Genomic DNA, 72,089 nt, shown 5'->3' with positions numbered 1-72,089 from the left:
CCACGTGACAATTACCATGATATATGGTAGTTGTTTTATTTTAGCATTACATTATTTAAAATAAAAATTTATATAAAAAATCAACCACCATTTAATTAGTCAGTAATTTATTTTTAAATAATTAAAAAATTACTTACTAAATAAAACAGTAGGTATCGTTTTTCATTATTTTATTTTTAAATTATATAATTTAATGTAAAATGTTAATATAAAAAAATTACCTACTATTTATAGGTGAAGATTTTTTTTCTTTTTTTGATATTGCCACGTAATACTCATCCTACAGAGATTTTTATATTTTATAATTGTAATAGTTATTATTTTTTATGCTAAATATTTAATTCTTATTTTATAATACTTATTTTTTTATGCTAAATATTTAATTTTCATTTTATTTCCTTTTTAAGCTCTTTTATTATTGTCATTGTTATATCAATTTTCAAATTTGTTTAATTAATATTTATTTAATAATCATATCTATCTATATATATAAAATAAATATATTTTTTTATGATATTACTATGTGGATAGATTTTTTTCTTGGTGTTACCGGTTGGCACTTACCATGATATGTGTTAAGTATTTTATTTTAACATTATATTATTTGAAATAAAATTTATACAAAAAATTACCACCATTTAATTAGTCAGTAGTTTATTTTATAATAATTAAAAAAGTACTTACTAAATAAAATGGTAGGTATTGTTTTTAATTATTTTATTTTAAAATTATATAATTTAAAATGAAAATTAATATAAAGAAATTATCTACTATTTATATGTGAAGTTACATAACACTCATAGCATATAAATTTATAATTATAGTAGTTATTAATTTTTATACTATGTATTTAATTCACATTTTACTTTTTTTTAAGTGTTTTCTATTATTGTCATTGTTTTCTTAATTTTCAAATTTATTTAATTAATATTTAATTAGTTGTCAAATATATCTATATAAAACAGATATATTTTTTATGTTGTTACCATGTGAGCAGATTTTTTTCTTAATATTACCACGTGACAATTATCATGATATATGGTAGTTATTTTATTTTAGCATTACATTATTTAAAATAAAATTTTATATAAAAAATCAACTACCATTTAATTAGTCAGTAATTTATTTTTTAATAATTTAAAAAATACTTACTAAATAAAACAGTAGGTATCGTTTTTCATTATTTTATTTTTAAATTATATAATTTAATATAAAAGGTTAATATAAAAAAATTACCTACTATTTATATGTGAAGATTTTTTTTTGATATTGCCACGTAATACTCACCATACAGAGATTTTTATATTTTATAATTGTAATAGTTATTATTTTTTATGCTAAATATTTAATTCTTATTTTATAATACTTATTTTTTTATGCTAAATATTTAATTTTCATTTTATTTCCTTTTTAAGCTCTTTTATTATTGTCATTGTTATATCAATTTTCAAATTTATTTAATTAATATTTATTTAATAATCATATCTATCTATATATATAAAATAAATATATTTTTTTATGATATTACTATGTGGATAGATTTTTTTCTTGGTGTTACCGGTTGGCACTTACCATGATATGTGTTAAGTATTTTATTTTAACATTATATTATTTGAAATAAAATTTATATAAAAAATTACCACCATTTAATTAGTCAATAGTTTATTTTTTAATAATTAAAAAAGTACTTAGGTATTGTTTTTAATTATTTTATTTTAAAATTATATAATTTAAAATAAAAATTAATATAAAAAATTATCTACTATTTATATGTGAAGTTACATAACACTCATAGCATATAAATTTATAATTATAGTAGTTATTAATTTTTATACTAAGTATTTAATTCACATTTTACTTTTTTTTAAGTGTTTTCTATTATTGTCATTGTTTTCTTAATTTTCAAATTTATTTAATTAATATTTAATTAGTTGTCAAATATATCTATATAAAGCAGATATATTTTTTATGATGTTACCATGTGAGCAGATTTTTTCTTGATATTACCACGTGACAATTACCATGATATATGGTAGTTGTTTTATTTTAGCATTACATTATTTAAAATAAAAATTTATATAAAAAATCAACTACCATTTCATTAGTCAGTAATTTATTTTTTAATAATTAAAAAAATACTTATTAAATAAATAGTAGGTATCGTTTTTCATTATTTTATTTTTAGATTATATAATTTAATATAAAAGGTTAATATAAAAAAAAATTACCTACTATTTATACGTGAAGATGTTTTTTTTATATATTGCCACGTAATACTCATCATATAGAGATTTTTATATTTTATAATTGTAGTAGTTATTATTTTTTATGCTAAATATTTAATTCTTATTTTATAATACTTATTTTTTTATGCTAAATATTTAATTTTCATTTTATTTCCTTTTTAAGCTCTTTTATTATTGTCATTGTTATATCAACTTTCAAATTTATTTATTTAATATTTATTTAATAATTATATCTATCTATATATATAAAATAAATATATTTTTTTATGATATTACCATGTAGATAGATTTTTTCCTTGGTGTTACCGATTGGCACTTACCATGATATGTGTTAAGTATTTTATTTTAACATTATATTATTTGAAATAAAATTTATAAAAAAAATTACCATCATTTAATTAGTCAGTAGTTTATTTTTTAATAATTAAAAAAGTACTTACTAAATCAAATGGTAGGTATTGTTTATAATTATTTTAATTTAAAGTTATATAATTTAAAATAAAAATTAATATAAAAAATTATCTACTATTTATATGTGAAGTTACATAACACTCATAGCACATAAATTTATAATTATAGTAGTTATTAATTTTTATACTAAGTATTTAATTCACATTTTACTTTTTTTTAAGTGTTTTCTATTATTGTCATTGTTTTCTTAATTTTCAAATTTATTTAATTAATATTTAATTAGTTGTCAAATATATCTATATAAAGCAGATATATTTTTTATGATGTTACCATGTGAGCAGATTTTTTCTTGATATTACCATGTAACAATTACCATGACATATGGTAGTTGTTTTATTTTAGCATTACATTATTTAAAATAAAAATTTATATAAAAAATTAACTACCATTTCATTAGTCAGTAATTTATTTTTTAATAATTAAAAAAATACTTATTAAATAAATAGTAGGTATTATTTTTCATTATTTTATTTTTAAATTATATAATTTAATATAAAAGGTTAATATAAAAAAAAATTATCTACTATTTATACGTGGAGATTTTTTTTTTTTTATATTTTATAGCTGTAATAGTTATTATTTTTTATGCTAAATATTTAATTCTTATTTTATAATACTTATTTTTTTATGCTAAATATTTAATTTTCATTTTATTTCCTTTTTAAGCTCTTTTATTATTGTCATTGTTATATCAATTTTCAAATTTATTTAATTAATATTTATTTAATAATCATATCTATCTATATATATAAAATAAATATATTTTTTTATGATATTACCATGTGAATAGATTTTTTCCTTGGTGTTACCGGTTGGCACTTACCATGATATGTGTTAAGTATTTTATTTTAACATTATATTATTTGAAATAAAATTTATATAAAAAATTACCATCATTTAATTAGTCAGTAGTTTATTTTTTAATAATTAAAAAAGTACTTACTAAATAAAATGGTAGGTATTGTTTTTAATTATTTTATTTTAAAATTATATAATTTAAAATAAAAATTAATATAAAAAATTATCTACTATTTATATGTGAAGTTACATAACACTCATAGCATATAAATTTATAATTATAGTAGTTATTAATTTTTATACTAAGTATTTAATTCACATTTTACTTTTTTTTAAGTGTTTTCTATTATTGTCATTGTTTTCTTAATTTTCAAATTTATTTAATTAATATTTAATTAGTTGTTAAATATATCTATATAAAGCAGATATATTTTTTATGATATTACCATGTGAGCAGATTTTTTTCTGATATTACCACGTGACAATTACCATGATATATGGTAGTTATTTTATTTTAGCATTACATTATTTAAAATAAAGTTTTATATAAAAAATCAACTACCATTTAATTAGTCAGTAATTTATTTTTTAATAATTAAAAAAATACTTACTAAATAAAACAGTAGGTATAGTTTTTCATTAAATTATATAATTTAATATAAAAGGTTAATATAAAAAAATTACCTACTATTTATATGTGAAGATTTTTTTTTTCGATATTGCCACGTAATACTCACCAGACAGAGATTTTTATATTTTATAATTGTAATAGTTATTATTTTTTATGCTAAATATTTAATTCTTATTTTATAATACTTATTTTTTTATGCTAAATATTTAATTTTCATTTTATTTCCTTTTTAAGCTCTTTTATTATTGTCATTGTTATATCAATTTTCAAATTTATTTAATTAATATTTATTTAATAATCATATCTATCTATATATATAAAATAAATATATTTTTTTATGATATTACTATGTGGATAGATTTTTTTCTTGGTGTTACCGGTTGGCACTTACCATGATATGTGTTAAGTATTTTATTTTAACATTATATTATTTGAAATAAAATTTATAAAATTACCACCATTTAATTAGTCAATAGTTTATTTTATAATAATTAAAAAAGTACTTACTAAATAAAATGGTAGGTATTATTTTTAATAATTTTATTTTAAAATTATATAATTTAAAATGAAAATTAATATAAAGAAATTATCTACTATTTATATGTGAAGTTACATAACACTCATAGCATATAAATTTATAATTATAGTAGTTATTAATTTTTATACTATGTATTTAATTCACATTTTACTTTTTTTTAAGTGTTTTCTATTATTGTCATTTTTTTCTTAATTTTCAAATTTATTTAATTAATATTTAATTAGTTGTCAAATATATCTATATAAAACAAATATATTTTTTATGATGTTACCATGTGAGCAGATTTTTTTCTTGATATTACCACGTGACAATTACCATGATATATGGTAGTTATTTTATTTTAGCATTACATTATTTAAAATAAAATTTTATATAAAAAATCAACTACCATTTAATTAGTCAGTAATTTATTTTTTAATAATTTAAAAAATACTTACTAAATAAAACAGTAGGTATCGTTTTTCATTATTTTATTTTTAAATTATATAATTTAATATAAAAGGTTAATATAAAAAAAGTACCTACTATTTATATGTGAAGATTTTTTTTTTGATATTGCCACGTAATACTCACCATACAGAGATTTTTATATTTTATAGCTGTAATAGTTATTATTTTTTATGCTAAATATTTAATTCTTATTTTATAATACTTATTTTTTTATGCTAAATATTTAATTTTCATTTTATTTTCTTTTTAAGCTCTTTTATTATTGTCATTGTTATATCAATTTTCAAATTTATTTAATTAATATTTATTTAATAATCATATCTATCTATATATATATAATAAATATATTTTTTTATGATATTACCATGTGGATAGATTTTTTCTTTGGTGTTACCACTTGGCACTTACCATGATATGTGTTAAGTATTTTATTTTAAAATTATATTATTTGAAATAAAATTTATATAAAAAATTAGCTACCATTTAATTAGTCAGTAGTTTATTTTTTAATAATTAAAAAAGTACTTACTAAATAAAATGGTAGGTATTGTTTTTAATTATTTTATTTTAAAATTATATAATTTAATATAAAAAAATAATATAAAGAAATTATCTACTATTTATGTGTGTGATATAGTACCATCCCAAAATACTTAAGTCTTAATCCAATATGAACATTATTCACTAAAGATAAGTATCCCAATTTATTATTGTGAATCCCACACTAATCAGACTTCCTCCAAAATGAGAATCATATCTCAAATACTAAATTCTACTCCAAATAAGAGTCTTTGCAATGCCTATTTAAGGAGGTCAAGCCTCCACATTCAGGAACGCTATTTTTTTTAGTCAATTCTATATTCTACACAGTACCCATATTAACTTAAACATCGAAGAGGTTGTCCAAGTCAATCCATCCACTGTTCTCTCTTGTCTTACAAGTCTATACCTGCTGAAAAAATCTAAGAATAGTGTCAATGGCACCGTATGTGGGAAACACAATACAAGAATCTGTCTTTTTCTCATATTTTTCATATTAACCAAATAAGTGAACGGTTTGTGGTTTGTGACAACCCAACCAAAAAATTCATTATCTTGTCCGAATAAATTCTTAGAAGAGTTATGATAATTAAATGAAGGCAATTATGCATTTTTAATTGGATTAAATTACTTAGTCCAATATTATCATAAATGATAATTAACTAGTTGTAAGGATATATACACTCTTTTTTAGAGTTTATTACTTTAAATTTCTCTATTTCAATATCGCCCTTGATCTTAAATAAGGATACATGTTTTTAATTGAAATTAAATAAATTTATATGCACATGCATGCATTAATATTTCAATACAAGTATAACGTGTTACTTCCAAATATGAATGCTTTTATTGTTGGTTAAGATCAATACTTAGACATACTTGAAATATTAAATACATGCTTGATGTAAACATTATTTATTATTTGCAACAAAGTTTGCACAAAAGCATTATTTTTGTAGAAAAATCTCTAAGGGCCACAATGCCCACTAAAGAGCTAACAACAACAAAGAATTGAGGCGTCTATCAGCCCGTAAGAAACTTAAGGTGTTTATTTGCCTGTAAAGAAACTAAAGTGTAAATCTACTCAAAGAAGCATCGACAAGTTATTTAAGACATAAGTCCGCTATGAAGGCATCGATAAGCTATCCAAGGCATAAGTCCAACCAAATAAGTGTCGATAAGCCATCTAAGGCATAAATACACCATAATGACATTGACAAGCCACCCAAAGGCTTAAGTCCGCTCAAAGAGGCGTCAATAAGCTATTCAAGACATAAGCCTATCCAAGACAAAGCCATCTAAGGCACAATTCTGCTAAGTGGTGTAGACAGCTTACATAAGGCATAAGTTTGCCTAAAGAGGTATCGACAAGCCACCCAAGGCATATGTCTACCCAAAGAGGCATTTACTAGCCATTCAAGGCAAAAGTCCACCATAACAAGCCATTCAAGGCAAAAGTCCACCATAAAGGCATTCATAAGCCAACCAAAGGCATAAATCCGCCACAAAGACGTTAACAAGCCATCCAAGGCATAAGTCCACCCAAAGAGGTGTCGACAAGCCATCTAAAGCATAAGTCCACTATAAAGGCATCAACAAGCTATTCAAGGCATAAGTTTGCTCAAGAGGCATAGACAAAGTCTTTTAAGGCATAAGTCTACCAAGTAACATAGATAGCCCAGTTAAGGTACAAGTCTGCTCAAAGGGCATAGGCGAAATCATCTAAGGCATAAGTCTACCAAGTAGCATAGATAGCCTAGCTAAGGCATAAGTCCACCCAAAGAGACATCAATAAGCCATTCAAGGCATAAGTCCACCCAAAGAGGCATTATCAAGTCATTCAAGCATAAGTCTACCTAAAAGGTATTGATAAGCCACCCAAAGGTATAAGTCCACCATAAAGGCGTTGACAAGCCATTCAATGCTTAGTCCACCTAAAGAGGTGTCAACAAGCCAATTAAGAAATAAGTTCATCATAAAGGCCTCGGTAAGCCATTTAAGGCATAAGTTCGCCCAAGGGGTGTAGACAAATCCATCTAAAGCATAAGTCCACCAAGTGGTGTAGATAGTTCACCCAAAGCACAAGTCCACCCAAAAAGACGTTGACAAGCCACCCAAAGTTATAAGTCCACAAAGTAGCAAGCCACCCAAAGTTATTAGTCCACAAAGTAGCATTGACAGCCTACCTAAGGCATAAGTTCGCCAAATGGGGGTAGACAAAGCCATATAAGGCATAAGTCTACCAAGTGGAGTAGACAGCCCACCTAAGGCACAAGTATGCCCAAAGAGGTGTCGATAAGCCACCCAAAGCATAAGTCTGCTCAAAGAAGCATTAGTAAGCCATTCAAGTTATAAGTCAATTATAAAGGCATTGACAAGCCACCCAAAAGCACATGTCTGCCATAAAGGCGTCAACAAGCTATCCAAGGCATGAGTTCACCTAAAAAGGCATCAACAAGCCACCTAAGGCATAAGTCCATCATCAAGGCATTAGACAAACTACTTAACAATGGCAAAAGTCTGCCACTTAAGGCATTAGAATGCCTATCTTAAAGGCAATAGTCCATCACTCTAATATTTTCAAGATAATAATTTGTCAACCATTAAAGCGATAGTATGCCAATAAAAATATTAAGGCGATAGTTCGCTCAAAATTTTAAATTAATGGTTTTCCTAAAAATCTCAAAAGGCTTTATGACATGGTCAGAGCTCTATCATCTAACACATTAGTAGGCGATGAATCTAAAGATTCGTACTTAAGGGGGGGGGGACTAATGATACAGTATCGGCCCAAAATAATCGAGTCCTAATCCAATATAAACATTATCCACTAAGGATAAGTATCCCACCTTATTAGGGATTATGAATCTCACTCTAATTAGACTTCTTTCAAAATAAAAATCCTATCTCAAATACTAAGTTCTACTCCAAATAGGAGTCTTTTTGATGCCTATATAAGGAGCTCAAGCCTCTACATTTAGGTACGATATACTCCTTTGTCAATTCTATATTCTACATAGTACGCATACTAACTTATGCATTGGAGAGGTTTCCCAAGCCAACCCACCCGGTGTTCTCTCTTATCTTGTAGGTCCATACCCACAGAAAAAATCCAAGAACAACATTAGTGAAGATATTTTTTCTTGGTGTGCCATGTAACACTTACCATATAGAGATTTTTATACTTTATAATTATATTAGTTATTGTTTTTTAATGATTCAACCAGGGGTCATTACCAGCGCTAGAGATCGGGTCAGCTTAAGGCTGCCGAAACCCGTAGTAAGCCCAAAAACCTGTTGAACATAAATATGTTCCTGTATCTCACAATCCAAGCATACTTCAAACTATTACACTTTAATCTGTTCATTCATACTTATTCATTCTTAACATAATTATGGATCAGAATTTGAACCTTTACATGTATAAAATCACTAAAGTGCAATTAGTTCCTACATACATACTCAAATGAGGGGTTAGCATAGATTTCATACATTCTTAATTATATCACTCATACTTAAAATAAAACATATATAAAAAATCTTGAATACTAGCATAGTAACTATTTCTTTGCATATTACATGTCCACTAAACATATAACATACATAGAAAAACTCTACAGCTACTTTTGTTATTCATTCTCTAAAGAACTCTTCTATTCCTATACTCTTACATCTGGGGTAAAGGGAAAAGGGTAAGCTTACACAGGCTTAGTGAGTAAACTAACCAACAATATTTAATTATATCATTCCTTTCATACATATGTACTGCATTATTCAAATGAGTTTCACATCATAAATATTTCACATAGAATGGACTTATCGCCAGTAATTCCCCAGATCCAATGTACTTAATTCATATAGAGGCTCCTCAGGACTTTCGCTTAAAAGTAGTGTGCCAAGGGCTTATTAAGGCTTTTTGGTCTTACCATCATAGATTATGCATGATCACATCATAAAAATAACATATACATAACATAGGAGGAACTAGTCATCCAAATTCCATCATGCATCAATAATTATTATGCAAAAATTTAATATATTTGTGCTCTAGATACAGAGACCCTAATAAATAATAAAATGATGAATGTGGATGATCATGAATTTCACTTAAAGAATTTATATTTATTAAGGTTAGAGTTACTCACCTCTTGTAGCCTATTAACCACCTAACATGAACGAAAGCTATCTTCGGATCCTTAACTTTCTGAGTCCCTCAAGTTCTATCTTGTAACATAGAACCCTAAAGAGTTATACAAGACTCTAAAACTCTATACACATATTAATTATCTTATTTTTGGCCATTGGGAACCATGAAATTAAAAGGAAAGGAAGAATAGGCCCGGCAAATCCCACTTTGACTATCGAAGTCTCAGGTTTTGGTAGCCGAAGCCTTTAGTCCAGTAGCCACTGCAGCTGTCAAAGTCTTGGACTTTAATTTAAAAATTTTTCAAATTTTCCTAAGAAACAGCATGTTTCGATTGTCAAACTAATGGTTTTCAATAGCCAAACCTTAGAATTTCCATAATTTTCAAGTCGAAAACTTGCAGAATCTCGCTTCCTTTAGCACTAAAACTCAAACCAAGCTCCCAATACATGATCCACATATTCCAACACATAATTAAAGCCTAAAACAACTTAAAATTAAACTTAAAACCAACATGCATCACTTAGGAACATGAATTCAAGGTTTCTCTCAACCCTAAACATACATTAAAAAGAATTCCTCAAATTCATCAAGAGGAAATTAGCCATTTAAGGCTTCTAATATCTAAACTTGATAAAATCAAACAAATCATGTATTTGTAATAAGGTTTCTTCAAAACCCTAACATGCAAAAGTTTCCCCTAATGCTAACAATTCAAAGGAATTCTCAATTGTATAAGAAATCTAAACCCAAACAACCTAATCATACATAAACATACTTAGATACTTCATAAAGATCAAAATAAAAGAGAATTACCTCTTTTTTTTTTTTTTTTCTCTTTGAACTTGAAGGTGAGAGACTTGATGATCCAAGCTTGAATCCAAATCTCCCAAGCCTCCTAAAAGAAGAATCAACCTTAAAAATGTGAAAAAGCTAAGGATTTCTTCTCCAAGAACCTCTTGTATTCTACAGTAGTTTAGAGAGAAAGAAAGGAGAGTTCAAGTCTTTTTTTGGGCAGAAAAATGAATCTTTGCCCCCTTTTATATCCTTGCTACTGGAGTCCAAATTTCTAAAAGTATTTGAATAGTAAAAAGAGACTTCAACTGCCGAAAGTTCATATTTCGGCTGCCAAAGTTCATTATGTCCAAAGAAATGCTTAATAAACTCTTATGAATTAAAATTTTTAAAACCTTTTCATTTTTAAATACATTTTGAACACCTCTCTCTCTCTCTCTCTCTCTCTCTCTCTCCATATATATATATATATATATATATATAGACTTTCTACCACCCTTCCCTTCCTCTAAGGAATTTTCAAATTTTCAAAATATTCCATTTGCGACAGAAATTCCGACATTAGGAAATTGTGGGTATTACAGTTTAATTTTTATTTTATAGTAGTTATTATTTTTTATGCTAAGTATTTAATTCTCATTTTATTTTCCTTTTAAGTGTCTTTATTATTATAATTGTTATCTTATTTTTTAAATTTATTTAATTATTATTCTTTTTAATTGTCAAATCTATCTATCTATATAAAAAAAATATATTTTTTATGATGTTACCATGTGGATGGATTTTTTTCTTGGTGTTACCATGTGGACTTATCATGATATGTGGCAGGTATTTTATTTTAATACTAGTAGCATGCTTGCGCATTTTGCGAGTTTGCATTATTAACAATTTAACTTATTTTATTTTTTATACATAAAAATAATTATAATGGCACATTTATTTAAATTACATATATATAGAACATTTTGATAAAAAAAATAGTTTGCAAAATAGATATATTATGCTAATTAAATAATTATGTGATATATATATATATATATATATATATATATATATATATATATATATATATATATATATATATATATATATTGGATGTAAAATAGTTAAAAATATGTGATATTTATTTTTTGGTAGACTTTAATATTTATAAATAAATTAATTAAATATATTATAAATTTATTAAATTAATTTAATTAAATATTTTATAAATTATATTTTGTACATTTAAAATTGTAAATATTAAAAATCATAAAAATACATGATATTACACTTGGAAAATATCATGAAAAATTAATTGGTGGTACCTATGTAAAAAAGCAAAAAAAAGAGGATTTTTTGAATTGTGATGGTAATTTTCATGGAAAATGCAAATTTATGATTTGAATTATGATGATATAAAAAAAATTTGATTTTTTTTGAATTTTTGAAATTGATATATATGTTTTATGCTCACTAAAAGGATTGTGATATTATTATTTATATCTCATTATATGTTTTGAGATCTGAAAATGTTTTTTATAGTAAAAGATTTTGATTTCAATTTATTGATTTATATAATTTTTTTTTTGTGGAATTTATAAATGGTTAGTTATGATTTGATAATTTGAATTTCGTGATCAAAGTCATTTTATACAAATGATTTTATTATTGGCAATGAATATTTTGAGAATCACAAAATAGAAAATTAGTAATATACAATGAATAATGATATAATTAATATGATTAGGTTTTTAAATTTATAATTAACTAAAAATAAATATTAATTTTTAAATTTAAAAGACAAATGTGTTAATTGTATGAAAAAATTAAAAAATTCTTAAAAAATATATGTTTATAATTCATAAGAGTCACTAAGTAAGAGGTAGATAGATGGATAATAAAATATAATAAAACTAAGGTCTTCTAAACTCTTATTATTTTTTTTGTCAAAAGAAAATGTATTGAAAGCACTAAAGTGCCAGAATCAAAGATAATACATGAAATTGCTCATAGAAATTACACAGGAATGAAGCATCCCTAAAAATTAAAGAATTTAATAGATGAACTGCTTAATTAAAAGAACACTTAACAAAAGCAAAGGATACAAAATTTATCATTCCAAACATATTAAAATTTTGGCTCATGCTGCATACTCACTATAATATAATTATCTTCCAAATAGATTGAAAAGCAAAGTCACAAACATAACCCAAAAAACACAACTTATTTTCAAAGAAAAGGGTGTCACAAAGGACTAAAACAATATTTATAGGTAGTACTTTAGTAATTAATATTATCTGTAACAACCTAAATTTCCTAATAAATATATTTTTATAAATTTTCTTTTATTGAGCTAATAATTTATTGATATTTTACTCATAAATTTAAATTAATATTTTTACAATATTTAGTATTTGTACTTTGTTTTGTTACGAATAAGCATGTGTACATTTACATTGTTAGCATCTTAAGGACAAAATGCTAATAGCGTTAAGCAGGACTAACGTGGCACTGATGTGGCATGCTAACGTCATCTCTATGGCTGGTGTGGCATGGCCGACGTCATCTTCATTGTTGATGTGGCACTGGTCAGCAATTTTAATGCCTCATTTTCATGTTGTCCTTATGTGCAAAAGGTTGAAAGTACACATACTGAATTGCAGCAAACATAAAGTTCAAACCATAAATACTAAAAGTGCAAAATTTTGAAAGTACATGAAAACAAATTAGGAAATAAAGGGGAGAGAGTGTAATATCCCTCTCAGAATTTTCTCATAATATCCATCCAACTCTAATTAATTGACGTTAATCAAATAGTAAATAAATGAACAAAATAAATATATTGAATTAAAATTAGAGCTAATAAAGTATTATTATTGATAATTTAATTATGGCTAGGAATTATTATTATTATTATTATTATTATTATTATTATTATTATTATTATTATAATAATAATAAGTTAATAGGTAATTATATTTCCTCATACTCAAAATAAAAGAAATTTAAATAAAGTATTTGATATTATTATACATTGAAAAATAAGAGGAGATATTCACGTATATGTGTTTGTGTGTGTGTATATATATGAAAATGGACTAATTAAAATGCTTTCCTCCCACCAACCGCATTTCATGTCACAATACCTTCTTCCTTATTCTCCTCTCTCTCATTCAGAAGCTTCACGCATCTCTCAATGCCGATGGTATAACTGACAAATGTGACCTAGTCCATGCATCATTCAGATGAGAGCAATGATAGGTATGGGTAGTTGGTGTGATAGGTCTCGTGGAAGGTGTTTCAAGAATACTGATTGCTAGCTTTTAAGGCCATTCCTAGATTGTTTTGGTCACCTAACAGCAGGCGAAGGATGGTATATGAACTAGTGAGTCTTAGGCTCTCTATCCTAACCAACCCCATTGGTTTTCATGGCTATTTCGGTGAGGATAAGTGAGAAAAGGGCAGTGAGCTTTCGCGGCATCTTATGGATGATTTGGCCATTAAATCAATGATTCAAGGCTACCAAAGGATTTAGCACACCGAGATCATCAACATGGAACTAACCCCACTCAAATCAGACTCTGTTAGAGAAAGATGATCATAAGATGATCCAAATCACTCATTAAGATTTCCAAGCCCTTTTAATCTTGGTTATTAAATATAATTATATGATAATCAATAACACATTTTGGGCTTTGTTTAGATATGATTGGATTGATGATAGACCCTTAGGATCCGCTTTTTGGCCCATTTTGGGCACTCAACGAGATGACTTGAAACCTAGTCATACTTATAATCGATCTTAGGGTTTTTAGAAGTTCTAGATGGATTCTAGATAGCATAATTGACAATGTTAAGCCCGATAACAACTTGGGTGGTTTAATGAACTCTAATAACATAAGAACACTATAAAAGACCTCCAGGAATATTCACATAGTTTTCAAAACACATAACACAAATGAGTGGACCATATAGGAGTTAGGAACCCTAATTGGAGAATTGAATTATTGAACATGAAATTATGTTTTTATAGGCCCCGGATGGACATTAGGGTATTGTTATGGGCTTAAGGCCCTATGTTTGTGTTACTTTACAAAGAGGATAAGTCTAATTATAAGAGAGACTTTGTCAAATTTCCGATTAAGATAATTAAGTTAATTATTTAATTAAACTTAATTAATAATTAGTGTCTAATAAATTATTAATATGTCTATATAGGTCAATCCAACCAATAGTGTTATTATTACAAGTCCAATAATAGTAAAGAGTTAACTAGTCTGTTAGTAGAACTTACTTTAACTTTTTTTTTTAACTTTAAATTAATGTTTACAGCATATTTGGTGCGTTTTTCATGCATCATGGTAACTTATATGATTATATTAATTATATATACTTATGTGGTTAATTATATAAGTTAGTAAATGCAAATCATGAAGATGTTGCATTACATTATTACTAGTGATGTATTAGTAGTTCATGGACAACTCACTGGTCCTAAAAGAGAGAACGAGTTGCATGTATGCTAGATGAACTCACATACTCCCTGAAGGGAATGATTTGGTGTATACTCCAAAATAGGGGTGTGAGATCCATAAGGCTCCTTGAGGGGAATAATTTGGTGTATACTTTGAAGACATGATGCCTATAGAGGAGGGGAACTAAGTGAGGCAACTATGTGTCTTCAGCCCCATTTATTTGATTATATGATTTATGATTATGAGATATGACTAGGGAACCACTAGTGACATGAACTAACTTGATGTGGCTTGTTTGTGTTATGTAAACTTCATGTGAATGCCACATTTCACATGCTTGACTATAAACTATTTTATTACTTATTTTATTCCCGAAATAGGCTTTTACTCATGGAGCCCCCAACTTACCCCTTTTCTCTATCTTCCTTTTTAAGGAACATGCATAGAAGATACAATTATGTGTCTTCGGCCCCATTTATTTGATCATATGATTTATGATTATGAGATATGACAAGGGAACCACCACTGACATGGACTAACTTGATGTGGCTTGTTTGTGTTATGTAAACATCATGCGAATGCTACATTTCACATGCTTGACTATAAACTATTTTATTACTTATTTTATTCCCGAAGTAGGCTTTTACTCACTGAGCCCCCAACTTACCCCTCTTCTCTATCTTCCTTTTCAAGGAAAATGTATAGAAATACAAACAAAGAATTTTGGTTAGCTAAGTTCAAAAGGTTAATGTCTCAATTTTGATTAAAGGTATATTTACATTTTGTAGAACTCTTTTTTGTAACGACATATAATTTTGCTATTTTTGTTATTGTGCTTTGCCATTTGGTATATTGTATTATAAAAGAATTGTAATTATATTTTACATTTAATAAAATATTTATAAATAGTATTAAGCCATGTATGAGGTTTATTAGATTTTGTTTCAAGTTAGGCTTACTAAGAGCTTAGGGGCCTTGTGCTAGTTTGAGTCCTAACACCGGTAATGATCCCAGATTTGGATCGTTATAGAAAGGGAAAGGGAGAGAGAAATTAAAAAAAAAAATTAAGAAATAGAGGGAGGGATGGGAGAGAGAGACACAAATAGGAAGATAGAAATGCATGAGAGAGAGAGAGAGATAAAGGCAAAATGGGATAGACATGGAGAGGGAGACTGACATGGAGAGGAAAGAGAGAGGTAGAGAAACAAGGATGTAGAGAGACAGAGATAGAGTGACTCTCCATGCCTCTCCCTCTCTTATATTGTGTTTATGTCTCTCTCTCTATATTTCTCTCATTTTGTCTTTATCTCTTTCTCCATCTCTTTTCTCTCATGCCACCCTCTTTTTCCTAATTTTCCATGTATTTTTGAAATTTTCATGCTTTTAGCATTCAAGGTTTGAACTTTATTATTTTTTTTTTGGCGATTTAGGACATGTACTTTTAACCTTTCGCACTTAAGGACAACATGACAATTGGCATAAAAATTTGTTGATGTGGCATTGTTATGGCACCACATCAGCAATGGAGCTAACTTTAACATGCCATGTCAACATTACATCAGCTATAAAGCTAATGTCAACATGTCATGTCAGCCCTACTTAACACCGTTAATATAACAACCTAATCTGGAACCATTCGAATGTTAAAGGAACGATAGGAAAAAAGCCACCATGATTTATAGCAAGTCTAAACATTTCTTTCATAATCATTAGTGGGGCCCTTTCCTATCGTAAAACACATTTAAATATAGGAAACAATTTATTCATATCAAAAAACATTTTGTTACAAGTACAATAAACCTTTATATATTTACTTATCATCAAGAGTTCCATAAAACTTTACATACACCTTTTACAACATAATCAGGCAATAGCCTCTAGAACTCATAACTAAATTTGCTAACTGTATCTTCAACTCTTGTCCCCGAATGGGGAAGGCAGAAAAAAAGTGTGAATTTGGGGCTCAGTGAGTAAAAACCCACTTAAGGGAAGGAAAACATACAATAAAACATTTACAAATAAACATATGCAATGCAATAGCCATACAGGATTCACAACATAAATAATTTACATTAAGGTAATCCATGTCACCAGTGATTCCCTAGCCATATCCTTTCCATAAACATATATCCATTGTGCCCAACCTATTATAAGAGCTCCTCAGGACTTCCTTTAATCATATCATATCAAACAAGTGGAGCCAAAGACACAAAATTGTCTTACCCAGTTATCTCGTAACATAGTGAGCTCATTATGCATGCATATCATTCCTATCCTTTATCATATCATTTCTAATTGGGAATTAATGGGTTGTCCATAAATTACTGCACAACATAAGTAATAGTGCAACATCTTATATATATATATATATATATATATGAATAATGCATGAATGCATATATATTTAATTTAAAAGCATTTAGTCAGTTTCACTCCTGTGGAGTTGTTGGACTCTTTTATTTTACCTACTACTAAGTAGCCCTTAGATCGCCTGTCTTTAGGTCTTCTATACATTATTTTCAAATCTATAAGGGAAGGGATTTAGAGGTTCCTAGTTTAGGACTTAAACAAAATTAATTAGATTTGGGATTTTTAGTCAGAGCATTTTTGGTAGTCGAAATTTTCCATGCATTGTTTACATGACTGTTCATATGAATTTATTGCCGAACATTCATGGTTCAGTCGTTGAACCTGGGTTTACTCGAAATTCATCCACAGTGCAAACGTAGGGCTCCAAACACCCAAATCCCAACATTAAGTCTTAAAGTCCTCATTCTAGGTTCATTATGCTATTTTAGACTTAAAATAACTAATAATATTTATGATTAACTTAAATCTTTAGAATTAAATTCAAATCTCCTAATTTTATAGTAAACCCTAAAATAACATTAAATCAATCCTAACCCATTTTCTTTACAAAATACTACCTTAATTCCTTCAAATAAACTAGGCAGAAGGAGAAGGAAGCTTTCTTTTTTTTACTATGGCTTCCAAAGGAGGAGTTTCTCCTACTTTTTCTTCAAACCACTTAGAAAGAGGAGAGAAAATTGTATCTTTACCCTTTTTGAGAGGTTTAAAGTGATTCTCCTTCAATGGAGTTAGGATAGAGAGTTTTAGGAATAGGGAATAGATGAAACAGAAGGAGAGAGGAGAAAATGAGAGAAAAATGGAAAAAATGAGGGAGAGGGTTGGTGGGACTCCCTACCATATGGGTTTTGTATTTTTTCGAGACCAATTTCAATAGTCACATTTGCCTGGACAGGCTTATTACAATTAAAACTCTCTTTTCTTGTCCTCTCTCTAAACATTCCACTTCCCTTGGCCTTTCTTTTCTTTAGGACTTCATGGGACATTTCCTTTCCGAGTAACAATGCGTTTAGATGGAATGAAGGAAGGTTTTTTAAAGTAAGGTAAGATGAAGTAATAGAAGGTAAGGTATCAAAACCATCATGACCTATCAATTTGGTAGGTTGAAAAAGTAAGGTTTTTAAAAGTTTAAAAATCTCCAAAAACTTTACCTCCTTTCAAAACCTTCCTCTTACACGAGCTTAACACTTTAAAAATCCGTACTTCTATCTTCAAAAACTCCCTCCCAAACATAGTGTAAATATGGGATTTTACAGTTAGCACTTTATCTTTACGGGGCTAATGACGTCAATACATGTCCTCATTTATAACAAAACAAAGTACAAGCTAAAAGCGTAAAAAAATGCAATAACATCTTATAAAAATGGAAAAAAAAATATAAATAGTTAAACATAAAATTATTTAATTAATGCACTCAATACACATGTATTTCCTTTAATAATTATATAAAGTTTATTTTTATATTTAAAAAAATTATATTTTTACGAGTAAGAGAGTATTATTCTAACTATATGCTAGAATTTATCGGAGCTAACCAATTAAATGAATAAAATTAGTTTTTAAAAAAAATTAACATTTTAATAAAAAACTATTTACAATTCATAAAAAAACTTAAATTTAGCTTGTAATATTTTCTATATGAACACTGAATAATTCAATCGAATATATTTAAACTGAACCTAATCTATGTATCATCTTTAACTATAAATAGTCTTTTTTCCAGAAGATAAAAATAACTTCATTTCAAGAAAGGCTGGAGTATTTAATAAAAAAAAAATATAAATGATTAAGCATTCAATATATTCAACATATATATATTGTTAATCATTATATGAAATTTATTTTTATAATTATAAAATATTTTTATTTTTATGAGCCATTTTTTTTATCTCATTTTATTAGCCAGTTGACACTTTATATATCAAGGATATATATTTGATTAACCGATTAAGATGACATGCACCCCCCACGTGGAAACCCTTCTTCCGTCACTGCATAGCTAACGTCTTCTTGCTACCTTTTAACCTTCCAATGAGAATAAAATCCCCAAAATTTCCTTCATCCCTTACTAAAACCTTAACCCAAATTTCACTCTCTCTCTCTCTCTCTCTCTCTCTCTCTCTCTTCTATGGCCATGGCCACCACCGCAAAACCAGAGACCAGAGCCAACGGCTCCGAGAATCCGTCAGAATCCGACACACAAAACATTGAAGCACCACCAGCAGAAACAAATTCTGAGGCCGATTCTATTTATTCTACACTGCAACCTTCCACCGGCACTGCCAATACGAGCGTGAGGTGGCCGGGTTGGCCTGGGGATTGTGTGTTCAGGTTGATAGTGCCCGTGCTTAAAGTGGGCAGCATTATTGGCCGTAAGGGTGACCTTATCAAGAAGCTGTGCGATGAAACTCGAGCTCGCATTCGAGTTCTTGATGCGCCCATTGGCATTCCCGACCAAGTAGTATGTTTCTTATTACTGTAGTTTTTCCTTATCGTCTCTCCCTCGACTTTGCTTTCTTTTTGTTGGGTTTACATGCTTGTGCGGTGTTTGTGATTCAACTGAAATCGGTGCTTTTGATTGAATTAGACAAGAGAATAGAAGTTTCTCCCATTGTCCTAACTTTTGAATTTTGTTTTCTCAGAATCTCGTGCTATTTGTTCCATTGTTTTTTTTTTTTTTTTTTTTTCAGTATGCTTTAATTAGATATCGCATGCCACTGTCCCATTGTAGGATTTTCCAAGAAGTCTTTTTTATTAGATTTTCTTTCAGGTGTTGATATCTGGAAAGGAAGAGCCGGAGGCACCTCTATCCCCTGCAATGAATGCTGTGATAAGAATTTTTAAACGTGTTACTGGATTACCTGAGGGTGATGCTGAAGAATCTGGAGCTGCGGGCATTGCTTTTTGTTCATTTCGGTTGTTGGTGGCATCAACACAGGCTATTAGTTTGATTGGGAAGCAGGGCTCGGTAATCAGGGCAATACAAGAGAGCAGTGGTGCATCTGTGCGGGTATTGTCGGAAGGTATGCTTTAGATGTTCTTTTGTGCACCATGGTACTTGTCCCCTGCTTTGCCAATAAAATCGCAATGCTTGCCATTTCCTGTGCATTATGTTTTCCCCCCTTGTGTGTGTGTGTGTGTGTGTTTATCACTGTCTTTGTGCTACCAAGAGATAGGTTTTCTATGTAACTTGATGCAATTAGGCCCTATCTGGCATTGATGTTCTGGATCAAAAAAGGGCTTTTTAGAAAAAGTACTAATTTAGATGCTGTTGAAATAAAACACTCCGTTATTTTGGAGTTCTTATGACTAGAAATCAAATTTAATTTTAAATCAATTTTTAATACCCTCTAACTAATATATTTAGAAAAATGTTTTTCTCAACAGTAGTGCCAAACAGGCCCTTAGTCTTCAAATATAGCTATTTTCCTATTTTGCTTGCCTAATTGCTTTCGTGTTCGACATTTTTTTTCTCATCTCTGAATAAAGCAATGGGTACTGTTTTCTTTTTGTTGCCAGATGAAGTGCCATTTTATGTTGCTGCAGATGAGAGGATTGTAGATTTGCAGGGAGAAGCCTTGAAGGTTCTTAAGGCTTTAGAAGCAATAGTGGGTCACTTGAGGAAGTTTTTGGTTGATCATAGTGTTCTTCCTCTTTTTGAAAAGAATGTATGTCTAATTGCTATGAGTGATCAATAAATTATGTTTTCTATAGTTCAGTGTACTAATTATAACAATTTCATTTGTAGTACAATGCAATAATCTCACAGGACCGCCAAGCACAGACATGGAGTGATAAGTCATTGCTGCACGCTACTTCTCAAGGTGGAAGTGATACTGATTATCCTCTTTCAGCGAAGAGGGAAACTTTGTTCTTTGAACTAGAAAATTCGTTGGAGTCACAGATCCCACCTTCCAGAATTTCACTCTATGGCCAAGATCCTGCAGTTTCATCAATACGTTCTTCTGTACTCAATCGTGCCAGTGCTCCCATAGTTGCTCAGGTTTGCAGTTTTACTTTTGAACGGCATTTAAGTCGTTGAACTTTTCTTGTTTTGCATATTGAGCTTCTGAACTTCAATTTTGTTCTGTTGAGACCTTGAACACTTTGATTTAGATACATTGAGGACTTGTAGTTTCAAGTGTGTGAAATGCACTTTGTCAAAAGAGAGTTAGATGATGAAAACAACATAATTTAAGGGAAATAATAATATTTTAATCATACACAAAATTGCTAGATTAATATGCAAGCAGCTATACAAAATAATCAATTTTTTCTTTCTGTTTTTTTCCTTTTCTCAGCAACCAAACAACTTTTTCCCTCCTCCTCATTCTTTTCTCAACAACTAAACAGAACAATATACAGATTTTCAAATTTTAAATCCTGAAACTAACTCTATATGATACCTTGACTTCCTTTGCAACCAACTAAGTAGTCTTTTCTGTTCTTAATTGTTTATGGTTTTGTTATTCTGTTCAAAGGTTGGGAACTAGTGATTTTTGTCAGTGAAGTCTAGTGTGCATTGGATGATTCGAACAGTTGACAACTTGATCAGAAGTATGAAATTTCTAGGTTAAGAAAATAGTTACTCGAATGTGGTATATCTTGGATTGTGGTATGGGTACTCTGTACTTCACTTATCTAGATATAGGATGCATGGGGTTAGATAGACTTAATAGGTACACCAATTCGGATCGTGGTATGTGAATTATATCAATTTGATTCGCGATACATGAATTACACTTGTTAGCGTAATTCCTAAGAATAAAAATAATGAATAAAATAATATTTTTCTTTTGTTTTCCATATTTTTATAATTTTTTTTATGATATACAGTTTACAAGATTAATATTAGTAAAAGAAATAACATGTTGAACCTTAGTTGTAGGAACTATAATAATATTAAGATGGGTTTTTAATTGTAACTTAGGGTTTACATTAAGATGAGCCCAAAATCGTAAACGTGATAATATCAGTGGCTTTTAGTTGTAGGCCTTATGGCCAGCCTTCTATTTAAAAATTAAAACCTCAGCCTCTTCTATTCAAGGAAAAAAAAAACCCTCAACTTCTACTCATCTCTTCTTCTTCCTCTGGCTCTTCTTACTTTACCGATGCAGTGAGTGCTTCCCTTCTTCTTCCTCAGGCAATGAGGATGCAAATGTCCTGTGAATTGGGAACTCAATCTGGATCACGGAACCCAGATGGAGTTCGTGAATATAGTAACTATGTTTAAGAAGCTAATTGAGTATTTGTCATTGATCTTGTTTAAATTTGTATTAAGTTTTTACATTTTAAAATATCATTAGGATGCCTTATTTGATAAAAACAATACAACTTTAAAATTCTATGCTTTCTTATAATTTAATTGATCCTCCATTCTATTTTAATTTTTTTATATGCCTGTATTTTGATGACTAAGTTAAGAAAAAAAGGACTAATATTGTAAAATTTTAATTATCTCTTTAAAAATTTTAAATACTAAATTGAGTTTTTATTGTAGTTAAAATGCTAAAAGGGATATGTAGGGAAAAATTGTCAATGTAATTAGAAGACAATAAATGTGGAATGCAAATATAAATTAGTGGAGTCCAAATAGCGCCAACTGTTGTATGTACATGTCATATTTGTTATGTTACGTAACGGTCATTATTTACGGGTTTTCAAGGGGCCATTACCCTTTATCCTGTTATTTAAAAGCAAATGCTGAGTTACATTGGTAACGACTGTTACCACCATTACATTACAGTAACAGCCGTTATCTATCATTAATGGTAACGGATGTTACCTTAATAATTCAGTTGACAAAAAACATATGCATGCAGTGTTTACATTGGTTTTTTTCATTCTTTATGTGTTTCGGCCTTTAAACTACTATTTCGATCACATTTTCTCTCAAAATTTCGCCTAAAATTCCCCTTTTTCTACAAATCTCTCCCTTATTCTTTTTTAAGGTAAGATAATCAAATATTTTTATTCTCCACAACTATTTGCTAAAGGTGAGTTTTATTATTTATTTTTGCATATTTATTGAAGAAAATTTTGTTTAATATTAGGTTTGTTATTAAATTTATAGTATGAAGCATTGATTTGCCTGATCTCTAGGTTTATGTGTTTTTTTTTTTTAATTTGAATTATTTCAGAATTAATTTTACTAAAATATATTATTAATAACATATAATTTGATGTATTTATACTTATTATATATTTGTATTCTTAGTTTTACTTGTATCTACTAATATCTACTCATTTTATAAACTTTGCAAATTTTTCAAAAAAATTTGTGTAGCGCTAGGCCATTACCGTTACGTTATGGCCGTTATAAGCTTGTTTCTGTTACCCTTGATCGTGACTGTGAACGGGATTTAAAACTATGGTTAGGTTTTTGCTATAATTTTTTTCCTCTTTTTAAACATGTGAGTTCTTGAAGATTTTCTCAAAATATGTCTAAAAGCATTGATGTGTTAATAATTAATTTTGTGCTTTCACTAATCACTGCCTGATAGCAGAGCAATTTATAAGGTGATAATTTTCTTCACAGTGTTCAGAATTGGTCTTCTTTTTTCTTGCTTTTTCCTGTTTAACATTAAATCTTTTTGTTGCTCTCTTATGTGACTATTCTTCCATTTTGAGTTGTAGATTAAATCAATAATGGATGGGTTATGTTCTTTCTTTTATATATATATATATATATATATATATATATATATATATATATATATATATTCTATTTTCTGACTTTGGACAATGATGTTTTATTGCATTGGTAGTGTGTTTTTTTCCTCTTAATTCTTGTAATGGTTGTTCTCTCACTGTGATTTGTTGGGTTGGGTTATCTTTCTGGTCTTTAGCTTCTGCTTTTGGATTTGTTATCTCTCTCACCCTTCTTTCCTAGAACCAAACTACTAAACTGAACTGAACCAACTTTGTTTTATTAAGTTCAATTTTTAAGAATTATGGTTGTATTTGAACTAAACCGAATTGACCAATGCCCACCCCCTGATACGAACTGACATTTGGATACTTTTTGCAAGTTTCAACCAGTGCAGATGATAATAGTGAACCCTCTGCTTGTACTTGCATTTGAGGTACCTGTATGGAAAAGAGGTAGCCGGACCTCTTTGCTTAGAGGTACCCATGACAATGTGACATGAGTACTTTACATAGTATGTGCTAAACATAGGGAGTGAAATTCTGATACCTAGTTTCAAAGAATACAGATGATAATATTGAAACCTCTGCTCCTACTTGTTCCGAGTTGGACATGGATTTACCATAGTTAACAATTTTTCATAAAATTCATTTAGACTTGATTAGATCAGTTCAAAAATTGACTAGTATAAAACAACATTCAAGAGCCTTATTTTGCATGTTTCCTCATATACCTTGCGATGTTACACATGGCTTGTCACTATTGATCTGGCCACCAGCCATAGTTCACTATTCTTTCCATGTCACTTATTTCTCTCTGATTTCTTCATATGCCCCAGTCTCTTCCTTGCACGCACACTCTTATTATGCATTCTTCTATCTCTCTTTCCTTTACATCTTTCTGTTGCTTCTTGGTTCTTCTTCCCTTCCCATGTGTCCTTACGCCTGAGGCTTAAGTTTTGTTATAAAATTATGCTTGAACTTAATTTTTAATGGAGATTTAGTTTGAGGGATGCATTTTTTAACCTATTATGTGATGGAATTTGATGGTGTTAGGCAGTGGCAGATCCAGAAATTTTTATTTTCTGGGGTCAACATGTAAAAAATAAATTGTAAAATACTACTAAAAAGGTCAAAAATATGATATTAATATCTTATAATTAGACAGACTGACAAGAAAAGTATTAAGAATTATAACATTATTAATGTTTCAAATACATCTTTCTCTATTATACCCTTATTTAGTTTTAAAATTTACCAAAAAGAGGGTTAAATAATTAAATTTGTAAGGAGTCGGTTTATATATATATATATATGAAAGAATGTTTTTAGTAAAAAGAGATTGACCCCTTATTTTTATATATACATCTGGCACTGGTGTTAGCTCTTTAGTTAATTTATAATGGGCATGTCCTAAAATCTTTGTTTATTTGTTATTTATGTATTATAATGTAGAAGCTGGTTTATATAATTACCAATTATTATCTTTGTTGTTTATTAAATAATTATTGACATGATTATATATTTGTGTTGTTTAAATATTTTAGCTCATTCTAATTGTTGTATATTTGTAATGCATAATCCATAGGTATCCAACATTTTTACAGTCTTTGTATCCAGGAATTTCCCCCGACTCTTCTCTTCTGCTTCTTTTTTCCCTTTCCCTCTCTCTCTCTCTCTCTCTCTCTCTCTCTCTCTCTTTGTAAAGAAAGAAAATTTAAAATACTGAGATTGAGGAGTCTAGGGTCATAGTGCTATAAACCAATTGTAAGACTTAGTTATAAGCTATGAGCTTATTCCTTGCCCCCTTTTCTGGTCAGTGTAATTTGAACATGGAGAGGAGGAAGAATCGAATGCGATTTTGATAATCTAATTTGAATTGAAGTTTATTGTTGGTGGGGGTTGATTGGTTTATTTGATAATCTATTTGATAATTTATTTGATAATCTAATAGAATCTAATTTGATAATCTATTAATTGATTTGTTTATTTTTTGGTGGGGGTTGATATTGGTCTAGATTTTTTATGGTTTGTTTTGAGTGGTGTAAAGGTAGGCAATTTGGTGGTTCTATCAAAATATAGCTACTTAATTTCTCTTAAAAACTGTAAAAATTATTGTCCCTCATTCTTTCTTGTAGACTTTTGAGTATTTACATTTGGCTGTGCACATGGTGGGTGTGCTTGACCTGCTATTATATGTGATTTGTGCAAATCAGTTTTAAATGAAAAGGACTTCTTTTTCAGCCAGATAAGATTGCTTATACCATATTAGATCCATTTTTTAAATTCTGTTTCACTTTCTGGTTTCTGCTATATTTCTCGTCATAATTTCTGGGGCTGCCTCATGAACAGATAACACAAACTATTCAAGTACCAATTTCTTATGCTGAGGATATCATTGGGATTGGAGGGAATAATATTGCATATATTCGTCGCGCTAGTGGAGCCATAATAACTGTGCAAGAAAGCAGGGGACTGCCTGATGAAATAATTGTGGAGATCAAAGGCACGTCATCACAGGTTCAGATGGCTCTACAACTGATTCAGGTAGGACATTTTCATACAAAACTTGCCAAGATCCTGCAAGGACTGGTTTAAAAACTAAGCCCGTGCATGTGATGGATTGTGAGTTTGAGATGTGATCTTCTGTTCTTTGAGCCATTTCTTTTCTACTTGAAATTTGTGTAATTAATCTTTAGCATTACATGCAACAATGCAGTATGAATGACATATGATGACACGTTTTATTCGTGTGTGCAGGAATTTTTAAGCGATCGCAGAGAATTAGTCAACAGCAGCTATAGCAACTATGACAGTGGACTGAGGTCTGTGTACTCTCAGATGGACAGCAAGCGGTATTCTTTGTCAGGACAATCATATGGTGGATATGGATCTTCTGGTCTAGGAGGCTATAGTAATTTTAGACTTTGAATGGGCAACCTACAACATGGCTTTGTTTTTCAGAACAATTTCTCATTATATCTGATATTTTTATATTTAGAAAAAACAAAGCGAAAAATTTTCATAAAATTTAGTGTATCTAAAGTCGTTGAAAAGTAGGACCTTTGCTAAACTGGTAGCATCTCAGATGATGGTGGGTTTTTTTTAGTGGCTGAACTTGGGATAAAATGATGCAAGAAAATGTGATGAAATAGTTGTGATTTACTGTGTTTCTCTGGTATTCTTTTGCATGTTGCTCTTATTCTTTGCTTTAGGATATGTTTGTTTTATAAAAAAATATTTTCTTGGAAAATAGTTTTCACATTTTTTAACATTCAAGGCACTCAAGAATTAATAGAAAAAATTTCTTGATTAAAGGGTTAATGATTTTCTGTTTTGAAAAAGAAAGTAATTTTTAATTTTTTAGATTTTCATAATTTTATTAAAATGTGAAAATACTTATATATATATATATTATTAATTTAATATTATAATTAAATAATGAAAATATTTTTATGAAATTTTTTAAAAAATATTTTTTATATATAAGTTTTTTTATGTAAAATAAATAGATGATGAATAAAATTGAATCCTCTGTTGGGTTTTATATTGAATGGTGTATACTGCTTTTAACTTTTTAATATTAGATAAAATAATTATATTTGGATAATTTATTTAATATCAGACTAAAAAAAATTTAATTTCTTTGATAAATAAGAGGCTAATAACAAAACATTTCAATTCATTTCGCACTTTTCCAAATGGGAATAATTAGGGTCAGGAGTTTGATGTGATATGGGATTAGAATTATTTTGCTTTTTCATTAATTGATTTAAAATAAATTAAATCAGTTTAGTTAGTATTTAAAAAAATTCTTGTATTTAAAATAATTTTTTCAAAATTTTAAAATTAAAAAATTTTAATATACTATTAAATTTAAAATTTATTTATATTTAAAATGAAATCTTAATTATTCTTAAAAAAAAAGAAATCTTAATGCAAAATAAAAAAAATATATATGTATATAATCTGCAACAAAAAAATGTGTGGAGGGCAGGCTTCGTTTATTTAATTATTAATCTATCCACACATTTAATTTGCCGTGATAAAATAATAGTATAATCTTTTAAAAATTATTCTTTTTTTAAAAAAATTCAGCATTGAAAAAATTTTAATTAAAACAATAAAATCGTTTAATTTTAACCTTTTAAAACTAAGATTTTTTTAATTAAAATAAGATTTTTTTTAATATATACTTAGAGGCTAAATAAATGCAAATAAATATTAAAGACTTATTTCATTAAAAACCTAAAATATCAAAGTAAAAATTGAGCCATATATAAAAATAAATAAATTTTATAAGATTTCAAATTTAAATTTAAATTTTTTTATAAATTTTATTCTCTATAAATTTAAAATATAAGATATACGATTAATCTATTTATTAGATATTAATTTCATATATCATATTTTTATTATGTTTCGAATTAGATAAAAATTTCTCATAAATTTTAATGAGAATTAAATTGATAAAAATAAAAATTAATTATTTTAATAATATACCTTATTTTAAAAAATATAATTTAACTGTGTTTTATCTTTTCAAATTATATTTTTTAAAATAAGGTGGATTATTAAAAATAATTAATTATATATATATATATACACACACGCAGAGGGACAAAAACACGAGGCAGCAAGGAGCCGTTGTCATCTCCAAGGTGGAAAACTAAAACCACCCATTGAGAGTAGGGAGGCTTACCATTACCACAAACCAAGAACAAGTGAAATTGAAAAATGCCTACCTTGAATCTCTTCACTAACCTACCAGTGGATGCAGTTACCACCTCTGATATTCTCAAGGATGCCACCAAAGCTGTTTCTAGAATCATTGGCAAGCCTGAATCCGTTGAGTGCACTTCCCTTTTTTGTTTGCTTTCTTGTGTTTTCTTGATTCTTTTGATTTTTTTATTTCTTTTTTTATTATTTTCATCTATGACTCTATTGTTCGATGAAATTACTCAATGAATCCTGATTACTATCTGTGTTGGATTTATCCTGGTGTATTTTGGATGCCCTTTTGGGTTTTTTTGTTGGCACTTTCATTGTTTGCCTATATATCATGTTTATTATCTGGGTTCGAGTTTTGGAAGTTCTCTATTTGAATGGCTGTTTTGCCTACACTATTTCTTGTTCTAAGTCATTATCTATTAAATTTATCTTGTTTTCCTTTTGATGCTTTGGGCTATTTTTACTAAATTCAAGATTTTCATATGGAAGTACTAAGGTACTCTATCCTATGGAAAAATCCACATTCATATTCTCATGCAGAGGTAGAAAATTAGATGGATAGGAAAGTTACTAAGTATTGAAATTACTTTGTTTTTCTCCATGCATATGTGGCATAAAGAAGCTATATCATCAGAAGGCCTAGATGACTTGGACATGATTTGTTTGTGAAATAGTACAAATAGTAATATATGTTATGTTACGTATTTATATTGTGATCATTTCAGCATAAGATGGTGATGTGGAAAAGTGCTTATAGATATTAATACCCATACACTTGTATATTGATATGCCCCCCTTTATTCTTCAGTATGTGATGATTGTGCTCAATGGAGGAGTGCCTATTGCATTTGCCGGCACTGAAGAACCAGCTGCATACGGAGAGTTGATCTCAATTGGAGGCCTTGGGCCAAGTGTTAATGGAAAATTGAGTTCAACTATTGCAGAAATCCTTCAAACAAAGCTCTTTATAGATAGCTCTCGCTTCTACATAAAATTTTACGATGTTCAGGTATATTATTTACCTTGCTCTGTTATGCTAAGTTAGGGTTTAATTTTTGTTTTTTATTCTCTCAGAAATGCATACTTGGAAGTAAAAGCATATCGTGGTTGCAATTTTTGTGGTTTCAAACTTACTAAAACTGAATCTTGCTCAGTCATTTTAAGAGAGTTTATAGCTTCAGATCAAGTTAAACTAGGACACACTTGAATATTTTGTCAATGGAAAAGAAAGGTTAAAACTGCTAAACCATTCCACATTGAAGAACTTGATTAACTTGGCTATCAATTACAATTCTAGTATGGTCTCAAATAAGTGTCTTCTAGAAACTGCAACCTAAATTTTCTCAATTTCTTTGAAGTAGGAATTGTCGGAGAAAATTCTCTGTCACAAGCATTCAATGTTGCACAACCCAGTGTTGTCACCAAGTGCCCGGGTGCTCACCTAGGTGCCCAGGTGAGGCGAAATCTAAGCACCTCACCTGGGAGGCCTCCAGTCGAGGCGACTTCAACCAGGCACTGCTTAGGTGCCCAGAGGAGGTGAGGAAAGGAGAAAAAAATGTAAGAAATTAAAAAAAAAAAAGTTGAGAGAGAAGCTGAACATGGTCACCTCCTCTTTTTTTTTCTTTTTTTGGTTAAACATGTCCATTATTTTTCTTCATTCTTCTCTTCTATCCCTCCTCAAATTCTGAAATTCTTTTTTTGCTGTCACTTTTTTTTCTTAAACCAGTATATTATTTGAAATTCTGCATGTATTCTATATTTTTTTTGTCTAAAATTTTGTCACATTTTTTGTTATTCTAGCTGAGTATGTTTATTGTTCCTTTTCTTGTTCTTATTACTCCTTGTTAGAAATGTTGTGGAGTTTTTTGGATTTCATTGTTCTTGTACTCAGCCAGTGGAAATAAAACAATATTTTCATTCTTCTCCTTCATTGATCTATGATTTAAATTCCTAACTCCATCAAATACACTACCCATCCCAAATATTTTTGTCCCTCTTGAATATTATTTTTTAAGGAAACATTCACTACAAACAATGAATATTATTTTTCTAAAATTCTGTTATGTTACACACTATAATCTATTTGAGTACTCTATTACAATAATCTAATCTATTATAGCATTTACAAGTTACCATTCTAATATATTATAGTGTTCTTAATTCTTATGATGGAATTCTTTTTAAAATTTTTTTATTTGGTTAGGATCAAAACAAATGGTTGAAAAATCTATAACATCATCACACACAAAAAATAAAAAGGCTCCAACATGAAAACATGGAGGAATGCTTTTGATCTTGAAGTTTGAAACATATAATATATTATGAAATATGAATATGAAATTTGGCAATTTATTGATTGTGTAATATATTAGAGTTTTTTACATTGTATATTTAATTATTTATTATTTTGGAATAAATTAGCGCCTAGGCAAGTGCCTCGGGCGAGCACCTCGAGCGATGGAGGACCTTTTCGCCTTAAGGGCACCTAGCACTTTTGACAACACTGGCACAACCATATTAAGACAACCATGAGAGTTTTAGGGTACATATGAATTTATCAAGGGCCTTTTTCCTGTGCTTTGAGAAAAGGGGGAGAAAAGGAAAAGAAAAAGTCTTTACCATAGTGCATTTGCTGTGAATATATACTAGTTTTTGGTTATGTAGAAAGAGATGATTCTCATTGATTTCAATTAATCTGTACATGGGTATATATATACAATTGATTCCTATAATTGTGTTCTACTAATTAGGAAGAAATCCTAAATAAGAAATCCTAAATAGGAATACAGAATACAAAATATACAGAGAAATAATATAGTGATTGACTTTCCATAACATAGTGATTGACTTTCCATAACACTCCCCCTCAAGTTGGAGTATAGATGTTAATCATGCCCAACTTGTTACAAATGTAGTCAATTCTAGCTCCATCCAGAGCTTTTGTGAAAATATCTCCTAACTGCTCTCCAGTTTTGATGTGTCCTGTTGAGATGATCTGTTGTTGAATCTTTTCACGAATAAAGTGACAATCAATCTCAATATGTTTGGTCCGCTCATGAAACACCGGATTAGAAGCGATATGAAGAGCAGCTTGATTATCACACCACAATTTCGCAGGCAGGGAGGTCTTAAAACCTATCTCATCTAGTAATTGAAGTATCCACATTACCTCACATACTGATTGTGCAATGGCTCTATATTCGGATTCAGCACTAGATCGAGAAACTACACTCTGCTTCTTGCTTCTCCAAGACACCAAATTTCCTCCAATAAAAACACAATATCCAGTAGTTGACCTCCTGTCAACCTTAGATCCAAAAAACATTCAACATTCAAATGCCCATGATTACCATATAGCAAACCTCTTCCTGGAGCGCCCTTCAGATAACACAAGATTTGTTCCAAGGCTTCCCAATGAGCAACAGTTGGGGAAGACATAAACTGACTTACCACACTAACGGAATAAGCAATGTCAGGACGAGTGACTGTAAGGTAGTTCAGTTTTCCTACCAATCTCCTGTATCTCTCTGGATCTTCAAACAACTCACTATCCCCTGCTAACAATTGTAAAGTTAGAGTTATTGGTGCGCTACAAGGCTTAGCACCTAATTTTCCTGTCTCTGTCAATAGATCGAGGACATATTTTCTTTGAGACAAGAAAATACCCTTCTTACTTCTCATAACTTCGATACCCAAGAAATATTTTAACAATCCCAAGTCTTTGGTCCAGCTGAGTTTGGAGGAAGGTTTTAAGAGATGAAATACTGCAGAGTCACTCCCGGTGATGACAATGTCATCCACATAGACTACTAAGAGAATTAGACCACCTCAGTTGCCTATAAAATAGTGATCACACTTACTCTTTTGCATACCAAATTCCTGTACTGTTTCACTGAATCTCCCAAACCATGCCCTAGGACTTTGTTTCAAGCCATAAAGAGACTTCCGAAGCCTACAAACTTTACCCAACTCCCCCTGAGCAACAAACCCAGGTGGTTGCTCCATATACACCTCCTCCTGAAGATCACCATGAAGGAAAGCATTCTTGATATCCAATTGATGCAGGGGCCAATCATATGTAGCTGCTAAAGAGATAAACAAGCGAATAGAAGTAAGTTTAGCTACAGGAGAAAAAGTATCAGAGTAATCAACCCCATATGTCTGAGCATATCCTTTTGCTACAAGACGTGCTTTTAATCTAGCCACAGAACCATCAGGATTTACTTTTACTGTATATACCCATTTGCAACCAATAGCTTTCTTACCAGTGGGCAAAGGCAATAGTTCCCATGTACCATTAGCATCTAAAGCCTCCATTTCCTCTTTCATAGCATCACACGATGAGACAAAGGCCTCATCAACAGTATTAGGGATAGGAACAGAGTCTAAAGAAGTAACAAAACACCGAGAACAATAAGACAATTGATTATAAGAAACACAAGAAGAGATAGGGTAAGTATATGAACGTTTACCTTTACGAAGAGCAATGGGTAAGTCTAGATCAGAATCATGATCGTGAGGTGCAGGATCTCCCAACGAAGTAGCCGGTGGAGGATCTGAGTCGAATCTCCAATCTCCTGGAATAAACATGAACAACGGGAGGTCGAGTAGGTCTAGAGACAGAAGGAACAGGCTGTGGGAGAGGACTAGACATTGGTTGGACAGTATATATTAAGAGATCATCCTCCTCCCCCTGACTCTCATACACAGATGATGGAGGAAAAAATGGAGTGGACTCAAAAAATGTGACATCTGCAGAAACAATATAACGATTAAGAGTAGGAGAGAAACAACGGTACCCTTTTTGGAGCCGGGAGTACCCAAGGAAGACACATTTGAGAGATTTTGGATCCAATTTAGTAACCTGTGGATGAACATCACGCACAAAACAGGTACAACCAAAAATACGGGGTTCAATAGGGAACAAAGATTTTGTAGGAAACAAAGTAGTATAAGGAATATCCCCATTAAGGACAGAAGACGGCATACGATTGATCAAAAAACATGCCGTAGAAACTGCATCCGCCCTTAGCCAACTTTGTCGTGTATCATCAGTGGGTGGATCTTTAGTAAGGTGATCATCCTTATCAATGCTACGCAAATAGACCCTAACAGTCTTACTCCACTCCAGGTAATTCGAACCATTAAGTTTGTGTTCCGTGATTTTAGTCATCACCGGAATCACATCAGAAATAACATTCTTATTGTCTGCCATTTGTTGAGACAAATAAAACTAACCGAAACGCTAATCCAAAGTGCTTATAGCAGCAAAATAACCCAAAATCACAAATCAAGCAAATACCAAAATAGGATCTGAGAGCCAAACCTCAGAAGTCCTTTAATGGTTATACTGGATCGTGGTGGAATGAGAGGGTTGAGACGACGCCGCGATGTTGATCGGGGTTGAAACGGTCGGCAGCCAAGGTCTCTCGGTAGTGAGAACAAATAGTCACCCTAGATTGATGACCTGCTCTGATACCATGTAGAAAGAGATGATTCTCATTGATTTCAATTAATCTGTACATGGGTATATATATACAATTGATTCCTATAATTGTGTTCTACTAATTAGGAAGAAATCCTAAATAAGCAATCCTAAATAGGAATACAGAATACAAAATATACAGAGAAATAATATAGTGATTGACTTTCCATAACATAGTGATTGACTTTCCATAACAATCTATATAATTAATTTTACTGCATTCATATGAATGGCACTAGCTACAATGCTTTCGACATTATAATTTTGTACTATGGAATGAATTCTATTCCCATACAGCTTGGAAGTTTTTGTGAAAATTTCTATGGACTTAGTTGTATTCTTTAGTGTAAGCCACTTTACTTTGTAAGCTTCTATTATGGAAGCTCCTTCCATGCATGAAATTTTGAGTGATAATGTTTACCTTTTCATTTATGGAGAGAAATATATATGTAAAATAGTGAAAGATGGGATTTAATAAGACGATTATTGGAGATGTTCATGGGATTGAGAGATCTTGGAGGATGTTAATGTAGAATTAAGCAAATAAAATGGATAAGTGATTCAATGTTATCGCAAATTTGCTATTCTACCAATAATTATGGAAATGAAGGGGAACTTTTTTAATGTTGCTATATTGAGCTTTGTGGTTAAAAAAAAATTGCTAGTATGACAAGTAGCGGCATGTATATATATTTGACAGATGACACTCTTGTATCAATCCATGATTGGGGGACTCGAGAAATTTAAGAATTTTTTGGATGATTTTAAAGATGGTGATGCAACAATTTGGAGTGATGTGGCTTGTGACATTGATTGTAATTGCTAAGATAATGGGGCAAAGCGTTTTGTTGAGTAAAATTGGTTGGAAAAGATGTTTTGAGTTAGTGTGTTATGTTCACGAGTTAAGGATCTCGTCATGGGTCTATGAACTATAAAATCTCCTTTAGAACTTGTAGCTCTACCCTTGTTGCGATTCTTCCCTCTTGTAGAACCTATGATGACAGGCTATGGACTCATCGAAGGGAGCCCGAACCTCAAGAATCGTTGAAAGTGAGAGAGCCTTATCTCAATGAAATTTCAGAGATAATTTTCGATGGTTTTATTCAATAAAATTCTGCCTTTTTATAGCAAGGCTCACACAGCAAAAGGAATCCATAAAAGCAGAAATTCCTAACTAAATAGGAATACAATTATTTAGAAAATATCATAAAGAAATTAATCCCTAAAATTACTCTTCCAGAATCATTGACTCTAAATTAAAAGACAATATTTGATTCCTGAAATCATATTGTCACATTAAGCTCTTTTGCCACTGATCCTGCTGGTCCCACGTCGATGATAATTCTGCCCAACGAAAGCATCCATAACATCACTCCCCTCCTGAGGAAAGAGCTTGTCCTCAAGCTCAAAAGTAGGATAAGCATTTTGGAATTGATCAAGACTCTCCCAAGTGGCTTTAGAAAGTGGCAAGTCTTTCCATTGAACAAGTAATTCCCAAGTACCCCGATTCAGTCTTGCACGAAGAACCACTGCTAGAATTGGAGCAGCACGACCATCAACGACAGGTGAAAGGCTAGGAACCACTGTAGGAGGAGTTCCCTTGAATGGTTTAAGCAGCGAAATGTGAAAAACATCATGAAGTCGACTAGAGGAAGGAAGCTCCAGTTGATAAACAACTTCACCAATTCGACGCAGGACTTTATAAGGTCCATAAAACTTGGGAGATAGCTTAGTGTGTTGAGTATTGGTAATTGAGAGACGCCTATAAGGAAGGAGGCGCAGCCATACCCAATCACTTGGCTGAAATTGTAACTCACGATGGCCCTTATCATAGTACTCTTTCATTCGGACTTGTGCTTGTTGGAGACGTAAGCGTATGTCCTTGAGAACTGAATCACGATCAACTAAAGCCTTATCAACCTCGGGAAGAACCTGAATCATAGGATAGCAGCTTGGGCAGTTCCTGTCCATACACCACCTGAAAAGGTGTGGTTTGTAGAGTTGAATGGAAGGAGGTATTGTAACAGTATTCAGCCCAGGAGAGCCAATCGACCTAGCTTGTTGGTTTGTCACCCACAAAACATCTCAAATACATATCAATTGTACGATTGACAACCTCCGTTTGACCATCTGACTGAGGATGGCAAGCAGAAGAAAAGTTCAGCTTGGTTCCACTTAACCGAAATAATTCTCTCCAAAAGTTACTAGTGAATACCACGTCACGATCACTAACAATGGACTCTGGTAACCCATGTAAACGAAAAGCATTGGAAAAGAATGCATGTGCGATAGTTACAGCAGTGTAAGGATGTGAAAGGGGAATAAAGTGAGCATATTTAGAGAACCGATCAACCACAACAAACGAGACTGACTTGCCTTTCACCTTAGGTAACCCTTCCACAAAATCCATCGAAATATCAGACCATATTTGTGATGGAAGAGCTAGAGGTTGCAACAAACCCGCCGGATGTAAATTTGAAGTCTTTTGTTGCTGACAAACTAAGCAAGACTCAATAAAGTCACGAATATTAGCCTTCATGCCTCTCCAATAAAACTCACTGCGAACTCGATGCAAAGTTTTTTGTATCCCTTCATGTGTACTATTATGTACCCCTGCAATGATAGTATGAATCAAAGGGGAAGTAGACTGAAGATAAATACAATGACAATAAAGAATAAGTCCATTGGAGATGGACCAAGCCGCTCCTAATTCCCCATCTTCCACTTGACGCCGCAATTGACAAAGAGAATCAGTGTTCTTGATTTCACTCCGAATATCATCCAGCAACAACACCATTGGTTGCGAAATCGCAAACAAATTGCCTGTCTCTTCATCTCGGCAAGAGAGAGCATCCGCCGCTTTATTGAGCTGACCTGCCTTGTGCTCCACTCGAAAGTCAAAGCCCAACAATTTGCTAAGCCAATGTTGTTGAGGTGAAGTAGTTAGCTGTTGCTCCAGCAAGTATTTCAGGCTATAATGATATGTTTTGATAAGAAATGCCCTTCCCCACAGATATGGGCGCCAGTGTTGCACTGGCTTGGCTAACCCAATGAGTTCTCTTTCATAGGCGGCCAGCTTGTGATGTCTGTTAGCTAATTTTCAACTGAAAAAACCAAGAGGGGTGACCATCTTGTTGAAGAACTGCCCTAATACCTACTCGAGATGCATTACACTCTACTAAGAACTCGGCATGAAAGTTAGGAAGCTGAAGTACAGGTGCTTGTGCTAGTGCCTGTTTTAGTGCAACAAAGGACGCGGCTGCTTCTTCACTCCATTGGAAACTACCTTTTCTTAATAAGCTAGTCAAGGGTCTTGCCAAGTGACTGTAATCTCTGATAAACTTTCGATAGTAACCTGCCAGTCTCAAAAAACCACGTAGAGCCTTGACCGAATTTGGTTGAGGCCATTCAGTGATTGGCTGAAATTTTTGTAGCATCAACCGAAACACTGGCGGCATTGATTACGTGACCAAGATAGGCCATTTGAGTCTCCCCGAAAAAACATTTAGATCTTTTAAGAAACAAATGATGAGAACGAAGCAATTGAAACACCGTATTTATATGTTGTAGATGTTCATCCCATGTCCTGCTATAGATCAAGATATCGTCAAAGAAAAAAGAACAAATTTTCGAAGGTAGGTTGGAAATACCTCATTCATCAATGCCTGAAAAGTTGATGGGGCATTTGTCAGGCCAAAAAGCATGACTAGAAATTCGAAGTGACCATGGTGTGTTCGAAACGCCATTTTCTCCACATCCTCCGCAGCCATACGAACTTGGTGGTAAACCAGATTTTAAATCCAATTTTGTGAAGCATCGAGCCCCATGGAGTTCATCAAGTAATTCATCGACTACTGGAATCGGAAACTTATCCTTAATTGTCTTGGCATTAAGCTCGCGGTAGTCTACACAAAAGTGCCATGATCCCTCTTTTTTTTTTTTTTAATAAGCAATACTAGAGAGGAAAAAGGAGAATGACTAGGGCGAATGATTCCTTGATAAAGCATTTCCTCACATTGTTTTTCGATCTCTTCCTTCTGTAGGTGCGGGTCTGACCACCACAGGTGCCGAATCAGGAAGCAAGAATATTCGATGGCCACAAGATCTAATTGGAGGCAGCATTGTAGGATCACGAAACAAGTCTGTAAACTGCTCCAGTATACCCTCCAAGCTAGTTTTTGATTCTCCATTCCCATTCAATAGATGAACTTTAGGATTATGGTCAGGTTGAAGTCCTTGTAGAGTAACTTGTTTATCCCCCAATTCAAAATTCATAGTAAGAGTTGCAGAGTTCCACCATATTGGGCCCAACGTCATCAGCTATCGTACACCTAGTACAACATCAAATCCATCCAACGGTATTACATATAATTCAAGAGGAAAAGTGTTATGGTCCCGGCTAACGGATCTAGTTATGGGTCGATGGGTAGTAGGAGGGGTTGGTGTTTGGGTGTTTGGGTTAGGGTGTTTCCTTGAGCGACCTATGGTGGAAGACAAGAAAAAGTCAGACTCGTTAAAGGGAGCCTAAAACCTCAGTCAAGAAGACTTAAATTGGGTTTTTAACAGTCTGTTTTATTCCATCAGATTTGCTGAATATATACAAGTGCAGAAATAACTACTCCCTACATACAAGGAGCACTACTTCTATATGGAGGAATAACCTCCCACTAACAACAAGAAAATAGGAAAATGGAGGAATACCCTCCTACAATGCAGGAATGTTGAAACAGAATCAAAACAGAAAGAGAACAACTATTGTCGACTAATTCAGCCACTCAATTCATCGTGACTTGGATTTAGGACCATGGGTATAACGAGAATATACTTGTGGGTTTGGTAACATTACTTCCGCCCCAATGGAAGCTTGTCCGCAAGCTTGAAGTCCGAAACTTGTCTTATATGTCGGACCCTTTCACACGAAGCATCTTGGTGAAGAATGACTCAATGAATTAAAACCTCCGAATTCCTCCTTTGATACGATGATCCGTAAAGGATGGACAGGATCCTCCAAAAGAATGGTAGGTGGTAATGTTGGAGTGACAGTGACCGCATGATAGGGCTTGAGATAGGAAACATGGAAAAGTGGATCTTGGACTCACTGGAAGGTCTAGTTTATAGGCCATGGTGCCAATGCATTCCGTAACCGAAGGGTCCGTAAAACTCAGCGGACAGCTTGTGACTAATTCTTTTTGCAACTGACTGTTGTCTATACGCTTTTAAACGCAGCAGGACCATGTCACCAACTTTAAATTCCAGCGAGCGGTGGGACTGATCATAAGTGGCTTTCATCTTATTTTGGGCTTGTAACAGATTTTGGCGAAGTAGGTGCAGCATGTCATCCCGTTGGCGCAGAACAGTATCAACCGCTTCAATTGAAGAACTGCCATGCAAGTAAGATAATAGTCGAGGAGGTGGTCGACCATAAACAGTCTCAAAAGGTGTGGATTTAAGTGAGGTATGGTAGCTGGTGTTGTAGCAGTATTCAGCCCAAGACAACCAATCAATCCACTTTGATGGCGATGAACTAGTGAAACAGCGGAGATACATTTCAACAGTACGGTTCACAACCTCTGTCTGTCCGTCAGATTGTGGATGGTAAGAGGAACTGAAACACAGCTTGGTCCCACATAAACGGAATAGTTCTTTCCAAAAAGAACTTGTGAAAGTCACATCCCTGTCACTGACCATAGTTTCTGGCAACCCATGTAATTTAAAAATGTTGTCAAAGAAGGTGCGAGCAACACTTACAGCGGTGTACGGGTGAGTGAGAGCCAAAAAATGTCCGTACTTTGAGAACCGATCAACGACAACCATTAAAACATTCTTTCCGCGTGAAGTGGGAATGCCTTCTATGAAGTCAATGGAGATATCAGCCCAAATTTGAGTGGGAACGGGCAAAGGTTGAAGGATTCCCGCCGGTTGTAGTGTGTCAGTTTTATGCCGCTGACATACATCACAAGAACGCACAAAATCCCTTACGAAATTTTTCATCCCCTGCCAATAGAAATCTCTAGTGATTCTGTATAATGTCTTCTGGTAACCTTCATGACTTTGGTTGTGAAGAGCACTAACAACCAGCTGAATTGATGGGGAATTGGGAGGCAGGTAAACTCTGTTATTGTAGAAGAGTAACCCATCCCGAAAAACCCATTTTGAAGCGACTGTTCCATTGGTAATTGCAGAGATTTGTTGCTGAATTGCTGGTGAATCACTATGTTCCTTCCGAATTTCATCAAACAAACTGAGTTGAGGCATGGAAACAGCCATAAGGATTGAATCATCGGCATTCCGTCGAGAAAGAGCGTCCGCCACCACATTAGATTTGCCAGCCCTGTATTCAACAGTAAAAGAAAAACCCAGGAGCTTGCTAATCCAATGTTGTTGAGTTGCTGAGAGATGGCGCTGCTCAAGCAGATATTTCAATCTATAATGATCTGTCCGAACAATAAATTCACGTCCCCACAGATAGGAATGCCAATGCTTTAGTGCCTTCACTAAGCCAATCAATTCTCGCTCGTAAGCCGGAAGATTTTGATGACGAGCTGCCAAGGAACGGCTGAAATATGCGACTGGCCGGTTGTGTTGTAACAAGACTGCTCCAATCCCTGTACCAGAAGCGTCACATTCTATAACAAAAGTTAGATCAAAATTCGGTAGAAGCAGGATTGGAGTAGATGTCAAGGCTGCCTTTAACTTCTGGAATGCATCGATAGCGTGATCAGTCCAGTGGAAGTTGTTTTTACGCAGCATAGCAGTGAGGGGGGCGACAATGATGCCGTAATTCTGCACAAACTTGCGATAATAACCTGTGAGCCCTAGGAATCCACGTAACCCACGAATGGTGTTGGGCTTTGGCCATTCTAATACAGCAGCAACTTTGGACTGATCCACCTGCACTCCTTGGGAAGAAATAATATGACCCAAATAGGAAATCTGAGATTGACCGAAGACACACTTCGACCGTTTGAGGACCAACTGGTTCTGTAACAGCAATTGGAAAACCAGCCGCAAATGGTGGATGTGTTCTGCCCAGGATTGACTGAAAACCAAAATATCGTCAAAAAAGATGAGTACAAATTTTCGTAAGTAAAGTTGGAATACCTCGTTCATTAGGGCCTGAAAAGTTGAGGGAGCGTTGGATAATCCAAACGGCATCACCAGGAATTCAAAGTGTCCGTGGTGAGTGCGGAAGGCAGTTTTCTCTATATCAGCAGGATGCATCCCCACCTGAAAGTAACCCGAAAGCAGATCTAACTTTGAGAAGAACTTAGCTCCACCCAATTCCTCCAATAATTCGTCAATAACCGGAATAGGGAATTTGTCTTTGATGGTTTTGGCGTTTAATTCTCTGTAATCAACACAAAGGCGCCAGGAACCATCAGCTTTGGGAACCAGAATCACCGGTGACGAGAATGGGGAACGGCTGGGACGGATTATACCCTGCTGTAACATTGCAGCACATTGCTTTTCAATTTCGTCCTTCTTACCATGAGGGTAACGGTATGGTCGAACTACCACAGGACCAGCTCCGGGAATTAGGGGAATACGATGATCACAAGATCTGCTAGGGGGCAGCCCAGTAGGAGCATTGAATAAAGAAGCAAATTCCGCCAATAATTTCTGGAGTTGGATGTCTGGGTCAGATGAAATCTGCATGTTGTTCAGATCTGAACCGTGGGAAGAGCTTGAAGAAGTAATACCCTGCAATGTCACTAAGTGGCCCTGTTGATAAAAGCTCATGCTCATAACGGTGAAATCCCACAGAATGGGTCCCAAGGTTCGAAGCCAATTAACCCCCAAAACCATATCGAAATTGGTTAAGGATAAAAGAAACAAATCAACCATGAAAGAATTAGACTTCAGAAGGACCGAAATTCCCTTACAAATACCTGGGCTAGTAAGTTGCTCGCCATTGGCAACGTGTACCTTTAAACCATTCTGTTTGTTTACCACAGCATTCAGTTCCTCAACTTTTGCTGCAGAAACAAAACTGTGAGTGCTGCCGGAGTCGATGAGGATCAAGACTTGCCCAAGCATCCAACTGCCTATCAACCTCATGGACTGGGGATTTCGAATCCCAGTAATGGCATTCAAAGAAATTTCTGGATCAGCTGTGAAATTCTCTACATCTTCCGTTTCTTCCAAATCAATCCAGAACAATTTCTTACATTGATGGCCTCGAACAAACTGCTCATCACAATTAAAACAGAGTCCTTTCTTCCGCCTCTCCTCCATTTCATCAGGGGACAGCCGCCTCACTATCCGATTGGCGCGGTTGTCAGGTGGAATTGCGACGAGTATCCTCGCGGTGAAGAACGTGGAAACAGTTTGCGTTCATACAGCCGAGAAATGCTCATAACATTAACCAAGTCGGTGGGATGGTGAAGCTCCACTTCAACCGCAATGGAGTCTTGTAAACCACTGAGGTATAATTGGACCTTCTGTTGTTGAGTGAGAGTTCCAGCCCGAGACACAAGAGCCTCAAACTGATTCTGATAATCTGCGATGCACCCGTTTGCTTTTTAGCTAATTCACCAAGTTTGTTGCTGCGGATTGGAGGCCCAAAACGGAGGTTACATTGGTGAGAAAACTCAGCCCAAGAGAGATTCGAATGTCATCCAAAGAATCGCATGTACCAAAGTTGGGCAATTCCTTCGAGATGGTATGAAGCTAAATCGACCATCTCTTCTTCCGAGTTTGTTGGTGCCGAAAGAAGTGTTTGCAATGGTTTAGCCATCCCAAAGGGTCATCTTTCCCATCATAGCGAGGAAAATCCAGTTTTGTGAATTTCGTACAAACGAGCTTCCTTGATTTTTCAAATTCCCTTATCTCTCCGTAAGCTTGCCGACTTCCAGTCTGCTGGTTTGAAATCCTTTTAGTGGATTCCCATTCCCGAGTTAGAGCATCGAATTTGGCGTGCGATTCCTTGTTGGATTATTGCTCGGCTAATAACAAGTTAAAGAGCTTAGCCACCGGTCTTGAATGTAATCTCCCATAATCGCAGGCTCGATACCAAACTGTTATGGTCCCGCTAACGGATCTAGTTATGGGTCGATGGGTAGTAGGAGGGGTTGGTGTTTGGGTGTTTGGGTTAGGTGTTTCCTTGAGCAACCTATGGTGGAAGACAAGAAAAAGTCGACTAAGTAAAGGGAGCCTAAAACCTCGATCAAGAAGACTTAAATTGGGTTTTTAATTGTTTTATTCCATCAGATAAGCTGAATATATACAAGTGCAGAAATAACTACTCCCTACATACAAGGAGCACTACTTCTATATGGAGGAATAACCTCCCACTAACAACAAGAAAATAGGAAAATGGAGGAATACCCTCCTACAATGCAGGAATGTTGAAACAGAATCAAAACAGAAAGAGAACAACTATTGCTGACTAATTCAGCCACTCAATTACTAGTGACTTGGATTTAGGACCATGGGTATAACGAGAATATACTTGCAGGGGTTTGGTAACAAAAAGTTTCACTTAATACTTGCAAAGTCTCACTGCAAGTCCCCAAACTTGGTATTTTCTGACCATTTGCCACTGCCACCTGCAATCCATGCTGTGAGTTCAGGGGTAGGCCAAGTCGTTGAGCTGCAATTTTGCTGATGAAGTTGTGGGTACTTCCAGAATCAACCAGCACCGTAATTGGGCAGCCCTTGATGTCAGCTAGCAATTGCATAGTTCTTGAATGTTGAAGACCCGTGATAGCATGCAAAGAAATGGCTGGTTCCTCTATGGTTTTGTCCCCTAACACCTCATTCAACCCCCCCATCATCTTTTAGCTCTAGCCAAAATAGTTTCTTACATTGATAGCCAAAGGTATATGGCTTGTCGCAATTGTAACATAGCCCCTTCGACCTGCGATCTGTCATTTCAGCTCGAGATAATTTTTTAATGAATGATGTAGAAACACTACTTGTGCTAGGGGCTGTCACTGCTGAACCTAATGTTGCCTTGTATCCGGATGAAGTAGGAATTACAACTGAAGTCTTTGGAGTGATCCAAGGAGTACACCGGACTGTACCAACCCTTATCAATTGGTGTTTCTTTTCAAAGGCACGAGCAAGACTCATGGCAGTTACCAAATTGGAGGGTTTTTGCATCAACATCCACTCGAATGCTTTCTGACAATCCTGCAGTGAAAAGATCCACCTGCTGATCAATTCGAACCGAGTTGGCACGAGCTAGCAAACTCTGAAATTGTTTTTGGTACTCTTCAATCGTCCCTGTCTACTTCAAATTAACTAGTTCTTTGAGGAGTTTCCTCTCAATGGTGGCCCAAATCACAAGTTGCAAAACTCTTTAAAAGATTCCCAAACCAACCCTGGTTCTTCTTTCTCTAGCCTATAAAACCATAATTGTGCCTCTCTTGTCATATGAAATGTGGCAAGACTAACCTTCTTAGTTTCAGGAGTTTTCTTATTAAAAAAAAATTGGTCGCAACGATGTAACCAACTGAGCAGGTCATCTGAACCATCAAACATTGGAAAATCTAGTTTGGCATATCTCGGAACCGTGCCCCCACCCTGTTGAGATTTGGATCTATCATCAAATCTTGAAGAACCATTCAGTCGAGAGTTGATGCTGCCTATCCCTGATTCCGATCCTTTTCCATGGCTGCAGTTGATGTTACTCATGAATTCCCGTAGCTGTCGAGTTAATTCCTGGAGTTGTTCCTCTACTTGTGTCACTCTGGCTGCATTCTGCTCTTGTGATTCACGGATAGCTTGTAAATCATTGGAATCCCCTATGACGTTTGGCTCTGATACCAAGTTGTTATGTTCATGAGTTAAGGATCGCGTCACGGGTCTATGAACTATAAAATCTCCTTCAGAACTTGTAGCCCTACCCTTGTTGAGATTCTTCCCTCTTGTAGAACCTATGATGACAGACTGTGGACTCATCGGAGGGAGCCCGAACCTCAAGACTCGTTGAAAGTGAGAGCGACTTAAACCTCACTGAAATTTCAGAGATAATTTTTGATGGTTTTATTCAATAAAATTCTGCCTTTTTATAGCAAGGCTCACACAACAAAAGGAATCCATAAAAGAAGAAATTTCTAACTAAATAGGAATACAATTATTTAGAAAATATCATAAAGAAACTAATCCCTAAAATTACTCTTCCAGAATCATCGACTCTAAATTAAAAGATAATATTTGATTCCCGAAATCATACTGTCACATTAAGCTCTTTTGCCACTGATCATGCTGGTCCCACGTCGATGATAATTCTGCCCAACGAAAGCATCCATAACATAGTGCCAATAGGTGAAATTGGATCTTTATTTCATCTGAACAAATATCACATATATTCAATAGCAAACAATTTCATTTTGGAGTAATTTATATATAAAAAAAAAAGTAATGTTCAAGGGACAAAATTATAGGTTATTCCTTTTATTTTTTTGTTTAATTTGTTTTACCCATAGAGAGAGTTGAAGGAGAAAGGGAGAAAAAACTAATGTGTTATAAAAACTAATGTGTTATAAACGTAAAAAAAAGTGCTAAAGAAGTTGAATATGATTATTACGCAATATGATTATTATGCCATACTTTCAATATGAATTTATTTAAATTTTCTGGTATTAGTGATTTATCATTAAAGAAATCAAAGTAGTGATTTTATGAGATAAAGTGAAATTGGCTGAATACATATTTTGCCCCATGAATTTTACACAGAAAGCTTGATGGCACCATGACCTTTTATTATGATCTATTAGGCACCTTAACTTTTATTATTGGCATAACATGCACAAATTTTCCTGGTTAGCAATGCACATGACTTCACACTTGAGCTAGAGAGTGACTCTTAAAGAAAAGCTTATGTGGCATTTTTCTTTTTTTTTTAATTTGATGGCCCAAATATCTTTCATGAAGACTAATTTACCCCTGATTGTCTATCTTAGTGCTAGTAGATAGTGGCTAATTTTGTAAATACAATCCCAAAATACAACCATTGCCCATAGCGTCAAAACTCTCCTCAACAATGCTAGACCGAGTGTCGTTGAAAATCAAAATTGAAATTTAAGCTGACTTCTTGTCATTGACCTCCTATGCCTCCGGTGTATATCCTAGTCATGGTGTACTTAAATCGATGATGCTTATTTCATGAAAACCCATTTCGAAAAATCTATTGACACCTATTCTAGTCTCAATCTAATTTTCACAGACTTCCATCTAAGCCACCTCTACTTGGCAAGCTTGGAGTCGTTTGACACCACCATTGAACTTGATAATCCTTTGAAGGGTTCCTGTTATGCCAATCACAATATCCAATTGGTGGACTCTTGTAATGGGTTGTTATGCAATATTGTTGGTTGCTTTGCTAACCCCATTAATCAGAAAGGTCCCCCTTTTACCCTTTTTGCCCTTTAAGTTCCAGCACAAGGGAAAATCTACTTGGGGTGCTTGGGCATTGGGATTTGGGTATGACCCTATTAGTGATGATTGCAAGGAGGTGAGGCTTGGCTAGTATCTTTACTTGTCTGATATGTTTTTTGACACACAAACTAGCAATCTTAAAGCAAACACATGGAGGAAGATTCTAGGTATGTCGTACGTGCTTGGTTTTGATTATAAGATGGGAGTGATTATTGTGTCAATTTTGTGGAACGAATAAAGAAGAATAAAGAACTAAGAGAAATCAATGATCAATCCTTGGAAGAGAACTAATTTTTAATAATTTTATTAATCTCAATAATAATCATAGTCTAAATTGCCGAATAACAAAAAATTAGCTCTTTTATAGAGCTTACAATCCTAATTAATTAGAAATAGAAACTCTAATTCAACTCTAATTAGAAATACTAAGTAAGATAAATTAGGAAATAACGGACCTAATAATAATAAAATTTCTAAATAATAAAAACTCTTTAAATTTCCTAATTTTACATAGAATATAATTCCTAAATTGTATTAAGAATATCATCTTCTTATTTTGGATTATTCTCCCCTAGTTGGAAAAAAAAACTCATCATTGAGTCTTTAAGTGTTGAAGGATCAAGAACCAAATGAGGAAAATACATAGTACAATCTTCTTGGATGGTAGCAACAAGAATGACTCGAAGAAATTTGCGCTCTCTTTTGTATTCCTAGAAACATCGGGACAGATAAAATCAATAAAAACAATAATTGAAAAGTCCTTAGGAATAAGATTCTAATTTTCAAATTCTTTTATTGGCTCCACAAGTTGATTTTCTTCAATTTTAATCAGAGTTTCCATAGCTTGATCAACTTCATGCTTTGGAATAAGCTCTTTAATAGGTGAAGGTTCAACAATCAAAACTTTCAATTTTTCAATTTCAGACTCTTAAAACTTAAGTTCTTCAAATTGCTCCTTTTCAATTTCATCTTCAAGCTTCTGTTGTTGTCCTTCTTGTTGTTGCCTTGCCTTTTCAATACTTATTGCGTTTATATTTTCAATAGTTTTTATTGTATCCAACTATTCCCTCAATTGTCACAAATGTGCTTCTTTCCATGTTTCAAATTCTTCAAGTTCTTTTTTACCTTACCTTGTTGACGAGTGTGTTGAACATGATACTCATTCTTATATTCTTCAAGTGCTTTCTCCCTAAATTGTAAGATTATTTGTATATCTTGAACATGATACTCATTCTTATATTCTTCAAGTGCTTTCTCTTTATATTATAAGATTATTTATATATCTTGATACTCATCAAATAAACCACAAGAAATATAGTTAGGACCACCATATAAATCTATCAAATAAGATATTTCATCAAACTGTTCATAATAGTCATCAATTTCAGCTTATATTCTTTGAATTGTTTCCCATAATTCATCTAATTGCTCCTTAGAACCTTTATTTTCAGCCCACGACATTGAATTCTAATCATAAAATCATACCTCGCTAAAACGATGCAAATTTCAGTCACTCGGAGTTGTTTTTTGCTGAAAACAGACATTAAAAATGGAATCAGGACGTCAAAATTAGCCAGGTCAAAATTTTTTTTGCTGATCTGGCAGTGATGATGTGGTGCTGATGGCTAATGTGACAATGATGTGGTACTTTCTGCTGATGTGGCGCAGCGTTATATGTTTCGTGAGTTCTATTTTCTAGTTTTTTTTTAGAGTAAAAAAATAGAAAAGATTTGGAAGGTTGAGTGAGTTTTTTTTTTTTAACATGGAAAACAAGGAAATTTGGAAGGAGGCTAGAACACAGATTGAAAGATTTTAAAAGTTTGCGAAAGCTGGAAAATTTGGGGTCGATTTTGAGCTCTAATACCAAAATTGATGTAGAATAAAGAACTAAGAGAAATCAAGGACCAATCCTTGGAAGAGAATAAATTCTCAATAATTTTATTAATTTCAATAATAATTAGTCTAAAACTGTTAAATAATAAAAAATTAGCTCTCTTTTATAAAGCTTGCTAATTGGGAATAGAAATCCTAATTCAACTCTAATTAGGAATACTAAATAAGATAAATTAAGAAATAACAGACCTAATAATAATAAAATTCTTAAATAATAAAATCTCTTTAAATTTCCTAATTTTACATGGAATATAATTCCTAAATTGTATTAGGAATATCATCTTCTTATTCTGCATTAGTCAACCTCCCACTGGTTGTTGCTCTGCTGTCGCACTTTGATGCCTCCCATTGTTGCTCTGACTGCTGCCATTGTTGCTATGCTCTGGTTGGTTTTTAACTTTTGATTTGTTGTGGAAAATTTCAAATTGGTTAGTGAATTTGTTGAGTTGATTTGTGAATGTGGATTGATTTGTGGATTTGCCAAATTGGTTTGTGAATTTGTTGAATTGATTTGTGAATGAGGATTGATTTTTGGATTTGCTAAATTGGTTTGTGAATTTGTTGATTTAGTTTTTGGATCTTAATAATTTTGTTTTGTGTTTTGGTAAAACTGAAAGGCAACAATAATGGAATTGAAGGAATTGCTTAGCTAGAGATTGAGTAAGGGTCTGGATTTGGGATTTAGGCTTCTTAGGGTATCTGAGTCGGTGAAAGGGATGAGGGAATTGAAGAAGATGGAGAAGATAAGAGTAGGAGTGGAGAATTTGAGCTTGAAAATTAGACAAGATTCTGCGATAGAAGCCATGAGAGAGAGAGAGAGAGAGAGAGAGAGAGAGAGGGGAGAGATGAACAAGACTGAGATAGACCATTTGTAAATTACCCTTTTCCGCATCAGCTGTTTTTTACATGTCAGCACGCATGTGTTTCACACTCTTAAGCTTCAAGCAATGTGTTTGATAATGCTAAAATAAAAATTCATGTGTTAAGATGCCACTAGGCTTTTTGTGTAAAGTTCAAGAGGCAAAATATGTATTCGGCCAATTGAAATATAGTGACTAATTAGATTTGGTAAATGGTTCAGTGACTATGGATGAAAATGGATGAAATTTGTGCTACAAATAATTACTCAACTTCAATTTCATTTCAATAAGGTCACTATTATCATTTTTGTAGAGACTAGGCAATTTTTTATATGTTAGATAAGAAAGTCCTACAGCCTCATTTTAGTAGCAGAAGCAAATTAAAAAAATTTTACTTGGTTGTCATATAAAAAATATTTTGAAATCCTATCATAACCCAGCAATATTGACCCTACTGAAACAAATTAAATTTGCCGTTATAAGTTGAAGTTTAGTGACTAATGAAATCAATAATAAGTGCAATTGAACTGTGCTACTGTATTATGGTTCGTATTTAAGCATCATGGTCCTTTTTTGAGTTTCTGTGGCTCTATTTATACCTGAAAGTTGACTTTTTTTGTCTTGCTGTCCAATGAAGAGAAATTCTCAATTTAAAAAAAAAAAAGGCCTTTAGCTTTTTAATACACTAGTTATTATTTAATTTTACTCCATTGATCTTTATTTTTTATTTTATTTTATGCAGCGCTCTTTCTTTGGCTTTAATGGCTCAACTTTCTGACCAGGTTCATTTCTAAGGTAATATATCCCCATAAAGTATGTCTATCTGGAAAATGCTGCAGATTGATTAAAGTCATTTTCTGACTTCTAGCAGCAGCTGCTGTTTATTTATTTTTTTGCCTTAATTAGTAGTTTTACTTGCTTCAAACCACATAGTTCCCTAAGTTCTATTGTATCTTCAAAACACCGTGATTAAGTGTTATTGTTGTTCTGAAAATAGGAGCGTTTACTTCAATCCTTGCTGTTCTTTGGTGAATCTTGCCTTCCATACTAAAAAAAGTAATGCTTATGCATTGCTCTTTTTATACCTGATGAATCCACAGCTTATCGTAAACGAAAAACAATTTGATAAGAGAAGATGAACTTTTGGGTTTGACTAGGAATGGCAATGGGATGGGGGAATGATATTTTACAATTTATTTTCTACTAAGGTGAAGCAAAAAAGTTTAGAGGAGTTTCATTTTATTTTTTATTAATTTTTGAAATACATATGTTGCATGTATATTTTATAATTTTATAATTTGTAATTATTTTATTTAAGCCTAACACTTTGATAATGTTAAGATTTAAGAAGTCTATGAGATATGTTTAGAATTAACTGGAAAATAATATGTAAATAAATGTAAATGTTATTATTTATTAATTTAAAATAGAAATTACTAATTATTTTGTAAAATATTTAAGCATGTATTTTTAATTCTTAAAAATATTTAATATAAGATATGAAAATTAAAAATATATGATTTTGAATGATTGAATTAAAATAAATATTTTTTCCAAATTAAATAAGTAAAATAAAATTAGAAGTCAAATTATTTTTTTTTTTTATAATATTTCGCTATTGAATAAATAATCATTAATACACCCACTAATGATTATTTAAAATATATGTTAGGTATAAGAAAAATAAAAAATTTTCAAAACTAAAGTTTAATTATATAATAACCATTATCTTTACTATTAACTAAATGTAGGCTAATCAGACATAAAAGGCCAAACGTTTTCACTAATTGGCAATTATACTAAAAACGTTTTAATTTTGGATCATGTATCCCAACATTTAATTTTGAGGGTAATTGTATCCAAAACTCAAAATCTTATGGTTCATTTTGTTATCCACAACAAGATGAATTGACTATAAACTATTTTTTCCCCCTTTCTTAAAATAGTGGACAAAATTCAAAATCTCCCAAATTAATTTTGAGGTTTTGGCTACAATTGCTTCTAATATTAAAGGTTGGGATGGGTGGTTCAAAATTAGAATGTTTGACTATAAATGTCAATTAGCAATAACGTTAGGTTTTTTTTTTGTTTGTCCAATAAGCCTTAAATGTATAAATTTAGGTCACGCTTGATAATGTTGGTTTCTTTTTATTTTTTTCTTCATTTAGAAAAATTAAAAATGTTTTCGGTTGTTTATTGTGTTTTCAGTTTTTCTTTGTTTCCTGATTTTAAAACTAAAAACGCTTAGACTAGAAACCACAAAAAGTGGATTTCATCCATATCATTTTTTTTTTTTTTACTTAGTTTTCTCTATTCTCTTCCAACTTTTGACCTTTAGTTGCTCTATTTCTTTCTCTTCTATTTATTGTCTCATGCCAAATTTTATAAATCTAACATCTTCACCATATTTAAGCTATAATTTCTTTTAGGATATCTCTCTTTCTTTCTCTGTCTCTTTATTTTTTTTATTTTTTTTGTTTTTTTACTTCATCTAATGCAGTTCTTTATGGAAAGAAGAATCACTCTCTTATTTACCAGAGATTAAAACAAAATATCACAACAAAATTCCCTTCAATTTCTTACAAATGTCTTACTGTTGGATTTAGGTCAAGTGGCTAGGTCTTTTTAATAGATTTGAATATTGATAGTGGAAAGTTTTTTCATATATATAATTAAATGTTGGATAGAATGCATTCTATCGTGAGAACAAATTTCCTATTTTGATTTTGTAGGCTTCATTTTGAGAATAACAGAATGTTATGATTATGCTGTCAAGGCATTTGATAAAATGACTTCAAAGCAGACTCTTGTTTTGGCATAGATTTTTAAGGCTGTAAATGGTTGCTGCATTCATGGTTACTTTATAAAACTAAAAACAGTTTATAAGAAACAAACAATAAAAACTCTCAACAGTTTGTTTTCCAAAAACTAAAATCTAACGACATGTGGTGTTATCAAACACACCCTTAGATTTCCTTTTTCTTTTCATTGATTTCTTTTGTTCTCCTCCCCCAAAATGGAAAATTTATTCTGTGAAACAGTGTATGCATAATAGATATATTTTGATCTTTAATTATATGATGGGATTCACATAAAATCCATCATAATTAATTATCATAATGAAACTGTTGTATATACAATAATTATATTTTAAAATTTCTTGTTCTAAATGGCTTTTTTTTTCCCTTTACTTCCTTTATAGGGTGCTTTTTCCTCCTTCCTAAATGCTAACTCTACCTTAGTGAAAAGCAATTTTCACCAAAACTGAAAATTTGATATTAATCAAGCTAAAAATAATAAATAATTGATTTTTTTAATAATTTATATTTATATAGAAAAACTTTAATAAATTAACTTGTTAAGAATTTTCATGATTCATATTTAATTTCATAATTATAGGTCTCCTTGTAAATATATAAATTAATGTTGTCCTTAGTTTACAAATTTCTCCCTCATCCATTTAGAATCTATCATTAACTCATGAGTATTTATTTTTATTTTTATTAAAACATAATATTTAATTTTTTTTTCATAATTTTTTAAATTGAAATTACATTATTAATATTTTGTATTAAATTATAATTAATTTATAAATAAAATAAGATAAAAAAATGTAAATTAAAATAATATATATTTTTTAAAATATTATGTGAATTTTTGACACACATATTGATCGTAACACCAATCATATAGGAGCATGGCAAAAAAAAAAAAAAAACACAAATTAACCCATATAAATTTTCTTCACAAACTTTGGCTCAACAGGGTTTCCAAATCTAAATTTATTCATACAACATTGATTATAATTTTCTTTTGTCCTTTTGTAATTTTAATTGTTTTATTATCAATAAAAATTTAATTAACTTAATAACGTGTTTTATATGTTAAAAAAAATCCGTTTAAAATTTTAAATTTAATAATAATTTTTTTATTATTATTATCTCAATAAAAATGTATATTACACATCCAAATTTTATCAAATTTTTTTTTTTACAATTGGTTCTAATTTGATAATATGTCGATCCTTTATTACACTATACATTGCATCAATATATGATCTCGTTTAGGGATTGAAAACCCAAACAGATTCATTTGTTTTTAATTAATTTTTATTTTTTTAATTAAATAGAAAAATGTTTCATTCGGATGATTTAGACAAAATGAAAGAGAGTAAATGTATTTAATTTGAGTGATATTTCAACGAATTCTGATTTTGACAAATGATTTTTGCAAAAGATTAGAATTAAGAGGGAAGATTATAGAATTCTCTTAGTGCATATAAAAGTGGTATTCCATCTCTTATAAAAAGTGAGCTCTCCTTATAATATAGAGAATGGGTCCTTTATGATTGTGAGAGATGATGCATGTGTACTGGTTGCACCTAATAATCTCTTAGTGAGGAGTATGAATCTCCCATTATTTATACATCAAACATATAATTTACATTGTCATAGTACACACTTTCATTTTTTTTTTTTTTTTTCAAACTGAGCATACCAACAAAACCATATGCCCAAACATAAAGAACATATAATTATGGCCTACAAAAACACAACCCTTGCACTTATAATTTGACGTCACAACTTTCTCCTTCCACTTCCTTGGTAAAACTGCGGCCACCCTTAAAGAGACATTGAATTTCATGCAGCTGCTGCAAAATAAAAAATGTATATCATCAACTGTAAATAATGATTTTTCTTAAACATTTTCCAAAACAAACATTAGAATTTCAAAATAAAGTTGAATTACTTACTACAATACAAAGGTGGCTCTATTCTAGCTTCCATATAATTGTTTCTGACTAAATATAAATCTTTGATTGCATCGCTTATGTCCATTCTATCTTGAGGAGACTCCATGGAACATGCTACCCCGACATTGATCATGCAAATTAGGCATTCAACTTTGCTATCATTTATTGCTTGTTTTGGACTGTGATTGTTTTTTAATCCTTCATCTTCTTGTAAAAGTGTTGGGTCTACAATCTCCAACACTTGGTTGGGCAATGCCATCTTTGCAAAGTTGTGAAGGTTAAGACCTTCTACAAAAATATCATCAGTGGGTTCTTTTCCTGTCACCATCTCTAATAATAGGATTCCATAACTATAAACATCTCCACTTGTTGATACCTCACTTCCTAATCCGTACTCTGCAAAATGAAAAAAAAAAAAAAAAAGAAAAAGATTTATAGTTTTTGACAATAAATAGAAAATGTAAAGTATAGATGAGAAAGCGCACACAATACGAAAGGATCTCAACTACCTGGAGCTGCATAACCTATTGTTCCTCTAACTCCAAATGAGCTGCTTTGGGTTGGATTTGTTAGGTGAGGAAGAAACTTTGCTAGTCCAAAATCTCCAATATAAGCTACCATATCATTGTCAAGAAGAATATTGCTTGGCTTTAGATCACAATGAACAATTGGCTGGTGACAATGGTGATGAAGATAATCTAGCCCATTCCCAACATCTATAGCAATGCTCAATCTCTGCAAAAGACTTAGACTTGGTTGTTCATCAATTAGGTCAACACATCTTTCTAAGTCTGTATGTAACTTCTTCTTTAAATTCCCATTGGGCATGTAGTCATAAACAAGTGCCCTAAAATCATTTCCTTTGAAATCAATACTGGAGCAAGACGACATTAACTTGACAAGATTTCGATGACGTACATTTCTCAAGGCTTTGCATTCAGCTATAAAAGTGTTTGCAGCGCCTCGTTGTTGAAGGTTGAGTACTTTCACTACAGCAATTGCTCCATCCTCCTCAAAAGTAGCTTTATAGACAGATCCAAAACAACCCACGCCAATCAAATTTGCTGAAGAGAACCCGTCAGTTGCCTTAAGAATCATTTCATATGAAATCCTCTGAAATGAATTTATTTCTAAGGAAGTGGGAGATTGGTCTCTTTTCTTCTTCTTGGATTTGTAATACATGGCAATTGATAGCATGATAATGCCCAAAGCACAAGAGATGATGATCACAACTATTTTGATAGTTCGCAATCTGCTTCTTTTTGATGCTTCAACAGGGCATCTTGGCAATTGTAGCTCTGGTATACCCCCACAAAGCCTATTGTTTCCTACAATTGATATTGCACTAGCATTTGCGAAAACTCCTTTGACGGGAACATCACCATCAAAATTGTTGAAAGATAAATCAACATATTCCAATGCAAATTTCTCTAGGTATTCTGGAATCTCACCAGAAAAATTGTTGTGAGACAAATCAAAAATTCTTAGACCTTTTAAAGAGGCCAAAGATGGAGGCATGTTTCCTTGTAAGTTGTTATTGCCCATGTAAAGCAACTCAAGGCTATTGCACCGACCAAGGTCATTTGGAATATTGCCAGACAACATGTTTTTAGCAACATGCAATTCCTTCAAATTGAATAAATTTCCAATTTCTGATGGGAGGGATCCATCTAAGTGGTTCTGATCTAGTGCTAAGGAAACTAGCATGGACTGGAAAGGAAAAAGCTGTTTAGGTATGGAGCCGCTAAGATTGTTCTGAGAAAGAGACATAAATAATAATTTTGGGCAATTTCCAAGGCTAGAGGGAATGTTGCCTTGTAAATTATTGCGAAATAATCGAATTTCACCCAATGATGATATGTTTCCTAAAGATGAAGGAATTGGTCCATATAATCTATTATCATTGAGTATAAGATCTACTAGTCTTGAAAGCTTACCTAATTCAATGGGAATGGTACCCATAATTTGGTTATATGCTATATTCACATATTGTAAGCTAACAAGCATTGATAACCACCGAGGGAGGCTTCCACCTATTTGATTGAAGTGCATTGATAGCCATTCAAGGGATGAAGATAGATTGCCCACAAAATTTGGTAATACTCCCTTAAACTGATTGTAGGACATATCCACATCTTTCAAATTGGTACAATTCAGTAAAGAAGTGATAAAATCCAAATCATTACCTCCCTTGTTTCCAAGATTGTTACGACTCAAAAATAACCTGTAAAGTTGTTGTAATCCTCCAAAATCAACATTTACTTTCCCATTGAATTTGTTTTGCTGTAAAAGAATTCGTTGGAGTTTGGTGGCATTGGATAATGATCCTGGAATGGATCCACTAAAATGGTTTCTTGACATTTGTAATACCTGAAGATGAGGTAGGAGGAGGCCAATATTTGATGGAAGACTTCCATGGAGAGAATTATTTGATACAGATAATATTGTGATGGAGGATATATTATAAATGGCTTGTGGGACAATACCTGAGAGGTTATTGCTTCCAAGCCCAATAGATGACAAGTACTTGAGTTGACCCAAAGAATGTGGAATATTTCCACTCAAGAAATTTCCGCGAGCTGACAAAGTTTCAAGCGAGCTAAAGTTTCCCAAAAATGGTGGTATGCCCCCGCTCAAATAATTAGCATGAATTACAATTAGTTTAAGCTTGGACAAAGCTGCAAGCTCTACTGGAATTTTTCCAACCAGCTTGTTGTAAGCTAATCCAAGAAAACTCATGTTCAAGCATTTGGACAAGTTGGATGGAATTTTCCCTTCAAATGAGTTGTTGCTAAGATCTAGAAGTTGCAGCCTGAACAAACGACCTAGTTCTGAAGGGATTTCACCTTGAAGGCTATTGTTTTGTAGTGTGATAGCCCTAAGGAAACTCATGTTTCCGATATAAGGAGACAAGTTACCCACCAAGCCTTTAGAATGAAGATCTAGTGTGGTGACTCTTTTGTGTCTGCGACCACATATGACACCTTCCCAATTACAGAAATGGGTAGAATCATTCCATGAAGTCGTCGTGTTTTGGGGGTCATAAACAATCTTTGCCTTGAATTCTAGCAAAGCATGATGATCTGTCTCATTCCCACCACCAGTTGGAGCAGCATCAGTGGAGGGAACTTGGAAGCTCAGCCCCATAAGGAAGAAGAGAACAATGCATTTCACAGAAAATGTCATTTTGTTTTAGGTGTCTAAGTTAATGTTTACGGTTGTAATGCTAACACACATTTAATTGGATTATATAGGCACACTATGGCCTTGTCTACCACAAGAATAAATTAATGTGAACTCATTATATTCAAACTTCACATTATTATGGTCCTTATATATATATATATATATATATATATATTATATATATAATGATTTCATTGTAAGTGTTAATTATGGTAGGTCTCAGGGTAGGTCTCATGTAAAATTTTTCATGTATATACATCAATTTTACCGAATTTTTACACCAAATAAAAATTCGATTGGAGGAGGTGCCGGTCAATGGAAACCAAGACTGAGTGTTAAGCACGGCTAAGAAAAGTATAAATTTAGTTCCATTTCCTTATCAAGATTTGGAAGCTTCAGACAAAGTGTATATCGTTTCCTCCATTACAAAATATTGAAATAAAAAAATTTATATTTAATTCTGTCTATTTCTTAATTATTTACATAGTTATTTATTAGTTATAGTCAAATGTGAAATTCTAAAAAATTAACAAGAAGACTTTTTTTTTAAATACTGTTTCTTCTAATTTGTTTTTATTAATTAATTTTCTTCTATCGTTATTAATTTGTAAACGTAATTAAGAGTCATACACATTAATTTGTGGCTAAGGCATTGCACAAATGCACAGCAGAATTTATGGCTATGTGAAAATCCCTAAATTTTCCTAATTAATCAAACAAAGGCATTGTTACCCATTCACAAACAATGGATTAAATATAAAAATAATGGATTAAAAAAAAAAAATTCAAAACCTGTCTCTAGAACCTTAGGTTGGTGTAGGGGTAGCAATGGCCCTTGGATGCAGTGGCGGTGCTACACTGGGAAAGAGGGCACTGATCCCCTAAAATTTTCAAAAAAAAAAAAGGAATTTATTAGTAATTTATAGTTTGTAAATGGTAATTGATCAATGCCTTCAATATATTTAATATTTTTTTTAGATAGAATATGAGCTTTACGATATATAGCTTGCCAATGCTGGATGTCAATATATCAAATTTTCACTGTTATTGTTTTAATTTGAAATTCAATTTCTTGTATTCTATATTTTAATAATTAAAATTATTTTTGTGTCATGTGATCAAATTAAACTATATTCCTATTGTTAAGTCAATAGTTGATATGAATTAGGTGTGACATTATTGGCCGGAGAATAGAAATTAAAATTGAAAAGTATAAAACTGACATAATCCGTCTAGAAAAAAAATTTTAAAAAAAGACATCTAAAAAAAAATACAAATAAAAATAGAAATAGACGTTCTAGATAATGTGATTATAATTTTATGTTAGAAGTAAAATATTATAATAAAATATGACAAATTTAGAGTTTATATATATTTAAAATTCTTAATGTTGCTTATTTTATATTATGACAATGAAGAACTAAATTTAATTGGCTAATAAAAATTAAATCCTAAACTTGTAAAAAGGAAAATAATTGATAAGAATTCTATTATAATTAAAAAAATAATATATTTTTCCAAAAATAAGAAAATCCTAAAATTAAAAAAAAAATAATCCATAGAATTTATTTTGTAATATAATTCTATTATAATTTTAAAAGTAATATAAATAACATTCTAAAATATTATATTAAAAAAAATAAAAGATTTTGAATGGATAAAGATTTTTTTCTTCAAATGAAAATTTTATATTATTCTTTATAAATAATTAAATATTTAAAATTTCTATTTGAATAGAGTCTAAATTTAAAATAAATTAGAAAAAGAAAGGAGTCAGAAAATAAAATGAAAATGCTTAGAAAATAGAAATTTATTTTACTTTCCTACTTTGCCTACGATATCTTTTCAACTTAAATTAATTAAAAAAAAAACTTAAAATAAATCATTTTTAAAATCAAAGTTCTATTTTAAAAAACCATACACTATATTATTAAGCAAAAATAATTTAAATTTTTTATCAAACATATATTTATTTATTATCATATTTAATATAAAAAGAAAAAAAAGTTTTTCCTGCAAGTCTACATTCTTATTTTAATATTTAAAAAATAATTATCGAAGAAAATTGTGTTTGAAATTGAATATATCTTAAATAAAATAAAAATATCATAAAATTAAAAAGTAAAGAAATTAATTTTAAAAAACTCTATATATAGTATTAGGAGTTTAATAGAATTCTCATGTAATAGTGTTTAATGGGATTGTAAGAGTTTGATATTGGGTTTGTATAAGATTGTAGTACTCTAAATTTTTAAATAATTATTTTATATGTAAGTTATAAAATTTTATTGTATTAAATATTATGAAAATTTAAATTGAAATTTTTTGGATTTTTAAAATTAGGTTTGATTTTCTTGAGATAATAAATTTTATCGATTTTTAAAAAATAATTTAAAGACCACGTAGTAAATTAAAAATTATATTTGGACTCTACAAATTTTTCTGAATTTTCTGCAATTTTTTCGAAATTTGTGGGCCTCGTTTTGGGTCCCAGGGCAGAATAAAAAACAATTTTCGAGTCTCCTGAATCGAACCGACCAAATTGAACAGGATCGGGTTGGACCTGTCAAATCGGACTTATCCCTTTCCTTTTCCCCTCCCCTCCTCGTGTGTCCAGCCCTCCCCACTTCTCCTTTTTTTTTTTTTTCTCTCTCTCTTCTCTCCCCTTCCCACCCACTCCCCCCTGCTACCCCCACATTGGCACCATTTCAGCTTCTCGGCCTAAATCTGATCGATTTTGCTGCCAATTAAACTGGATCCAGTCCCAAACGTGTTCTACTCCTCGAAAGCTTTTCAAAGATACTAAGAATACAAATTTCGTCGAGCAATTTGTCCAAATCAATCCTGTGAAGGTTTAGCCCATTTCGACTTTTGGACTAAATTTCTCCCAAATCGGAAACCTCACTGCGATTCCGAGACTACCGGCACGCTCTACCTGGTGAGATCTTTGCAGTAATATAAAATTTAAATTTTTCCAACATCGAAATTTCGGTGAGTTCCACGAACTTTGTAGTATTTTTTCGAGCCTTTATTGAGCTTGTTTAATTAAATAAAAATTATATTCTAACTTTTAGTGTTGTGGGCTTTATGTAGATACTTTCATTTCGAAGAAATTCCATCAGCACCCGGATTTGTATTTTTAGGCAGGACAAACAAGCTACTGAACCCACTTTAAAAGTGGGTCAATATTACAGGCCATCCCACAATTTTCAGATGCCCTGGATATGTTACGAGTGTCAGAATTAGCATAGGTAATCCTAAACTCTGAATTGCCTTATTTACCTAATGTTGGGTTTATAATAAAATTTATAAAATATTCATGGGTAATTAGAAAATTGTAATTCCTTTTGTAATAGTGTTATAACATGGTTGTGAACTACGAGGCATAATTTTAAAATTTTTTTTAGAGTTAGTTTGGATTATTTTTAAAGAATGTTAGTTTTAGGGATTATAGCTAAATTATCTGAATGCTTGAGTTTGGTCTGGTTTAGCGGGCCTAGGAGGGGCCACGTGATGTGGATAATACGTGGGCTCAAGGCTTGTGGTCTTAGAAGTGTTGTTTGAACTACTTTGCAGGTTATGTAGGTCCTAAGTGTAGAGAAAACTCTGCCGGATTTTCAGCATAAATTAGGGTATCATTGCCTCTTTAAATTCTTGATTTGAGTTAGTACTAATAAATTCATAATATAATTATTTAGATGATCAGAATCAGCCATCTTCCTCCACACAGCTGCCACAATAATCCCTGGTTGATCAGTGAGTAGATATTGATTTTATTTATAATTTCAATAGTATTATACATTGAAGGCATGCTCATTCATTCACTTATATATATATATATATATATATATATATATATATATATATATATATATATATATATATATATATAGTTAAATTATTAGGCAAGATTTGTGTTGCATTTTATTTGATGAAATTGTTGTGGGTCTCGCCTTAAAGTAATTTGGAGCTATGTGCGTGTGGTGTGATATTAGATATGGGTAGGATAGGTAGAACGGCTAGAGCTTGACTCAAAAGATTCGATCTTTTTTGTGGATAAGTTGGGGTGAGTACGACTTTGAGTTAATCTTGTAGACCCTCACATTTAGATTTTTAAGAAAAAGTCCAACTTGAATTGATCTCGCTGGCAAGTATGGGATTAAGAGAGATAGGGGATCAACTCTCTTATTTATATACATTGATGGGACACATGAGTGTGTGAGTGCTCTAAATTTTCTTTTGTGCGAATAATTTTTGAATTTGTTGAATATGTTTGTGTGTGTTGCATTTCATGCTTAGGAATACATTAGCTTTAGAAGTTATAGAAATTGTATTTAAAATCAATATCTTACTCTATGAGTCGAACGCTCACTCCTATTTATCGTATTTTTTCATACTACAGGATGGTCTCTTTTTTTAGAATAATTTGCCTTCTTTCTCACAGCTTTAGTCAAAGAAGTTTAATTGTATTTTCATTTTCCTTTTTTTTTTCATTTTAGAACTCCGCATGTATCAGCAATGTAATATTTATTGGGATTTGTAATAACTAAATTCTGGGGTTGTAATATTATTTATGTGAATGTGTGTGGATAAATGAGATGGATTGTGTTTGGATGAGGGAGCTGAGTTCCTGTTTGATTATGTGTTTGATTGAGGATTGTGAGGGTGAGCTGAGCTCCTTAATTTGATATATTTTGTGTTCACAGGTCGTGTGGGCTAAGAACTCTCCATTGGGTAGTCTAATTTATGGTTGGACTTTGCCCGTTTGTTATTTTGAAATTGGACTACAGTGATGGGCTTTACAGTTGGGCTAGGAATATTAGGCTTACTACGGGCTTTGGGGGCCTTATGCTGACCCAAGTCCTAGTATCAGTCTGGCCCAAAATTGGGTCGTGACAAAATTATTATTAGAGCTTAGGCTCCATGTGACACCCCTCATTCGTCTACAGTGTAGCCGAGCAAGGCGTGTCACACTCGGTGCCGGAGTACCCTATATTATCTTACTTTATTCCTTTAATAATTTATTCTCATTATATTTTAAAAATAAATTATATTTCTAAAGGAGCAACTAACGGAGTTTCCCCTATTTTATTTCTAATTGGCGTGTTTCACTATTTACCTGCTTGAAATTTTCAATAATATTTTACAATATTTATTTCATCCATACTCGTCATAATCATTTCATCATTTCGAATATCATCTATATATTTCAATTTCACATTCTTTTCCATACATTTCCATTCATGCTCAATTCGTGTATATAAAAAAAAATTCTCAAATTTCATTAATTTACATGATTTACACACTAATTACATAAATTCATAATTTACATGATATACAATTTAATTATATATGAAAGAGCCATTTATTCATTTACATCATGTACATATTAATTACATATTCCATAATTTACATTTTAACATAATAACTAATTATAATGTGCAAAATACATAATATGACTTATATGGATCCTATCTATATACATTGCTGAGGAGGTGACAACCTTGGGCACTCTGCAGATCCGAACTCTAAAATCTCAGTCTAATGTCCACTGGGCTTTATCTTTTGTACCTACGTGAGGAAACAATCCATCGCTTCTGCTTAGTGACGCAATAATATAACAAAGAAATAATATACAAGTAAAGATAGAAATAAAACCTAATTTGGATAATTAAAAACTAATTTAATTTCGTATGAAATTTCTAATAGTTACTATCTTTTATCCTAATTTATTCCTTTTTGAACGTGCTTAGTTCATAAATTTACACTAATAATATACAATATAAAAATAATCTAAAAATATTCAATTTATGCTTATATTATTATGAAAGATGCATTTGTAATATTTATTTAAATTATATTTCTTTCTAATCTTTTTATCACTTCCTCAATACTTTTTAGGTGTTTTGGATTATTTCTTAATAAATAAAATTTTTACTTCTAATCTAATTTATTTTAAGTCTTTCTTACTCATTTATTTAATTTCTAATATTTTTAACTTGTTTCACTGCCCAAGTAACCTATGACAAGCTGACTAAACTGGATAAGTGACTCCTTGGCACTGGATACCGTGGTGTCTCGAGCCGTCATACAATGGGACGTAAAATGTCAATCATGTATGCAATCAATATAGCTGACATTGAACACCGTGGTGCTTCACGCTGTCATACCATGGGATGCATAACGTCAACCACGTATGCAATCAATATGGCTAAGAAGCTATTGTAACATATAATCTGGCATATAAGCCATAAATACGGGCATAAAACCATAAATACAGGCATAAAGCTTTACGCAGTACTGCTCAAACAATCCCCTATTAGTATGTCAATCTATCCAATCTGACACACATGTCTAAGTAATATATGGGCACATTAGTACCATTTAATGTTAATATGTTTTATTATTTCATTATAAGTTCCAATTATAATTTATAGCATTTTAATTCTATTCTTAGTAGAAACATAAATTTCTAAATCACAATTATACATAGTTTATGCATTCATCATAATTTTATACATTCATTATATCATCCATATTGATCACAATTCACATCAATTGTTCTCATGTACCATTGTACTTAAAGCATTCTTCTTTCCTCTCATATACCACTTACTGGGTAGGGTATTATTATTCTAGTTGTAATGAAAACATAAGTCCTAATGATAGTTTCATCTCATTTATACATTTAACACTCTAATTATGTTAATTACATTTCATATTTCAAGTTATATTACTAATGAATTATGAGTTCTATTTGTGATGGGAATACAAATCCTAACTACCTATTCATATACTTTAAGTGTTCATTAAGTCATTTAGGTGAAGTACCATTCCTATTCCAAGTAATCCATAAACATTTCATGGATTTCAAATTTCATACCTTAATTTCCTCTAGCAATTTAGTTCTTACATTTTGTGTCATTGTATTTACTATTCACATTATTATTCATACAAATTTTGACTATTTAATAAATAATAGGATTACAAATTCTAATTTCATAATAATACCACATTTTGGGTTTTCAATTTATTGGCATTAGTTGCCAATTCTAATTCAAGGCTCCCTAGGATTATATCCAAATTTTCAGATTTTGTTACCTATGTTTACTGTTCCATTGGACCATTCTACAGTGGGATTTTGGCTAACCTTTCTTCATCAAAGTTGTTCCTTAATGTCTCTACTTTAATTTCCTTTTTGAATCACTCCATTTGGAGTTTTGTAGCTCAAGTTATGGCATTTTTACTATAACTGACAGGATTGGTCATTGTCCAGGATTTCTGGGCAATTCTGGTTCTGGCAGTTTTGATAAGCTAACTTTGGTTAGCAATTTGATTAGGTTATGATCAAAATTTGGGTTTCTATTCTACATAAAAGTTGTTCTAATATGTCTAAGCTTTCCATGGGTTCAAGAATCACATCATTTAGACCTCTCTAAACAAAGTTATGGCCATTTGAACAATCATTGTTCATATGATCAGTTTTCCAGGTCCAGATTTTGGTTATCTGGATTTAGGCAACTTTTAGGTCACTTTAGGTTAGTTTTCTAGGCAGGGTCTCTTCAACAAAAATATGGCAAATTGTCTTAGGTTTCGTCTCTAATTGGCCTCACACGAATTGGAGTAACACAACTCTACTTATGGCCTAAAAACCACACTGGACTCAAGGTCCAGAAAATCCTGCATAAACACAACACTCCCAATATCACCATTCCACATTACTACTAACCTCAATTCACATTCCATACACTTTAAATAGTCCATAATTGATCTCAACAGCATCAATTTATCAACATATCATCAAATTCCCAATTTTCATACTAAACCCTATTTTATAAGTTTTGTAAATCTTATGTAACACATATACATCATCATCTAACTCAATATACACATCAATTAACATTAATATACAAGTTTAATTGCAACTAAACCAACAAAACCCTAACCAGCTCATGGCTGTCGAAAATTGATCCTTCAATTATTCACACCTTCTTTTAATTTCATAAGAATTTAACTTAATTCACTACACTAACAAGGATTAAAGAAAGAAAAGACCTTGAATATGGCACTAACCTTTTGTGACCAATTTTCTTCTTACTAAATCTTCAATCTCTTTGCTTCCTTTTGCTTCTAATCACTCTTGCAAGATGAGAAATCAAGATTTAATGTTGTGGCTTTAGAGTTTTATGGGGAGAATTCAAGCTAAAAAGTTGACAATGGAGGAAGGTGGATGTTCAAATGGTTCGGCCACGAGAGTGTTTTAGGGAAGAAGATAACTTCTTTTAGTCAAATTTATCTCTTTTAGCTTTCTTTTACCTCTTCTAATTACGCTTGTCTAATTATAATTGGCTAGAAATTCTTAATTACATCATTCATGATGTCATAATTAGATTTAAATTTTCATTTGATTTTCTTTTCTTTTCTTCTTTCTTTACTCATTTTTAATTAATTTTTCATCAATATTTATTCACATTTTATGTCATATACCTCATTTACTTGAATGGACAAGTTGGTCAAAAATCATCTCTGGAGGTGAAATGACCAAAATGCCATTCATTTTGCTTAATGAGCTAAAATTGTCTGTACCAATTTTGAAAATTTTCTTAACATTTTCTTAGCATTCTATTGCTATCTAAGGCTCAATAACTCTTCACTGGAGTCCTAAAAATTATTTCATAGGGTTTTCCCACGGGTCTAGGGTCGGCAACTGTCTTTACAGTCTCTTCCTGTTAGGTCACCCATCGCCTTAGGTTCGGCTCATTTAACTTTCTGGTATTTTATTTCTTAAAATTTTCCTTTTTTTTTTTTGTCATTATTTAGTGTATTTATGACTCCTCACTCTAGTTTAAATATAGTTCTAGACATTCTGGCGTTCCAGACAGACATTGGTCACCAGAACAGTTGAATGTATGAACTATCTAAAGTGAGGATGTCACACTCCATATTCATAAGAAGTGCATATCTAGGGTTTTAAAAAGAAAAGAGTCTTGTTAGGAGGTCACATGTGGAGTATAGGGTCCATATTCGTCCTTGCATTGTTATCCTAGCATCTAATTTCTGTTTTGCGTACCTGTATGTGTTTATGAGTTTGTAGATATGTATAGTATTTTGTTTTAGATTTTGTGGGCTAATAATGCTAAATTTCAGGGAAATGCATAGAGATAGGAGAGCAGCTACAGCACCAGAGTCGGAAGTGCCAGATGAAATATCAGCACACAATGAAGCACTCGCCATAAGGAGACGAGGTAAGAGACCTAGAGCTACATAAGTGGAAGAGCAGCAGCCATAGGCACAGAAACAGTCCTTTATGGCCTAGGGTTCTATGGATCCAATGGCAACCACCCTAGTTGGTCTACAGAGGACTATTGACATGATGGCCAGTATATGGTCCACCCTCCACAGTAGCAGAGTTTAGTTCAGAGAGTTAAACCCTATAAAGAAATAATTATTTTCAAGAAGTTGGTGCCTAGAACTTATGATACTACAGATGATGCATACTGATTTTTGGACTCTTTCAAATAGATAGGAGTGGAGCTGCAATCGACAAATAGGAGATTGATAGAATGTGTGTAGCATGTGATGAGACCTGTGCCAAGGCAGTGGATGATGGATTACATACTTCCTAGGAATGAGGGGTTATCCTGGACACAGTTTGTTGAACTATTCATAATTAGGATTATGCCAGAGAGCTTCAAGGACTAGAAATAGTGGGCCTTTAAAGCTTTATGATAGAATGGCAGATCAGTGGATGAATATGCTTCTGAGTTCTTGGAATTAAGCAGGTATGCCCCAACCGTCGTGGCTACTGAAAGTATGAAGGTAAAGAGATTTTTGAAAGAGTTAGACAGGAGTTATGTGAACTTCGCTATGTTGTCGGATCAGCCATTTGATGTGGTAGTTGATTAAGCCCAACAGATAGAAATTAGTTATATGGTAGATGATGGAAGCAAAGCAAAGAAGAATAAAGCTGAAGGGCCATTAGCTATGCCCTATATGAGCACCATGGGTGGTGGCAGCCAGAGCCACCATAGTGGAAAAGTCTGAGGGAACAAGAAATTGGGCCTTAGACACAGAGCCAAAGGGTTCAGGTTAGGCTATGGTTCTAGTAGTGGATAGAGTTTGGGCTACAGCAGTTCTAGATCTGGTTTAGGGTCTTCTATTGTGCCTTGTACACAGTGTAGGAGAGTACACTCAGGCCTTGTTTGATGAGCTCTGGTGGATGTTTTAGATATGGCCAACAGGGTCACTTTGCCAAGGAATGCCCTATGTTTAGTGAGCATCAAATGGGGTCTCAAGGTTCTATTATTAATGTACCCCGCCAGTTACACCCTGGTACTTCTAATATGGCAGGCAACTAGTTTAGTGGCCAGTAGGGCTATGGTCAGGGAGGACGTAGCTTTGAAGGTAGATCTAGTGGTAGAAGTTAGTTTCAGGGATCTACATCCCATGACAGAGGCTAGGCTCAGGTTTTCACCCTGACACATAGGATGCCTAGGCCTTGAACGTTGTGGTAGCAGGTATTCTTTCAGTTTTCTCATTTGATGCTCTTGTTTTAATTGACCCAATTGCTACGCACTCTTTTGTTTCTCCTGTATTTGATTTGAGATTGGGTAGGAAACCTACTGCTTTAGAATGTCCCTTGTCTGTAGCTACCCCTCTTAGTGATAATATAGATGTGGATATAGTTTTTTTGGGTAGTTCAGTGATAGTTGATGGAAAGATCCTCCCAACAGATTTGGTTCCGTTACTAGTAATGGACTTTGATGTGATCTTGAGTATGGATTGCTTGTCAACTCATTATGCCACCCTAGATTGTAGAAATAAAAAGGTGTACTTTCATATTCCAAGGGCAGAAGAATTCAGTTTTGATGGTGATAGAAGTGTGGCACCGTGTAACTTAGTGTCAGCCATTTGTGCCAGAAAGATATTGAGGCATAGATGTCAGGGATATTTGGCACTAGTGAGGGACAAATTTGTTAAAGGTATTGGTGTGGAGAATATACCTATTGTTAGAGAATTTATGGATGTGTTTCCTGAGGAGCTTCTAAGGTTGCCTCCGAACAGTGAAATAGAGTTTTATATAGATATTATGCCAGGTACAAATCCCATTTCTATGCCACCTTACAAGATGGCACAAGCAGAGCTAAAGGAACTGAAGGAGCAACTACAAGAGGACAAGGGATTCATTCGGCCAAGTACTTCACCTTAGGGTGCTCCCATTCTATTTGTGAGGAAGAAGAATGGATCATTGAGGCTATGTATTAATTACAGACAACTAAATAAAGTGACAGTTAAGAATAAATATCCGCTCCCTTGGATTGATGATCTATTTAATCAATTGCTAGGGGTCAAATGCTTTTCAAAAGTAGACCTACGATTGGGCTAAGTAAGGATGTACCAAAAACAGCATTCAAGACAAGGTATGGTCATTATGAGTTCCTGATGATGTCTTTTGGACTCACTAATGTACCAGCAGCCTTTATGGATTTAATGAACAGGGTGTCTAGGCCATTCCTAGATCGCTTTGTCATTATATTCATAGATGACATTTTGGTGTATTTCCGAACCAAGGAAGAGCATGCTTGGCACTTGAGGACGGTGTTGCAGACATTGAGGGAGCATTAGCTGTATGCAAAATTTTCAAAATGTGAATTATGGTTGTAGAGCATCTCATTCTTGGGACATGTGATCTCTAGGGAAGGTATTCAGCTGGATCCTAAGAAAGTTGAAGCAGTAACATATTGGCTTAGGCCTATCACAGTTACTGAGGTGTAGAGTTTTCTAGGCCTAGTAGGCTATTACAGGCACTTTGTACAGAATTTCTCTAGGATAGTAGCTCCTTTGACTAGGTTGACTTGAAAGAATGTTCCTTTTTTCTGGTCAGATGAGTATGAGGAAACTTCCAAAAGCTTAAGGAATGCTTAACCACAACCCCTGTGTTGACATTGCCTATAAGTGGAAAAGGATATACAGTATACTGTGATGTTTCTAGAGTTGAGTTGGGGTGTGTTTTAATGCAGAACAGTAAAGTAGTGGCTTATGCCTCAAGGCAGTTAAAGAGGCATGAGCAAAACTACCCTACTTATGATTTAGAAATGACAGCTATAGTCTTTGCACTAAAGATCTGGAGGTACTATCTGTATGGTGAGGTGTGTGAGATATACAACGACTATAAAAGCTTTAAATACATCTTCCAACAGAGAGATTTAAATTTAAGGCAGAGGCGATGGTTGGAACTCCTGAAGGATTATGACTGTACCATCTAATACTACTCAAGTAAGGCAAATGTTGTGGCAGATGCCTTGAGCAGGAAATCTTTGGGTAGTTTGGCACATATCACAGCAGAAAAGAGGCCACTGATATAAGAATTATATGAATTGATATATCAAGGTCTGATGTTGGACATGACTGATTTGGGTGCACTTTTGGAATATTTCAGAGTAAGGCTAGACCTGTGAGATAGGATAAGGGTTTCTTAGCATAAAGACCCACAATTAATGAAGATTGTGGAAAAAGTATAGCAGGGGGGAAATTGTGAATTTGGGTTTGATGTAGATGGTGCTCTTATGCAAGGCTCTAGGATATGTGTGTCAGATGTTGACAACCTCAAATATGAGATTATGCAAACGCACCCTATAATGTCCACCCAGGCTCCACGAAGATGTACCAAGATGTGAAAGATAGATACTGGTGGAATGGCATGAAGAGGAACATAACAGATTTTTTGTCTAAGTACTTAACTTGTCAAAAGGTAAAGTTTGAGCATTAGAGACCATCAGGGAGGTTGCAAGAGATTCCCATTGTAACACCCTCATACTAAATAGTTCCGTATATTCTTCTGTTCCGATGACTAATGCCTGTCCGGACAGTTATTATGTCTGGAACTAAACTTAAATCACATAAAGAAGCCACAAATAAAATTGATAAAAATCAAATGAAGTTAGATAAAAATAAAAGAAATGGAGCACCAATAGGTAAAATGAGCCTAGGTCACAGCGATAAGTGACCTACATGGTATGCAACTATAAGTTCAGTTGCTACCCTAAATTCGTGTGGGACCCTATGAGATCCTTAGTTAAGAAATTATTAGGAATTTGAAAATTAAAGAAATGAAAAGGGAAGAAGAAAAATTAAGTGAATCAAAATTTAAAGACTCATTGGGTGTTATGGAAAAAGATACACTATAACCCGATGAGGGGCATTTTGGTCAATTCACTTCAAGAGGTGACTTTTGACCTAAATGTCTATTAAAATGTATGAGATTAAATTATTGAAAAGGGATTAAAATTGTGAAGATGTGTATCGAAAAGAAAAGAATTGAAAACTTAAAATGTTAAATAGAATTATGACATAAGCATGACATAATTGTGACCTAATTAAAATTTGTGACCTATTAACATAAGACAAGTTATTTAATTACCATAATTAAAAGAAAATTCATCCTTCTTCTTCTCATTTCCAGTTGGCCTCATCTTCCTTATCTAAGGCATCAAAGGCTTCTATAATATTGATTGCATGGTCTTCCAACTTCTTGCTTTTGATTATCGTGTCATCAACATATACTTCACCATTTTTCTAATCAGGTAGTTAAACATCTCACGACTAACCTTTAATAGGTCGCTCTTGTGTTTTTCAATCTGAAAGGCATCACTTTGTAACAGAACACTCCCTTGTCTATTACAAAAGCTATTTTTTCAAAATCACTTGGCTCCATAAGTATTTAGTGGTAAACAGAAATAGCATCTACCAAGGAACAAACTACATAGCTAGCTATGGTGTCCACCATGTGGCAATTATTGGGAGGGGGCAGTGGTCCTTTGGTCAAGCCTTATTCAAATCAGTAAAGTCGATGCACATCCTCCATTTTCCATTAGCCTTTTTTACCAATAACTTTTGTTACCCATGTTGGGCATTGAACTTCATTAATTAATCCTACCTTTTTTAATTTTGGCAACCTCTCTCAGCTATCACCTTCTGTCTATCAAGGTAAAACGTCTTTTCTTTATTGCACGGGCTTGACTGTTGGGTCAACATTAAGCTTGTGTGTTATGACTTTTGGATCTTCTCCCTTCACGAAAAATTATGCAAAATTACAAAAAATTAGCTAACATGACATACTAAAATGTGGTAAATAAAATCTTCATGAAACATGCAAGATTTGATATGAGAAATTAATTTAAACCAAGAGAACTGAATTCTAGACAAATTTGAATAATAAACTTGAAAAATTATGCATAATAATTTAAATGGAATTTAACAAAACTAAAAATATAGGCATGAAACTAGGATAATAGGCACACATCATAAAAAGAGAAGCAAGAGAAAGGAGAAAAAATTGGCCTAAAAATAATTTAGTAAAAATTGGTTATAACTTTAAAAATTCATAACTAATTATAAGAAATAATTCTTTGAGTGATTCAATAGGATACACCATGTGGAAAATATCTAATAAATGTAATAAAATTATTTTCTAGAAACAAATAACGTCATTTATATGCTCACAATTAAAATTGAAATAAACATGCAAGAATGCAAAAAAACAATGGAGTATGTAAGAATGCCCAATTAGATCATACTTTTTTTTTTTTGGTCGAATTTCCTTGGATTTAGAATGCCTACTTGGCACCTCAAAGAGCATAGAAATGGTAGAGAACAATGAAATAAATTAATTTGGTGGTGGTTCAATTAATTAAACCTAAAGAAATTATGTTA

At 32.2% G+C, this 72,089-nt stretch overlaps 3 protein-coding genes across 8 annotated transcripts; 2 read left to right on the top strand and 1 right to left on the bottom strand.

Annotated features, from left to right (window-relative positions):
• The first annotated feature begins 19,513 nt into the window (after positions 1–19,513).
• On the top strand, positions 19,514–27,257 carry LOC110667765 (RNA-binding KH domain-containing protein PEPPER). Its single transcript, XM_021828726.2, has 6 exons — positions 19,514–19,898; positions 20,208–20,460; positions 20,957–21,105; positions 21,186–21,440; positions 26,438–26,632; positions 26,846–27,257. Exons 1-6 carry the CDS (start codon positions 19,566–19,568, stop codon positions 27,014–27,016), a joined length of 1,356 nt encoding a protein of 451 aa, XP_021684418.2. The 5' UTR covers positions 19,514–19,565; the 3' UTR covers positions 27,017–27,257.
• Positions 27,258–28,693: 1,436 nt separating this feature from the next.
• On the top strand, positions 28,694–55,352 carry LOC110667767 (uncharacterized). Of its 5 annotated transcripts, none has more exons than XM_058131953.1 (4): positions 28,695–28,933; positions 29,625–29,825; positions 50,181–50,233; positions 54,765–55,352. In XM_058131953.1, exons 1-3 carry the CDS (start codon positions 28,823–28,825, stop codon positions 50,214–50,216), a joined length of 348 nt encoding a protein of 115 aa, XP_057987936.1. In that variant the 5' UTR covers positions 28,695–28,822; the 3' UTR covers positions 50,217–50,233; positions 54,765–55,352. The 5 variants fall into 5 exon arrangements, with proteins under 5 accessions (XP_057987935.1, XP_057987936.1, XP_021684423.1 ...); XM_021828731.2 differs by lacking the exon at positions 54,765–55,352 and adding an exon at positions 51,939–52,180; XM_021828732.2 differs by lacking the exon at positions 54,765–55,352 and adding an exon at positions 50,436–50,824.
• On the bottom strand, positions 53,829–57,442 carry LOC110667766 (putative receptor-like protein kinase At3g47110). 2 transcript variants are annotated; one of them, XM_021828729.2, is made up of 3 exons: positions 54,701–57,442; positions 54,192–54,587; positions 53,829–54,086 (listed from the first exon to the last, which is right to left on the bottom strand). In XM_021828729.2, the coding sequence occupies exons 1-3, from the start codon at positions 57,375–57,377 to the stop codon at positions 54,079–54,081; spliced, it is 3,081 nt and encodes a 1,026-aa protein (XP_021684421.2). In that variant the 5' UTR covers positions 57,378–57,442; the 3' UTR covers positions 53,829–54,078. The 2 variants fall into 2 exon arrangements, with proteins under 2 accessions (XP_021684421.2, XP_021684419.2); XM_021828727.2 differs by having other exon boundaries at positions 53,829–54,089; positions 54,701–57,441.
• Between the last annotated feature and the right edge of the window lie 14,647 nt (positions 57,443–72,089).

The sequence above is a fragment of the Hevea brasiliensis genome, chromosome 13 (genome assembly GCF_030052815.1).
Source record: "Hevea brasiliensis isolate MT/VB/25A 57/8 chromosome 13, ASM3005281v1, whole genome shotgun sequence".
Classification (NCBI taxonomy): domain Eukaryota; kingdom Viridiplantae; phylum Streptophyta; class Magnoliopsida; order Malpighiales; family Euphorbiaceae; genus Hevea; species Hevea brasiliensis.
Note: the sequence above shows the minus strand (reverse complement) of the source record. Positions and strands in the feature narration are given on the sequence as shown.

Excerpts from the sequence above, each read along its gene's own strand:
- LOC110667765 (XM_021828726.2), top strand. The coding sequence starts at position 19,566 with ATGGCCATGGCCACCACCGCAAAACCAGAGACCAGAGCCAACGGCTCC. Across the intron at positions 19,899-20,207 it reads TTGGCATTCCCGACCAAGTA|GTGTTGATATCTGGAAAGGA; the intron begins GTATGTTTCTTA and ends ATTTTCTTTCAG. Across the intron at positions 20,461-20,956 it reads TGTGCGGGTATTGTCGGAAG|ATGAAGTGCCATTTTATGTT; the intron begins GTATGCTTTAGA and ends TTTTGTTGCCAG.
- LOC110667767 (XM_058131952.1), top strand. The coding sequence starts at position 28,823 with ATGCCTACCTTGAATCTCTTCACTAACCTACCAGTGGATGCAGTTACC. Across the intron at positions 28,934-29,624 it reads TCATTGGCAAGCCTGAATCC|TATGTGATGATTGTGCTCAA; the intron begins GTTGAGTGCACT and ends TTTATTCTTCAG. Across the intron at positions 29,826-30,177 it reads TAAAATTTTACGATGTTCAG|GAATTGTCGGAGAAAATTCT; the intron begins GTATATTATTTA and ends TCTTTGAAGTAG.
- LOC110667766 (XM_021828727.2), bottom strand. The coding sequence starts at position 57,377 with ATGACATTTTCTGTGAAATGCATTGTTCTCTTCTTCCTTATGGGGCTG. Across the intron at positions 54,588-54,700 it reads AATAGGTTATGCAGCTCCAG|AGTACGGATTAGGAAGTGAG; the intron begins GTAGTTGAGATC and ends TTCATTTTGCAG.